Raw genomic sequence first — 60,948 nt, 5'->3', positions numbered from 1 at the left:
TAATAGATGGAATATATCTGTTTGAGCAATGAGTGAGGTAAAGTAAAGGTAACTTAAAAAAACACATTAACAAACACTACTTCAAGTAACTACTCACATCATGTGTATAAATTTATTTTAGATCATTAAATATACACTCGCTTTTACATACTTGTTTGTATATGATAGTTCTTTGTTTATTTTTACCTATCTTTGTTCAGCTTTGTTGTCCTTGTTTTCAGTATGTGTAAAAACAATAAAACTGATTGATTTCTCAGGAGCTTGAGGTAGTTTCACTTCAGTTGTTTAAGCCAGTCTTCCTTAAGATGTTGCTGCTTCATTCTCAGTGGTTTAATTTCATGTATTGTTTTTTTCATGTACATTTTCATGAGATTTTGAATCTTTCTCTACATACTAATAATTTACTGAAAACATGACGTTCTGTACAAGCCTAGCTTTCAATGTCCAATGTGTGGTTTACGGTTGATTGCGCCTTTCCCCTTCAGACCCACATGAACCCATGAATCTGTAGTGGGAAACTGAGTCCACCAAGCCGCCAGGAGGAGCGCCTCAGTATGCTGTCCAGACGGGGGCGGGGCTTCGGGTCTGTAGAAGAAGAAGCTAGCCGCTAGCCTCCCGGTGCTGCAGGGTCTGGTTCTGTATCTAACTGATCAAAATGGTCCAACTGGTGGGTGCCCTCCGAAAAGAGCTCGCTGACTCCCTTTCCACCTGCAAGGTCCTAGTGGTCGGAGCGGGAGGGATCGGCTGCGAGCTGCTGAAGAACCTCGTCCTCACCGGCTTCCAAAACATCGAAGTGGTCCGTTACACTCTTGTTTGTTTGTGTGTGTGTATGTGTGTTAGCTAGCTAGCTGGCTGGCTATCAGCATGCTAGGTCTTTGTGCTGCACAGACTGCGACTAGAGGTGTAACGTTATGGGCTCGGGTTCATTCCTGAGACGTGGCATTCAAAGAAGTAAAACATACGACTGTTCGTGTTGTTTTCTTGATACCCGCTCTGCACCCGAGTGTATAGTTAAGTGGACTGGCCCGGCATGAAGTAGTGAAAAGATCAACACTGCCGTAGCAATGTAGCTGGAGCATTTGGCGCCATTAACGTTGACACTGCTAAGTTAGCTGGACAACTTCTTTGTAATGTGACTGCTAACTGCCAGCACAGACACTAGAGACACCCCTTTGTTTAGCTGTGACAGGTTACATTATGCTGCAAATACTATCACGAGGTATAATAACGATAGACGGGTCTGAAATTCGCGCAGCGCTTGTTATTAGTTGTGGATCTTTGATTTCGAGGGTCAACTGTCAGATGTTTTGCGCTAAGCATTAACGTTAGTGGCTGTCCCTGGATCTCAGAAACCTCTAATTAGGGGCCCTTGAAGGGTGCCGGAAAATTGAATAATAGATTAAAATTCACCATTATTCCTTTCCTTTTGAAAAAGAGCAGAGCATGTATGGATAACTCCAAGTAACTTAGTTAATCAGATAAGTGTCATTGAGAGAGATTTCCCAAGAGAGCTAACGTTAGGGACAAGACGCATAGTAAAACAAACCAGCACACAACAACAGCATGTCTAACGTTAAAGCCAGCTAAGTTAATCAAAAATCAAGCGTCACGTGGATTTTATAAAACCAAACGCAAGAGTCTTGAACATCAGATAGTAAGATTTAAAACTCTCAAAAGGGGAATGAAAGACTGTACTGTAGCAGGAGGGCAGTTTGTAACATTTTAAATGTGCATAGTACCTGAAACCTTTTCTTCCAAATTAGCATGTACTTTTGGAAAATCTAAGGTAAAGTAGTAATTTGATTGTGTACTGTAGTTAAATGAGAGAAGATATGTGCTTTAACAGTAGTGCTCTATAAATGAAACTCTTGAGACTATTGTTCATTGTTGTGAATACAGTTGTTGACTGTTTTGATGGCGGTTTCACACCTTTATTTATTTATTTATTTATTTATTTTTTGTACAACCCTTGGTCACAACAAAAGCCATGAGGCTCATTGAGACAGCATTTTGGACACACAACACACATCACAATTAGCCTTTTAAAGAATCATTGTAGGTCACAGTAAAGGATGGCATACACACAGGTGTTTTATTCAAAAATGCAACTACTAGATGACCAGAGAGCTTTTAAAATGACCTATTTGAATTTGAACCTATTTGAATATATTTGGAGAAAACCCTGAGGATTGGATATGTCCCTATCAGTCATCATATATAGAGGGAGATATTTTTTATCAAAACTGTTATGTAAGCAAAATTGCTATGTCAGAAGCTGTGACAGTGCGTGTGTAACATGTTGATTGGATTTGGCTGTCTGATTTTGGCAGATTGACTTGGACACAATTGATGTAAGCAACCTGAACCGTCAGTTCCTCTTCCAGAAGAAGCATGTTGGCAAGTCTAAAGCAGAGGTATGTAAACGTCAGGGAATTGTCCTCTGTTACTGGTGGCTGTAGGGTTGAGCTGACACCGTTGAACACCCTGAAGTATGTGTGCTGTCTGTATCGCCACAGTGTAGACTGAATACTTTTCTGTTTGCTGTTTGTACATTTCTGGCTCAGTCGGTTACTTATATTCCTGTTGTTGTGCAGGTGGCCAGGGAGAGCGCCTTACAGTTTTGTCCCACTGCAAATATCATTGCCTACCACGACAGCATCATGAAGTGAGATTCTTTGTTTCTTGCTCCTTTTTGTTTCCTTTAATAAATTAAATAGTTTTATCAGACGGACACACTGATGGTTGTGCTTTTACTTTCAAGCTGATTGTCTTTCCCCCCCCCAACAGCCCTGACTACAACGTGGAGTTCTTTAGAAAGTTTGTGCTGGTGATGAATGCTCTGGATAACAGAGGTATTCTCATGTGACCTCACTAAGCAGACATTTTCTTTGTTACTCCTAAATGTGAACACATTCAAGTGAAGAGGACTTTTTGTCTCTGCAGCGGCCCGTAACCATGTGAACAGGATGTGTTTGGCGGCAGACATCCCTCTGATAGAGAGTGGCACGGCTGGGTACCTGGGACAAGTCACTGTCATCAAGAAGGTAGAACATGCACATATTTGTTGTTACTTGTTACAACGTCCATTATATAGATTTCCTGTCCAATAAAAGCGTGAAGGGCAGCGACTACCCCACTGTTTCTCTGTTGCCCTTTTTTCCTTCTTTTATTCCCTTCTGTCCTCTCTCTCTCTCTCCTCGTTCCCCAGGGAATGACAGAGTGCTACGAGTGTCAACCGAAGCCCACCCAGAAGACCTTCCCAGGATGCACCATCAGAAACACACCATCTGAGCCCATTCACTGCATCGTCTGGGCCAAGTATCTCTTTAAGTAGGCCTCAATCTCATCATATCTAAGGACTTGCACCGTTCAAGCGGACTGCAATTCAAACATCGGCACATTTCACAATAAACTCTCATTAGTCTTGCTCTGCACATGCTTGAAAAGAGTCAGTACTAGAATAAATACGATTATGCTGCAAAGGCACTATCATGAGAAAACACCCTTGTAATATACACCATAGGCCTGTATGCTATGTTCTAATGGTCATCTTGCATTGTTTGCCACTATAGTCAGCTTTTTGGAGAAGAGGATGCTGATCAAGAGGTGTCACCCGACACAGCGGACCCAGAGGCTGCATGTGAGTGAGAATGTGGCATTGCATTTGTTTCACAATATTTAATGAGTTATATTCACTCCCTGTTTATGCTGGGTAGTGATACAGGTAGAAATACACAAGCACTCTACACTGTGACGTGTGTGTGTTCTGTAAACAGGGAATCCTGAAGAGACGGCAGCTCGCGCCACAGCCTCAGAAAAAGACGGGGACATCAAGCGAGTCTCTACCAAGGATTGGGCCCGCTCCACAGGATACGACCCCGTCAAACTCTTCAACAAGGTAGCCTTCAAATGTAACTTGTAGGGCTGTTTCAGAAATTCAGATGCAGACTTTGTAACTTAATGCAAGTGTGTGGGATTCTCAGAGTTTATGTTTATGTAACACATTATTATTTGGGCCCCACCAGTGTTTATAACTGTTTTAACCAGAGTAGTAAAGCCAACTTGATGCTAGAGTTGTAGATTTAAGAAAGGCTCGCTGCGGATGCATGTTTATTTACTACATTTGTCATTGCTGCAAATCAGAATGTTAAAGCTTATAGTTTTTTCTTAATATAGGTCAAGAATATTAGACGTAAAATTAGTTTACACAGAAATGATGAATTATAAATACAGCTAAAGAGAAACTATTCATCTCTTCTACCTCAAACAGATGACATGGCAGACTTAGTATTTGAATGTTTGGACTGCGTATTATGCTTTGCAGTGCTAGAACATGAGTTTCCAGTCTTTCCCATTGTTGCATTCTTTTCTCATGTCAAGCAACAAGAGGGGAAACGACAGCTTTACATCCAAACAGCCCTTCATTTTGTGTTGAATGCTGTGCTGTTTATAGGCAGACCAGCTGTTTTGAATTCATAGATTTTTACTAGTTTTAATTTAAACAGTGTTTACATGTCATGCAGTGGATGTAAGGTGCTTACTCAGCCCTTGCAGCTGGCAGATGTAAGAGGGTTTCATTTTGCATACCCTCTACCGTCTGTTAAATACTTGAAGCAGCTTCTGTTCTATTTTCGATTAGAATAGTCTTTTCTCATTTGACCTGTCGGACTTTAGTTTAAAATAGCTTTCAGTGGTGTTTGCTGGTTTGCTTGGTTTTAGTCTCATCCATGGTTTGTAACATACAGCAGTCTGAATAATTAAATCAGCACTGTGTTAGTATATCATCACCACAGATCTACAGTAACAAGCTTGATTCTGATTGGCTCTCCTCCCCAGCTTTTCAAAGATGACATCATGTACCTGCTGACCATGGACAAGCTGTGGAAGAAGAGGAAAGCTCCTACACCGCTGGACTGGCAGCAGCTAGAGAACAGTGGTATGTCTGTTTTCAATATTTATGTCAGAGACAATTTTAGCTTTTGGCTGGATGAAGTTTGGGGGCTTGTTTGCTGCTTGCTCGTTCCATCTCTTCTCCTCCCTGCTGTGCCAAAATTGGCTCCTGCAACTGCCGTAATGAGCAATCACATGCACGGTATTTACAGCAGGTGTTTTTAGGTGGTTACTGCAGAACACTGCATGCCTAACCTGGAGGGATTTACTCATGTTTTCAGTCTGCTGCCATATGAAACATGACTCAGTGTCACTACGTCCCCGTCTACGGAAAAACCCGTAATCTTTCAAGGATGTCATATTATTATGTACATAGAGGTGCATAGTGCATGTGGGCCTGTCTTAGACTTTTTTTTATTTGTTGGTCTTTATGTTCATTGATATTTGTTTGTGTGTCCCAGCATGTCCTCAGGAGGAGTCTCTGGGATCAGGTTTGAAGGACCAACAGGTTCTGGGTGTTTGGGGTCACTGCCAGCTGTTCCAGCACAGCGTGGAGACTCTCCGCTCACAGCTGCAGGAGAAGGGAGAAGGAGCCGAGCTGGTGTGGGACAAGGTAACGCACAAAGTGATCTGCATCAATGTTCGCACCCTTGATGTTAAAATGTAAGGATGAAAAGAGAAAATATACATGTTTAAAGGAAAGTCTGAGATCGTTGACCATTTCAGGATTCTTGCTAGAGAATGCTCAGCTATAGTGAAATGTTAGTGATTCACAGATATATGAAATGTTTGTGTGAATTTAGTACCTTCACTGCCTCCTCTTCCTCATCCTCTGTCAGGATGACCCTCCAGCCATGGACTTTGTTACCGCAGCAGCCAACCTACGTATGCACATCTTTAGCATGAACATGAAGAGTCGCTTTGATGTCAAATGTAAGTTGGTTGTCTCGAGTCTGTTCAACAGGAACTTGGTTACACTGGAAACAAACTATCATGGAGCATTTGCTGTGTTGTATTTAATAAATATATTGTACATGTCTAAATAGGTTTGGGATATCTTAACTCTGTTATATAGTTATAGTGCACATCCGCATTCAGATAATGGTTTGTTTGTTTTAGCCATGGCGGGTAACATCATCCCAGCTATTGCAACAACCAACGCTGTCATCGCTGGACTCATCGTGCTGGAGGCGCTGAAGATCCTGTCTGGGGAGCTAGAATCCTGTCGCACGGTTAGTTGAGCTACCAAGTGTGCATGACTGGTTAGGTTAGTCCAGGCAACTGTCAGGACCTGGATATTTGCCCATGCAAAAACATTTTGACAAACTACTGGATTGAAAGTCCAGGTTAAATTTTGATTTTAAAGTTTTTAAAATATTGCAATTGCGATTTGATTATAATGGAACAAATGGTACCATCAGTCTACTTGCTTTATTATCAAGGAATGCGTGGAATACTGACATTTTGAAATGTGTATTTCTCAACTTGAACAAAGTTAAACAATATTTATAACAATAACTAGTAAAACAGAACAAGAGGAGCAAGTTACTCTATGGAGGGGCAGCTAGAAGCAGCAAATATGAGCACACTGGCTCAATGTACATCTGTCTAATGCAGAGTTTCTATCCACAGCCTAGAGGAGGAACTGTACATGAGTGTATTAAATAAAGAGTATAATGTTTGTTAATAGTTTGCCATTAGTATAACAATAATGTATCAAATACTACAGGCATTAGAATTTCAAAGAATAGTATACTTTTTTACCACTAGTTGAATATTAAATCCAGTTACAGCTGTTGTTTATTCATTAAATCCTTGTGCAAGCAAAAGGCTCTATATTGGTTAATAATTTGTTAATACTAAGTGCTAACTTGTCAATAATCATATTGATTTAATAATTTGCTGTAGCACGTCAAACTTTTTTAAATGTCCCGCTCCATCCAGCCTGTGATGGTCAGTTGACGAAAAGTGACACACAAGCACATTTTGTTGAACAACAAAAGGCACCAATACAGCTAACGTTAAATGGTCAGCTGTTGTGGAAATTATATTCCTGGTGAGGGGTTGAGCAAAGAATTGAGTTACAACCAACCGTTGTCTTTGAAGAATTCATTTAACAAAAGAGAATAAACAGAAAAGTAGTAAAACACATATACAGCTGATCCAGAGACCTGCTGCCTAGGGCAGCTTCGGGCATCTGGACCCGAGCAAAGGGATGCATCATCATTTACACAGTCTAGATTTCTGTTCTGTTTTGGGGAACAGAGATCCTCTCTCGGCATTGAATGAATTTCTGTCTTACTGCTTTACCTGCTGCCGACATCTCTGTCACAGAGCAACTGGAGCACCGGCATTTCTCTCGGTGCTCCGGTGGCGAGTCACACTATGTTTTTACCTTAGGGGGTTTTAAGGTAGGTTGTTGTCTTAAAAGTTACTCACACACTGCTCATAAATCATTTTTCTGATTGCACGTAGGCTTATCAGTTTTTTAGGGGCACATGTGAGAGCCGTGTGTGGGCGGAGATAATGAGCAGACTGCAGTGTGCACACAGAAGTCTCAAACACTTTTTCTGCTTTATTAAATGGCACACTCTTTGCGGTTATGTAATCGCGCATGATGACATTGCGATTAGATTAAACGTGCAGCCCTAAGTAAAAATGAGATGTAATACAGATGGAAATGTCCACCAAAAAAAACCTACAAAAAACTGTAATAGTGCAGCCCCTTGACAGAGTGGTAGTAGTAATAATAAATGAATACATAAATAACACATTTTAATATTAAGCACTGGTAGCTGCCCCGCTGTTTGCTGATATAGTATGTATATTGAAAGTTTTTGATATATTTTGCTAGTCTGTTTTAATATGGGAATAAACCAAGTATCTGGAAGTTTTTTTTTGTTTGTTTGTTTTTTTTTAACATTGCGGTTAACATGCTTTGACCCGAAACTGTGTCACGTGAGTATCAGAGCAGAATCCTTTGTGCCGTCTGTCATGCCAGTCTTTGTTTGCCTCTTATGTAGATCTTCCTGAACAAGTGTCCCAACCTCAGGAAGAAGCTTCTGGTCCCCTGTCTCCTGGACCCGCCCAGCGCCAACTGCTACGTCTGCGCCAGCAAACCTGAAGTCACAGTCAAACTCAATGTCCACAAAACCACGGTTCTCTCTCTGCAGGACAGGGTAATAAGATCAATCACAAAAATCCTGAGTGTCACTGATGTGATTTTGGACTCGATTGTGATGATTACTGTTACGGCCTTTTTTACTTGTTGTTGGCTTGAAGTTTTTGTATGTTTTCATCCTCAGATCTTGAAGGAGAGGTTTGGCATGGTGGCTCCAGATGTACAGATAGAGGATGGAAAAGGGACCATCCTCATCTCCTCTGAGGAAGGAGAGACAGAAGGTAAGGAATAAGTAAAGGTACCGAGACAGTAATGCATCAAAATTAAAGCATTTAATTAGGCAAGCAAGAGGCGAAGGAGGCTGAGACAATGACAAAAGAAATGTAAGGGATGGGAGTAATGCAGAAAAGAAGAGACTGATTATTTGGGTTGGTTTGAGAATGAAAAGTGTGCATATTAACTGGCTGGTTTTAAAATTCATTTTAGGATTAAAACGTGATATTTTAAATACAACTGTTGTTTCTAGAGCAGCAACATTAATGTTTACAACTGCAAATAAACTCTGACATCACAATACTGAGTGACGTTTAGAAAGAATAAAAAAACTCAGTCTGCATCAGTCCTTCCTCCTCCTCACTGCTGTTATTCACTGCCTGCAGGTAACATTACCTGGTAGAAGGAGGAGCGGCCAGTTTGTCTACAATGTGTCAAATTGTAACCCTACAGATCAGTCTATGCTAGACGGCACAGAGAGCTTTCTATTTAGCTTGTTAGTAACATTTGGCTGATTGCCAAGCTAACGTAAGCTGTGCTTGTATAAAACCTGTTTACCTTACACCAGGTGTATTGATACCAGAAGTATTCTTTTCACTCGTGAAGGTTTTATTGCACATACTTACAGTAACAAGTGTAACTTCACTTTACCGCCGACAGCGCCACGTCTCTCTCTGCTGGCCACTGTGTGTTTGTCTATAGCCACGTTTCGACCAAAACTACTCGGGACTTTTAAGCGCTCGGATCTCTTATCAAGGAACTAAAAGGTTCCGTCAGCCCATTGCTGTGTGCATTTCCACCGTGGTCTAAAGACCTGCGGAGATTAGGCAAATTAACCAGCTGACAGAGCCTATACGCCATACAAAGCGATGCACAGGCATCATTATTTGGTAATCACTTTCATGAATTTATAAATGAACCTCAGATTTGACTGGAATATAATGACAAACTATAGTCTCAGCTTTTTTGGGTTGGAGTATAATGGGGAGACATGCGATAAAGATCGTAACAAATTTAATAACACTGGAGAGAGCCATAAAATTGTGACAGTTTGGAAGGTTATTAAAACATTTCTAGCCAACAAGAGCCTGCGTAGGAGGAACAGGATTTAAAGAAGCTTTATTTCCTGCTGTAATCGGCTGTTCTACTTGTTTTGGAGAGGAGGAGACCAACTTCCAGTATTTAGAGTGGATCCATCAGCTGTTCGCTGTAAACACACCGCTGCACGCTGGCTGCTGTTTCCGAGCAATAGCCTACATTTAATGCCGACGTACAATCTCAGGCGGACATTGGTGAGACTTGTGTGGCTATTTGATTGTTGATTGTGATTTATTGGTTTGCAAACAACAGTGGAAAAGAGAGGAGCAGTCATAGAAAAGCTTATGTAGGAGCTGACAGAGAGCAGCAGAGGCTGCAGCCTGATGATAAACAGTCCTGGGCCCGTTTGATACCACATTTTGGTGCCATCATTAAAACACATTAGTTTCCTTATCCATTGCATTTCAAGTTAAATCAGATTTGATGCTCGAGACATAACGTCACATTATAGTACCCATGAGTCTCAACAGCAGTATCGATAAGCTCGGACCTTATTGATTTTCGCGTTTTGAGAAATTATAGAACCGGATATCGATCCCCATCCCTCGCAGTGACTGACATCAGTCAGTTAGTCCTTAGCTAAAACACCCACTGGCCACACAGGAGGGGGTTAAAAGAGCGTTTAGTGAATAGCATCTCTGGCACAGTTAGTGAGCTGTGCCTCCATTCTCTGTTTTACAAGGGTTTGTAATTATAGAACTGGAAATGAGCAGTTTGAGGTTGGAAGATTTTATCATAGCACTCAGAATGGATGAGATCAGAGAAGATAATGTGTTTAGAAGGTATTTTGAGTGATGAGAACATTTGATGTATTTTAGAGTTGGGGTTAGAGTTAAGTCAGGGCATGACATCTGGAAAATATAAGATGGTGTTGGGGAAATAGTTAATTGTTATTAAGTGTGTGTGCGTAACTTGTTAGGGAAATAGTTAATTGTTATTAAGTGTGTGTGCGTAACTTGTTAGGGAAATAGTTAATTGTTATTAAGTGTGTGTGCGTAACTTCTATCCTGTCTGTTCATCCACAGCTAATAACGGCAAATTTCTTGCTGATTTTGGCATCCGTAACGGCAGCCGTCTCCAAGTTGACGACTTCCTCCAAGACTACACACTCCTTGTTAATGTCCTGCACACGTATGTACTTTTGTGCATGTGAATGACATATGTTGTGCACAGTTGAATTTGCCTATGTGTAATTCCCTGTGTTTTGTTTTTATGGTGGCTATTGTGTGTGTGTGTTCGTTCATCGGCAGTGAGGAACTAGAGCGCGATGTGGAGTTTGAGGTAGTAGGTGAGGCGCCAGACAAAGCTCCACCTCCTAAGACTAACCAGGAAGAGGTCAGCAGCATCACCAATGGCAACAAAGACTCCGCCCAGCCGTCCACCTCTTCTAAAGGTCAGCAGAAGTGCTTCTTTTTGTTAAGTTCATGTCACAGTGGGGCTGATTGGAGTTTCTCTGTGTTGAATATACTGAGCAGGAATGTCTGAGATATTTTGTAATTCTTTGAGATCTAGCTCTTTAAATGTGTATTCGCAGGTTTTCTGCTCATGTTCAAAAGTTTCTGCACATTCAGAATCTCTCCCACATATCTGTGTTCTTCCAGGAAAAAAAGTCAGAATATTGCAGCCCGTTTGACAGACGCAGTTTGGGAGCGCATGTTGAATGTGATACTGAAAGTAACTGAAACACTTGTGATCAGGCAGAAATCTCACCAAAAATCCACACACGTTAACTTCAGTAGCTCATAAAGTGCTCACAGCCTCAGACTGAGTAATGTGGCGCCTCAGTTTTTAGAATTTTATGTTGCAAAACTCTACCAGTTACGTTACCGCTCGTCACAGCTGTCTGGACTCACAGCACGAGCGGTGCGGTTCAGTTGATTACTATCAGGATGTACACCGGCTTTGCATCATGTAGGCGGGTTGTTATAATTATTATTTTTTATTTCACTGCGTGAGAAATTTAATGTATGCTTTTTAGGAGATTTGGAGAGACTATGGTGTGTGGGTCTGAGGCCCAAGAAGGTCCGGTAATGTAAATGACATGTGTCCATTTACTTTTAATGGACACATTATCTGTGAATATAATCCAATTAATCTTATTTCCATACTGTGTAGACAATAAGTATGTATAGTTATAGATATATTTTGAAAACCGGACCTTGTCACATGTGTATCATCGTGCTAAATTCATTAAGTCCGACCCACTTTGATAAATAGCGGGTCAGACCGTTTTTTTGCCGTCTCTAAGAAGTCACCCACAGATGGAGTGGATGTCCTAGGAGACAATTCAGCAGAACAGTGTCTTTAAAGTGTCTTGGACACTTTAAAATGCTTCCACACAGCCGACATGTAAACGTAATTGTTCAGTAGAATTTATTCGGTCTTTTGACTTATTAGGCCGAACACCGAACGTGCTATGTTTGCTATTTTCGGGCAATTAATTTCGGTGGCCGAACATTCTGTTTATCCCTATTTCCTTTGGGGTGCTGCTGGTACTGCAGTTACCTTTTAAGATAGTAGATACAACATACTACAATGAGGTTTCCACCTGTATTAACCCACCCTGATGTGCTTCTGTTCCTTTGAATGTTTTTGAACTTTATAAAGGCTCAAATTGAAGTCGGTTGTTTGCTTTGAGGCTTAGTGCTCTTGTCTTATGGGGAAGCAAATTGGTATCTTCTTTCTCATCTGTGAACGCTGTTGTCCGTCACCTTTCAGCTCCAGCAGAAGACGATGACCTCATGATCATTGACTCTGAGGAGGAAGGGGCGTCGTCTAGCGCTGCAGCAGTGACCAGCGGCTCCAAGAGGAAGCACTCCGACGCAGAAACGGGCGAGACCTCCACCAAGCGCCCACGGACGGACCATTCAAGTGCAGCAGCTACCCCCGACGATGACGATGACATCATCGCTCTGGACTAACCCGTCCCCCCTGGTCTCCTGAAGGACTGAACTCTTTGAGTGCTTGTCAGTTTGACTCAAGACCGACAGTAGGCTTAAATAAAACACCTCTCTTATGAAGAACAATTTACTGCCCCGGTTCGTCTTTCATCACTTCCTCCCTGAACTGTGTTTGTGCTTTCATACTCCCTCTGCTCTGTCACATGATGCTGTAAATAGATTCTACATTTTAAAAAGTTTTGAAAAACGCATAACTTCCCCTCCCGTCCCCATGAAATGCTTCTCTTGTTGGTTAAAAAAACAAAAACAAGTGCTTTTTTTGTATTTTTTTATAAATGTACTGTATTTCTCATGCTACACAAGTCAGGGTGTTTATGTGCTTTGTGGTCAGGTTAAAAATATTTAAAAACCAAACATTTTCTTGGGTTGTAATATTGATCTCAGTCGTTGTGAAGGGACGGAAACAGACAGACCCAAGAGTCTGCAGCTTGTGGTACTCTAACCCAGGATGCCTGTCTGTGGGTGCTGTTGATGTCTGATCATCTGTGGGTTGGTAAAGCACAGAGGCACTGACTGAGAGTTTGGCCACGTTGTGCCATGGGGCGTTAGTTTGCTACCTCTTTTCTAGAACTAACATGTTTTGGCTGCAAATCCGTAAACATGCCCTCCGTAACACCGCCACAGTGATTTACTCGGAAAAAGCCACGGAGCAGCACAGTGGCGCTAACATGGCTCCCTGTGAAACTGCTCTGTATTCTAAAGGCTCTGGCTGAACACAAGTGGCTTAGATCCAGGCTAGTAGTAATTTAATGTAAACATGTTCCAGTTGCTTTTTATTAGTATGAATTGGTTCTGTTTGAGCAAAGAGGTCAGTTTGTTTAGACAGACGTAGTTGTTTGACCAGAAGCAGTTATTTTTTTATTCATACTGCAGAGGTTAATCTGATAGCAGTGGAGTCCGGTACTGAAATGACTTAAGAACCACTGGCACAAAGTGATACAGTTGAGCTCCTGCTGTCTTCTTCAGTCCTACCCCTGTTTCAGTCCATAATTTCATATGTCATTGTGATCTGACTTCTTGTTGAAAGGCTATGAAAGCCCTTTGGACCAATGTGGTGAAGACAATAAACTGAACAACAGAGGATTCTTGTGTTGTCTTGCTTCTTTGTCTTTCTGAAATACAATTTTTGTACATTTAAAAATGTATTCTATATCCATCCCACTATTATAAAAACTGCAGAGGGGATGTTTTCTGTATATGACTAGTTAATATAGTTTAGATAGCATTTAGTAAGATAAGAGACGTTAACACATGATAACATTTCTTCAGCTTCAGAAATTGATCCAAAGCAAACACTACATGCAGAAACACGTCAGCTTTGCCAGAGTGGCGTCATCAGCACGGTATTCTTTTTTTCTGATGAAAATTAGTTTGTTCCGTTCAGGGATTAAAGTCTGACAGCCATGTGGTCAACTCTGTACAGAGTGTGACATTCTTGAGGAGAGTAACCATGATGCAACAGTGCTACACACCACAAACATACACATGACAGCTCTTTACTATAAACAAGCTTAAGAAAATGTATTTTGATTACATGAAATGTTCACCATGGGATGATAGATTCAGGACATAAGATAAAGATGGGGGGGAAATAAATATAAAACAGACCTCTTTACGAACAGATTTATAGACCAAAGCAGAACCTTTTTCAGGACACATTTAATTAGCATACTGCAGCCAGGACAAGTTTATTTGGATATCACATGTCACACAAAGTCCATTTGAATTTCTTGACATACAGTAATGCATTAAAACACATACAAGAAAGTGCAAAAAATAGAAACCTTTTTAAAAGTTAAGAACAGAGATCCAAGTAAATACACAATGAGAGCAGATGTAAGGGCAAGAGCGTTAATGAGGAGGAAAAGCATAGCTATTACTAATAACGTTAATGAGGACGCCATCAGTGGTGGAAGCTACTAAGTGCATTTAATCAAGTACTGTACTTAAGTGCAATTTTGAGGGACTTGTACTTTATATATTAAGTATTTTCCTTTTATCCTACTTTACACTTCTGGTCCTCTACATTTCAAAGAAAATTATAGTTTTTACCACACAATACGTTATGACAGCTATAATTAGTTATAGCCATGCCATCAGCTTATACAATATGATGCAGTGTTATAGATCAAACAGTCTTTGCAACCTTTAAATGCTGGTTTGGGGTTAAAGCATCAGGAATAGTTTAACTACATTACAATGTACAACACAATAACAATAACACAACAGTCTGAAATAATGAGTACTTTTACGTTTGATGCTTTAATTCAAGATTGCTGATAATATTTATGTAATTTTACTTCAGTAAAATGTTGAATGTAGGACAATTACTTATAATATATTTTTTCACAGATCCTTTTCTTAAGTAAAAGTAGAAATACTACAGTACTGGTACAGGTCAGGTCAGGTGAATGATCTGAGTACTTACTCCACTACTATTGAAAAGCAGAGTTGATAAAATACTTTAAGGAACATAACATGGGAAATACTGACAGATAAACTCATTTGCATTACTGTAGATAGGGCTATCAGTATACAGTTGGAAAGTGTCATAATGGCAGATTGAATTAGTTACCCTGGTTATAGGTCCTGGGCATTATTATTGCATTATTATTATTATTTAGTGATAGACTAAATGCCAGATAAGATTGGCCTGATTAAGATTAATGGGCCCGATAGCTGGCATTTTGAGATAATTAGTTGATACCTGGCTCACAAGGCCCATAAATAAAGAGTGTGAGGGGACACACCTGCAGGCAGCCTTGTCAGTGTGACAGCGTGACAGTGTGAAACGATATTAGCGCTCCCCCTTGTGAGTTTCGTGAAAGTTATGAGCTCTAGATCCCCAAGTCACCATCTACATGTTAACACTGCCATCCTGACAACTGACGGCAAATCTAATTTAGAATCATTGCTGACTAGTGTTTAATATATAATGCAGAGAATATCCAACGTTTAACCTTCGTTGAATAACTATGACCTGGATGACTGAGAATCTTCATAGACAATGCAGAGAATAATGCAGTTGAACCTGTCTGTCTCTGTCCATGGCCTGATGTATTAAGTCTATGCTATTACATCATTACTGTAACGCCCCTCGGAGGGGGCCGCTGATTGGTCAGCAGCACAGGAGCCCCCCCCCCCCGCCCAGAAAACAGTTTTCCTACAGCGGCTAACCTTATCATTTATTGAGGGTGTGCGCCGGCAAAGGCATTATTTGACCCGGTGAAAGTGACGCCATAGATTCAGGAGAAGCGGGTACTGGCTTTTGCGGTCACATTTTGAATGTCTGTAAAGCAGAGGTGTAACTTTAAGCCAAAGCCTGCCCCTTCCTTCGCTCCCAGGCAAACGGCAGGAAAGCAGAGAAAGACAACAGCAGCCAGGAGGGTTTGTTTTAAACAAGGCTCGTAAGTTACTGAACTTTCGTGGAGTTAAAAAGACGAAGCTAAGAGGTAGCTTCAAATAAAACAGCGCGACGACAGACGCTAAAGGACGGCGAGGCGCTTCTTGTAGCCGCTTGTGGTGACGCTGCTAGCGTTAGCTTGATCAATATGGTGACTTTCTCGTCCGTAATGAGACCCCTGGCTTCTCGGCTTCACCGACAGCTCGTCGGACACGCCAAGAGTCACCGGATAACGCCTGTCAGGAGATGCAACCTCACGGCGTGCTCAAGCAAATATGTGCTGTCGCAGAGTAAGTACTGGTGGTGCACGTGTGTTGCAGCTGTGCCGTGCACGCTGTTTACAGTTTCCCCTGCGTGTAACGTTAGACATAGCTGCTCATAATCATACAGCTTCAAAATGGATGTTTTCTAATCCCAAACATTACCGCAAACAATGGCTGTTTGTGTGTATGTGTGTGTCAGCATGGCAGCGGGTTGGTTTGTGGTCTCATTGTGGCTCAAATCCTTTGACCGTGGGTCACAGGTACCAGTTAATGGTCACTTTTGTTGTCAACTGAAAAACGTGCATTAAGCGCAGAGGAAAGCTCGGACTGGAGTTCTCCTCATCACTGGATTTGGATCAAGCACTGCTCTGTTGACTCAGCTGTGTTGAGACTGGCCTCTGGCTCCAGGTTTTCCAAACAAGCATTGAAACCCCGATCGCAGCGCCTCATGTAGGGGCCATTTGAAACCCTTTGACCTACATTTGGGCCTGTATGTTAAGTCACTACGTATGTACAGTGTCAGGGATGTTGTGGTCAAATGCACACAGAAAACTAGTGTGCCATTTAAAAATAACACCACACACATTATTTTGTGACTTTGTGTCCATCACATCTGCAGTGTGCACATCCTTTATAGAGGTTTGTTATTCACATGTCTCTGGCTGTAGCACCAAGGTAGATGATCGTTGAATTAAAATGGTTAACAGTGTACTGATAGGATGCACCTGTGGCCATGATAAAAGCGTAGCATGCTACATGAAGAGGTTGTATTTCCTTAGCATGTTAGACCTCCACCTTGTACCCACAGAATATTCAGAACACCCAAGGTTGTCTGACGAGTTCCAGAAACATCCTCACTATGCCCAGAAACACAAGCCTTGTCTTGTTTGCCATCTCATGTCAACTACAACCACAGAGTCACCATGCAAGAGAGAAAAAAGAAGAAGCTTGGAAGTGGAAATAAGGGCCAGTGCAGCAGAGGTTTTATGTTCAACCATGATAATAAGCAAGAGTTGATCTTTAACTTTAACAAGCTTGTTGAACTGGGCACTGTCTGTCCAAAGCTTTATGAAAGGGCTTTTGGTTTGGCTTTGAAGTGGTCCGCTAGAAATTGTTTCTTGTCAGTCCATTGGCCGGCACTTTGAGTGGTCCCGATGCTATTTTTCTTCAGAAAGACATTTCTGCTTTTCCCAATCCTCTGGTAAAGACACCTTACAGGAATGCAATGCAGTCATCATTTCAGCATGCATGGGTTAGGCATTGAGAACTCCGTTCCTGGAGTTGAGCCTCTCAGGCACAACTTAAGAGAGGGGACAAATAAAAACTCCTTAAGTGGGTATCTTGCCTGAGAACTGGTACTGCTTAGAAGAGAATTCCCTTAAAGTGGTTTCCAAAGTCGGTACATTGAAGCCAAAAGATTTATTTCTGTTGTTCACAAAGAAATGCTGACTCATCTCAACACGGTGTGAGATGGTCAAAGGCAGTAAATTCAGACTGTAGTGAGAAAACAACTTTTGGATGCTAATTGTGCTACACCTGCTATCGTGCCAAAACACACAATGTTCATTATTTCAGCCATTGATGTAGGTTCATATATGCTGTGAGGGTAAGTGGGTGCCATGGGGGGAAAAATCACTATAAAGGGTTGTTATGGTTTAAATATGTTTGGAAAGCACATTGTGATTTATTTTCTCCAATCTCATCTGTAGGATTGACATACTTTCTGTTGGTCATAAAAACATTGTGCTCACCAAGTTAATGGCTGAGATCCCAAAACTCTAAATATAGTCAATTTGGGGCAAGACAGTTAAGCGGTCAGATCAGAAAGGTACACTGTGAAATTATTACCCTAACTATTCGCTGTAAACATCCATCACAGTTTACAGACCAACTGCCTTGTTCAACTTTGACCTACTTGCCGTAGTTGTGCGCGCACACTTTTCTTGCACAATGAGGGATTATTACCAACATTTCAGGAAAACGGATAAACTGATTTAGATTATCTGGCTAACTGTTGGCTTATTCTGACTGCTCGTGTTTCTTGCCCTGTCGGACTCAGCAATCAAATGGTAAGTCCAGTGTAATCATGACCGAGGGAAATAAGTTTTCAACACAGAGAAATGAAGTCCAAGTTCTTATAAACTAGGTTTTAGCCTTTGAAGGGGTGTTTAAGCCAAAATACATATTTTACCTCCTACTCCTTGTGTTATCTAGTCCTGCACATAGTTTTGATCTTATCTTTCAAGGTTTTGAGATATCCACGTCTTTAGATAATCAACAGTGACACATCACTGTCAACAGTTTTATTAGGGTGTTTTTCTCCAGTTGTGGAGGATGTTGAGTAATCTTTTGAAGACCCATACTACTGCCTTTTGAATGTAGCGGTTTACAACAAATCATTTTCAACAATCAATTTCTATTGACTGATTTATCAAGGCGTACAGAAATGTTGTAGATTTTAGAAAGCATTCTTTCTGCCGTGATTTTCATTGGGCAGTATGACCAGTGCCATACTGTTTACACCAATATATTTATTATCTCCTTTCTCTATATCTCACGGTGTATTACCTCATTGGGAGCAGTGTTGCAAATCAATGTACAGGACTACTACATCAAAATACCTGATATTTGTAGGGTATTTAAATTGCGAGACTTACCAAAAAGAGACATTTACTTCTGTTTATTTTATCTATAAACCGCTTCTCAGTAAATTTACCTAAAATGTATTATGATTACATGATATATATCAAATGGTTAATGGATTACATATACTATATAGTATGAAAATCAGCTTGCACAGTGAACATCTTGTGGTTTTATTGTTATGTTAATGTTGCATGGTAACTTTCTGAAGACTTTTCAAATAGGTCGTCCCTTCCACCTGCTCCCTGCAAATTTTAATATCGTATATAAATGAATGGAAACCGTTAGCTTCCTGAAAAATAGAAAAAGCACATTCATAAATTCAAAACACTGCAGCCTACTGGCATTTTAGCCTGAGAAATGAGTGAACAGTTAGGAGTTCAGTGTTTGCTCCAGGGCACCTCTGCAGGACAAATGTTTGTTGCTGGATTTAAATCTTTGTTGCGTTTAAGGAGGTCACTATATCCACAGTAGGCAGTTCACTAATGTCTGTTCATTTTCACTATTTGTGGCTTTTATGAAGAAGACTCAGCTCGCAGACTCTTTTCTGCACACGCGCCATTTTCTGATTCAAAAAATCTGGCCATCATATGAGTGTTTCAGGAGCTCTACATTGTGGCAGTGACACACAACCTCACAGCTGACAGTTACACAGTGAATGAGTACGAATGGCTTTGCAAGCAGTTATTGTGTGTCCGTGCAATAACACAGTCAGGCGGCCAACTCCCCCAGGAGGAGCTGCTGAAATCCGATGAAGATGAAGGTCATCTCCCAGTCAGACCTGTTCAGCTTGGCTCTCAGTGGAAACCTTAAGCCCTGTGCTGGATAAATGGAGAGGAAAACATTTGACTGAATTGTTCTGTAGATCTTGGTCAGAAGAGGGAGGGATTTTATTGGGCGAATGTTGTTGGTTTTCTGGGTGGATTTCAAGAGTAAAGGAAAATTAGAAGGAGGGAGGTAGGGAAAGTGAGCGGCGTTTCGGTTAATTAGAAGTCAGGTCGGTAGTCTGACGTTGGCTGGAGCTGGCGGTTTGACCGGCCAGAGGTCCTGGCCTGATTTCCCTACTGTGGGGGGGGGAGCTGGGGGCGTGCCAGGACATTCCGCGTGTCACTTTCTGCACAGCCAGCCCACTTCTCTTATTTTGTAATTTCCTTTTAGGAAAAAAAGTAAGAGGTCTAGAAGGGAAGCACTATTGCTCTTGCTCCTTTTTCATTCAGTCCCTTCAAGGAAGAAGAAGGACAGTGTGTGTGTGTGTGTGTGTTTTTGACTTGTTTTTTTATGAGGCAACGTTGATGAAGTGAAGAGAAATTCATTCATTTTCATTCTTTGTTTTAAAATGGACTGTCTGTCCACAAAAATGCAGGAAGCAGCAGAGTACAACATGAAAAGTAGGTGTCGGCATTTTTGTTTTTAAATTTTTTATTTTTGCTTTGCATTGGCAGAAGACGCTGTAAGTTCTATCTGTTTTTACATTTCAAACATCTCTGGCTCTTCACTCTTTTTCCTTCCTCCCCTCCTCCTCCTCCTCCTGCTCTTCCTCCCTCCCGCCCTCCTCTCCTCCAGTGCATCCCATGTGGCAGGAACCCCTCGCGGTACCAGGAGGCAATCGTCAGTCTCCCATCGACATCGTTGTGCGAAAGAGCGTCTTCGATTCAGAGCTGAAGCCTCTGGTCACCAATTACGACCCAAGGACCTGCCAACAAATCTGGAACAACGGTTACTCCTTTCTGGTCGAGTATGATGACACTACAGACAAGTCCAGTAAGTTCTCTTTTGTATCTTCCTCATTATGAACTGCTGGTTTGGGAGCAAGTCAGTACTTTCCCTTTAAATCTGAAAGGAATTAAAGGAAATCTCAGCAAGGGGAATGTATGTTTTGATCTACACAAGAGGATTATCTCCTTCTTCACCCCCACCCTCGTTAAAGAAACATCCAGCAATCAATGCTACACTAAGTGTCACGTAGATCTGGTGACTGTCATGTGACTTCCATGTCTGTCCTGACCTCAACAACTACTATAAAGTCTATTGAAGGAGTTGGTAATTTTGGTATAATTACTGGGCTACACCAAAACACTGTACATAACTAAACAAAACCATCAATTAAACCTTATTTTGGTAAAATTACAAATAGTTTAAAGCTGTAAAAGTAACCACTTCATAGGTGTGTCACATCCACTCAGTCTTTGTATTATGAGCTCAGTCTGGTACAGAGAGAACAAAAAGAGGTTTATGACAGTGAAATGTTGAGAGCAGTATTTTATTACAAGGAAACAATGGACTGATCTACACATGACTGCACGTAATATAACGGATACAGTCTTAAAACGGATGTTTTTGACTACAACAACATGCAGTATCTCTGCCTTATCTGTTGGTATCTTACTGGTGTTGATAAACAGTTTACAGGTGTAATAAAACGTCCTTTTCTCTCACTATAATGTGTCTCTGATGTGTCTAGGTCAGTGTTACTGCCTGACCAACCTGTTACCCAGTAGAGGTCCTGTGTGGGATCATCTTCCACTTTTACATATATATTTTTTTTAAAATGATTTTTAAATCTGCACGAGTCAAAGTATGATGCATGGATCTACATGTGCTTTTACTTTATGCTGCAGCGCTGAAAGGGGGCCCCCTGCAAGACAAATACAGGCTGTGCCAATTCCATTTCCACTGGGGTGAGAACAATGCCTGGGGGTCAGAGCACACTGTGGACAAGAGGCTGTTCCCTGCAGAGGTACTGTGTCTGTGCTATAACATTCAGTCAGATCATCAGAACATGAAACTTAAATCATTCCTGCTGGGACATCGGGGATGCTGCATATTTTTTTATTTTTTATAAAAAACTAGGAAACAAATCTAAAATGTCAGTGTCCTCCTCCAAATGTCCTCCTCCCTCTGCTCAGCCACAAATAGTTGTGTGGGTGTGCAAAGATCTATCAGCCAATTGCACATAAATTAGTGTAAATGTTCGCCGACAAGTAATAAGAAATTGTAGTACAGAAATCCCAAGTTAGGTTTGGAGTTATTTAAAAACCAGAGAGCATTGAAAAGTTGATTTATATTTTTAAAATATGTAATGTCTTGCACAGAATGTATCTGGGTCACACTTTAAACTAAAAACAAACAAATCTAAAGGATCTGTATCAAGATTGCTTTAATGTTATGTGTTTGTTTAAAAAAATTACTATTCGATATATCGTTATCAAAACTCTCAAATATTGATACTAGAATCGGCCTAAAAAAATCCATTATCTATCGGGCTGCTGGCTGTTGCTATTATGTCACAGTTTACGGGACTGTCGTGACTCAAGACTGCAAATGCAGCCAGCTCTTATCTATTTTACTTTTATCACTGAAACTAACCTTTTTGTGCATGTTGTAAAATAGGACCAAACAATTAATTGCAATTGCGATATTATCGCAATGTGATAAAAATAGATTTTTTCATTCGCAAAGGCTGCGATTACGCTCTAGTCACATGACACCCAAGAGTAAAGCAATCTGCAGACAAAGCATCAACTTTGCACGTTATGCTTGACAGAAGCTGACACTATAGAAACTTCAGTGTCACACAGGGAGTGAAAGTAGCACCCGCGGGTAACTTGGTGGTGGGTGAAATTGTCGGGCCATCTGCCGCTTTGACGGACAGGAAAAATGCACAACAGAAACACACGTGCAGTAAGGTAAGCGTATTGTGGCAAACGGCGTCTGTGTCACACACACACACAGCCACCAGTCAGCTCTGTGAAACGGTGTTTCAAACCAAACTCACAAGTCCGAAATAGGCCCAGTCTGTCCCGAGTTACAGCCTGGTTGCTGCCAGTGTTCTGTCGATTTATGCCACCTATCGAGATGCTACTTGGCGGTTCTGAGCATGTGTATGACCCACGCCCATAAATCTGTGCAACCTTGCTGTTGGCCATGCCGTCGAGACAACTGATCGTCAGCAATATCAAAAAATAAAATCATTATTAGTCTATCAGAATACACTACCCCTGATATTTAAAATAAAAATGGAATAATATAGTATTTCAACACGCTCCCTATCTTTATGGGATTGTGTCATGCTCTGTGCTACATAGGAACAACATTGTGCTAAGCAGTGTCTTTGAAGCCACAGTAGGTACAGGACTAGACCAACGCATTACCTGTAACAGCAGAATCCTGTCATCTTTAGCTTTGTTGTACACACCCTCTGTTTCCACTGCTGGTTTAATGGAGCATGTTAAGAACAGGGGCACTGCAGTCACGTGTGTGTGTGTGTGTGTGTGTGTGTGTGTGTGTGTGTGTGTGTGCGTCATGTGACCATGACACTGAATGGAAAAAGTCAGCTATGTGTACTGCTCAAGAAAACAGGTAATGAAAAGTTAGAGAGACTAAATATATAGTTTGTCCTGTGGTTACTTTTCACATGGCCAAATAGTCTTTAAAGGGTTAAAAGAAGAAAAGAGAATGGAAGAAAACAAATCTAACACTGCACTGTTTCAACTGTGTAAATGTTGCATTACTTTGCAAACCCATTTCTTTTCTATTTATGTGTCGTGCCTGGAAAAATACTAGATTTGTATCTAGTACAAATCTTTGTATTTGTAAGCTTTATCAAGCTATGTCTATATGAGAACTTTTCCCTCCTCTGGTATAGCTGGTACCAGGCACGATTCTTTAATCCAGCTGTTTCTCCATTTCTCTTTACATCAATAAAACCAAATTTAAACATAGGCAGTGTATTTGTCCCTGAGCGGTTAGGATTTAAAACTGGTACTTTTTGGTACACGTTTGACCACAGTACAATTTCATGTTGTCCCATTAACTTTAGCACACTTATGTAACAACAGGTTCCACTGTGTGTGTGTGTGTCCGTGTGTCCTTGTTGGTGTTTGGCAAAATGTCCATGGCATTGTTATCATCACTCAGTTGGCTGTATTTGTGTCGAGTTACAGTCCTGACTTTGCAACAAATGATTATAGCTGTTGTTAAATCCACTAACCTAAATGAATTGTCCATACCCAATTGTAGAAAATTACTTGAATGTATTTATTCAGTTGTTTTTTTTTCCAGCCACAGTTTATTTTCACTGGTAGTTTGAATATGCACAAAAACATCTGCTTCTCATTTACACATGCACCCATGGGCTATAAAAAAACATCAGAATAAAAGTCAGATTTCTCCATGCAAAGCTCTACAACTAATATTGTTTTTTTGTTTTTTTTTTATCCACATCAATAACAGAGTTTGTACTGCCATTGCCTGTTTTCTGTGTCTGTTATATCTGCTGTATCTCTTTCTTAGTTTAAAAAAGGCTCAAGTGAAAAATACTTAAATAAATGTTTAAGTAAATGAACATAGTGACATTAGCGCGTTAAAGGATACATTTATTGTTTACAGTCATACACACAGACAGACTCATGGGGTGTGTGTGTGTGTGTGTGTGTGTGTGTGTGTGTGTCTCAGCTCCACTTGGTCCACTGGAACTCTGACAAGTACAGTTTGTTCGAGGAGGCAGTGATGGAGGACAATGGACTTGCTGTTATTGGAGTCTTTCTTAAGGTACATCACATATGTGAACCGAAAAATCGCTGACTGATGTGCACACATGTTTCAGTCCAGTTGATGCACAGTGTCACTGCACACACGCACATTCTGCAGTTCGTTGATGACCTGTTTGTGTGAGGGAACGTACACCACCTGGTATGTGTGTTGCATATTCTGCTTTATGTCTAATCCTCTTGCAGGTGGGAAAGAGACACGAGGGGCTGCAGAAACTGGTTGATGCTCTGCCTGCTATCAGACACAAGGTTAGTACACACACACACACACACACACACACACACACACACACACACGACATTTCACTGCTGATCTCTAAATTGTAATTCAGTGTAGTGACCAAAAGTTTTTTTTTTAAGTCAATTTAAAATCTGGGTATGAATTGTAGCAGCTCTGGAGTAGATGGTAGATAGTGACGCTCTCTAGTGGTTCAGTAGAGACCCTACAGGACAGGTCAGACAGGCCTCTCTCAGAGAACTCTTAATCTAAATGTACTGAGTACCTTTTTCACCAAGTAGCTCCAGGAACTAAACTCAGGACCAGATCTGGGACTAAAACTCATCAGCCACAATAAAATAAATTAGATCAACCACAGATTAAAACACATCTACATTTAAAATGTCCTTTTTGCATAAAGTGAGTTAAGCACACAGTCCCCTGAAGTACTGAGAAGTAAAGTGCTAAAGATCTATTACATACATTATTGTATGTAATTACTTTGCTACTGTTTTTACACATCTTAATGCTAAAACAATGTGCTTCCTAGTAGTTACTAGTCGACTTTATTTACAGGTAGTCTTTAATGGGGGGAAAAAAGCTTTTCTGAACATATGTTTATATTGGTGGTGATAGCTGACGGGAGGTCACCGTTGTGAAAAACTCACTGTGTAATACTTATTTGACATCTTTGATATTAGAAAACGATGGTTGCAGTACTTGGAAAATAGTTTCAGTCTTCTGTCATTATATCAGTCTGTGGTGTCATGCTATGGAAGTATTTATTAAATTTCTGTGTGTGTCTGTAGGGCAGTGTAGTGGAGTTTAACAGGTTTGACCCTGCCTGTCTGTTACCCACCAACACTGATGAGTACTGGACGTACCACGGCTCTCTGACTACACCTCCTCTGACAGAGGCCGTCTCCTGGATAATTATGAAGCAGCACATAGAAGTCAGCCATGACCAGGTATGTGTGTGTGCTTACCGACAATAAATGTGTAAGTACATTGGACTTGCGTGCAGATGGCCAGTAGGGCTGGCCCAAATGTCTTTTTTTTTTTTTTTTAGCTTTGAAGCTTTAATAGTAATTAAAAGCGAATAATCGAAGCTTCCCGGTCAGCTGTCCCATTATTCCGATTGTTTAAACGTGTGTTGATAAGCAGGCTGTTATTTCACGTGCTACAGCTATGTAGTTATTTCATAGATAGATGCAGAACAGCAGAAGAAGGATAAATGCCCAAGAAGTTCTGCCAATTGAGGGAGGATCGCATGGGGGGAGATGGGCTAAAGGTGGGCATGGGTGCGTAAGTCTATCTGTGTGAGAGAGAGAAATATAGAGAGAGCGCTCCGTTTATTTATTCTCATAGCGTAGGCTAACTAAGTGATTATTACCAAAATGTAGTTTTTAACATTGTTATGGCAAGGCTAGCACACTCAAGAACAAGACTAAGAAAGGGGGGGGGGGGTTAAAGGGATCGGATATTGAGCAGCACTCAGCGAGGCAGAGTGAAAATAGATGCGTGCCAAACCGGGTTGGTTGCTGCTGTACACAGCAGGGGGGACCGTAGCTGAGAGTCCAGAGTGAGAGTCTGATCCGAGCAGGTCCAGAGCAGAATCCGGGAATAGTTTAGCAGGGCGGGGGTCCAGAGAACGGGATGAGCGCCATTTCCGGTAGCGGGACAAAACAACACGTTATTATGCATAACTCACTTTTAACTTTTATTGTAGTGACTAAATGCCCTTCTTCTACAATCGGCCTAATATAATTATTTAAATGTGTTCATTATGTTGGTGTGTGTTTGTTTCCAGCCAACAGCTGATTAATTTTAAAACTTAGGAAATTTGACTGTTTTGATCTGTAATGAAATTATGCAATTGTAAAATTCCATAACTACCACACTACTGCTGTCAGTAGTTACGTTCACTGCTGTGGCTGAGGTCATGCATGTGAAAAAAATACTCAATATTTAAATCTCAAAATTGAAAATCAAATGTGTACCGGAATATTCGGGTCCAGCCCTAGTGGCCAGAAACATGACTCTAAATTAACGTTCCCTAATATTTCCCGCTGCTGAATGTGTAAATAGGCAACATTCACCATAACAAATTTTGATGGTTATATCAGATGTTGTTCTGTTGCCCCTAAGTAACCACAAAAGAAAAAAATCAGGGAATGCTGCTTTCCGCTGAGCTGAACTCCAGACCAACCATTAGAGGGCTCCTGTTGTCCTTTATTGTAAAACTCAGATCTTTCTGTAGCCTTTCTTTTAGTAGCTATTGTGCTTTTAAAGTGACATTAAAAACTGGTTCTAGAAGCTAAAGTGAGATCCACTTCAGTAGCACGACCACATTGCAACAGTCCTAATCATGTTGAGGCAGGAACAAGTTTTTCAGCATTAAGCTGAGCATAACAGCAGGTTTTGCCTCAAGACACGCAACCTATTAGTATTACACAGAGGGTAGAAGTGAATCCGCTTGTGAACATATTGTCTTAGCCTGTTTAAGATTCTTCATCCCCTTTCCTGACAGTTTCTTTTGCCCCCTTTAGCTGGCGGTCTTCCGGAGCCTTCTTTTCACCTCAGCTGAGGAGGACGTACAGAAGAGTATGGTGAACAACTTCCGTGTGCAGCAGCCTCACTGTGGTCGCACCGTCCGCTCTTCCTTCTCTCCTTTCCTACAGGAGGCGCCGTCAGCAGAAGGCGATAAGCACACCTACTGATGCTGCTGGACCCAGTACACACATCCTCTCACACAGTAACGCACACAGTGACCGTACCAATCTACATTTACTCTGTGATCAACTGTCTGAAATTTTTTTATTTTTTTTTTACTCAATTTGACTCAGAACGTTAAAATTTTCCTTAGAAGAACTTATACTTATACAGTAAACCGTTTTACGTGGAGGATGTAGGTATACTTCTGTGTCTGGGTAGAGATTTTTATTTTCTTTCTTAGATATTTCAGATTTTGGTTTGACTGTTGCAGACCAATAACCAATAAGGGATGGTTGCTGTGGGCAAAATCTGTAGTTTTACTGCTTTTAATAACATGAGTCATATTTATTATACGTTTAACATTCATTCAATTAAGGTACATGAGTGCTACACTGAGCTTCATGTAAAAACTCAACAGCACTGTGTGCTGACCACAGTCTGTTTGACAGTCTGACTTTTATCCATATAAGGCAATCACCTTGGGAGTGTGTCTCTTGAGTAGAATACATTATATATCCAATTTAATCAAATGTTTTGTACCACAGTCTCACTTTAAATTAGCTTGTTGGTTTTATCATTAATAATAATGAATAGAATAAATGTTTTCTTAATCTGTTACAAAGAAATTATACTGTATACAGTACATCTGACATTCAGAAAGATTTGTTTTATAGTATGTGACACCCAACACATACATGAGAGTTTTAAATGAACTTTAATGAGCCTTAGTTCTTCTAAGCAGAACTATTAAATGTTACTAATAGGTACAAAAATGCCAGGTTACTGTAGCACATGCCTTTTAAGAGTATTCTGATTGAAATAAGCAGTTGTCTTCCATCACTTCTTTTTAGTTGTTTTCAAGTACCATAACCGCAGTGCCTTAAATGTTCTCTGTGTGAATCACTGTTCTGTTGGCAGAGGTTCCCCAACACATCTTTGAGCATAAACAGTATTTCACTTCCACAGCTGTTCCATTATGCTATGGTTCCGGTACAGGGCTTAGTGTTTGCTCACAGTAACAGTCAAGGCTCAGGTGAATTTTGCTATATAATCCTCATTTATGTTTTTAGAATTAAAGTAAATGGATCAACTCCCACAGTGTATCGCTATGCTTCAGGAATAAGTACAGGAACATAGCAGAGGAGTTGATGTTTAAACCTGGAAATGACTCTCAGATTGACAGATTTATTTATATCTGTTGTCTTTGTTGATTTGTCTGGTTTAGTTAGTTTTGTGTTGTCTCACATTTGTCTTGACATTTGTGTGACTGAAGGCTTAGATTAAACAAATTGGTTGATCAGTTTTGAGAAAGGGTTTGAAGAGTTACAAATATTGTTGAATGAATGCTAAATATCTGTGCTGGTCTAAACTACTTCTTTATTTTACATTTTTAAAATAAAGTCAAAAGGCACAAAGGATACTACCATGAATAGCTGTGATAAATGCATAAATTATTGTAGAGGAGACTTTCTGAGGGAGTTGGATAGACGGGTGACACAGTAGGACCAACAGCCTCGTGTATCACCCCACCTGTTTAGTAGTGTCTTAACAGATATGTTAATACGGTATTGGCTTTTATTTAAAAAAAAGCCAGATACAGGGCTTTGGACTAGCTTTTGTAACTCAGTGCAGTTTGTCATTCAGGATTTCCTTCAGTGGTCTTTCTGGGGGGGAAAAAACAAGGAATGCAAAGACAGAAAATGCAGCAAAGCAAAACCAGAAACTTTGCTATCGTCAAAGCCACCAGACTCCATTGATTAAAAACAGTAATTTTACCTCGCAAAACACACAGGAGTTGCTGGTCTACCGCTGCCTCGGTCGGTTTGTTTGTTTGCATTATTGTGTGACTTTGGTGTTTTTGAAGGGTTAAAAAGTCACACAATAACACAAACTAACCAATCAAGGCAGACCAAAGAGGCTATTTTTGTCAATGCAGTCTGGTGGCTTTTACAAGAGCGATATAGCAACAAAAAGTGTCCCGCTCTTTAAACAAAGGTCTGTCTCTGTAGGGATCTTTTCTATAATGTTGTCAGACACTTATAATAACAATCTGAGCCTGTCAGTGGCAAAAACAAGCACTTTAGTGGACGTTCTGTAACGGGGCACAGTTGCCCACAAGGATTATGTTGCAGCCCTTCCTCGCTGCTGCCGACTGCAGAACACTCACTCAATACTGGAACAGTTTCAAATAATGCTGTCCCAGTTAGTCTCACAGACACAAACATGAGGGGAAAAGAGGATCCAGGTTGAAAAATACCGAAGTTACCCTTTAAAGTACACTTGATGTTCATAATCCAGAACTTATCCAAGCTCTACACTAAGGTATATGAAGCACTCCTACGTGTTGTTTGCAGATGAGGATTTTGCATCACCTAAAGAAGTCTGGCTTTTGCTTAGGCTCATGTCCAGCAGTTGTGATGGGGTGGGTGGATGTAACTATGCAGTACTGTCAGAAAGAGAGAGGTTTGAGGAAAACACAGGGAAAAGAGAGAAGAGATGGGAATGAAAGTTCAGACAACATGAAATGATCTGCCAAGTTTCTCAGGCATGTCTGATTTCACATACTTTAGGACAAGAATCTATAATTACACTGCAAACCAGAAGCGCATCAGAGGAAGCGTGTCTGGCCACGTCTAACATTATCCGTACATGAATGTGTCCATTGACATACAGTTGAGTTGAGGCAGGGGTGAGAGGTCACGGTTGTCTATATAATCCCTGAGTAACAATGCGACTGTCCAAACTGGCCTTTCCTACCCTCCTGCACCGCCACTCCCATCAGGCATACACGCCCTGCTCCATCTCCCCAGTAGGTCCTCCACTGGCTCACCATTTGAGGCCCAGCATGATATCACATATTGAATACACTAATTCATTATGATGCTATGTGATGTGCACTGAGTGACGTTAATTCATTGTGATGGCTGCTGATTCGCTAAATAAATTCCGAAGAGGCCGCAGGGGTTAGATGGCAGTAGTTGTTTTTCAAAGCAGAAATGAGATCAGAGTGTACTCGGTGTGGAGTTTGATGATGTGCAGCAGAAACACATTTGGGAATGTTATTTTTCTTTACAAATAATGCAATAAGAAATCTATTTTCAATGCATTATACTAACATGGAGACAAGGGACCCAGTACTGCCTTCATCTTATACAGCTATGTTTTATTACCATGTTTAAATCATGCACCAAGATCTGCCTTCATGTTTCATGGCATTTTACTCATGTCAAGTTACTTTTTTTTTTAATGCTCTTTTATGCCTTATTTTTTAAACAAAGTCTGTGGAAAATGTTGTCTAAATGGCCTTTTCTGTCAAAGCTAGAGTTGGTGATCTGGCATCAGAAGCCAATTTAAGATGACTTTGTTCAGAGATGGTTAAAATGTAAGATGTGGTGTCTTTCGAAGCTTAAAATCTCCCTTTTCTGGCATCTTGTCCTCACTTTTCTCCCTGTCTGCCTTTGTAAACATAGAAGTATTACAGAATGCTGTCATCATGCTGTGTTTGAGTCTCTTGGTATATCTTTCCTTGCCTCCTGTAGCTCAGTGTGATGTTTTAGCAGGTGTATGTGATGTATGCAGTACATATTTTAGCTGTTTTATTTTTCCAGTGGGCAACCGACATTCCTGCCCTGCGGGGCTGCTCTAGGCCCCTCTCCCCTCCCAGTATGCTGTGCTCCACCTGGATGACTCCTTATAGGCCCCCATCCAGCTGTGAGACCCCTGTAGAAAACCACGTTGTCACATGATTCAGATGTAAAGATGATTTAAAGAAACTGACACATTAATAGATGTATAACAATAAAATCATGTGTGATGTAAAAAATGATGTCTATCACTGTGCATTTTTTGTATTTGTGTCCCCATGACAGAAGTAGAGAAGAGGTGGTGAGTGTTTCGCTTTTTGTGTGACTGATTTTCATGACATCTGTTTAAACTTGCAGCCAAATCTGAAACGGGAGAAAACACCAAGCTGATGTCTGAAACCTTTAAAGGTGCTGCTATGTCAACTGCCTTTTTAAGAAACGTATACATCCACATTGTTCCTCCCGCAGGCCCACCTGGTCCAACGCCTCTCTAAGCACAAAGCAGAGCAGGAACAAGTTGGAAAATAAAAACTGTTGGCCACTGCCTCGCTTTCTCAACCCCCACCCCATCTCCAACGATACCTTTGAAGCCTCCCTGACAGAGAGAGGGGATGTTTGGTGGCCCCCAACCAGACGCCTGGAGGTCCTGAGGGTGGGTTGTTTACACTCTTTTATACGTTGTTACCACTGCCGGGTGTAATTTGGGTCGCCGCCTGATTCAAACTAAAGAAATGGTGATTGAAGCTTACCTCTGGGGTGTTTATTGTGCTTGGCTGCAGGGGAGAGGGGCCTGTGTCTACAGGGACACACCGGCCAGTCTCTGCTGGGCTTCCCCTGATTGTATGACTGGACAGACTGACTGGAGACCCCAAAGCTTTGAACTGTACAGCGTGTGTGATTCTAAGCATGCACTTGTGTCTTTGTAGTAGGTAAATGAGAAAACATTTTCTAACCGCTGAACGCCCTGAGAGAGAACTGAATATGTTGCTGAACTGGTAATATCAGAAAAGTCCTCTTTTCATAAAATGCTTAAACGTTCTGAAATTGGTTTCTTATTATTGGAACAAAATCACTTCTTTGGCAACACAATTTCCGTTTCTATGTATTTCTTGTTGTCAACACATCCCACAGTCTGTTTCAGAACACTTTCTGACAGCCCCAAGCCTGTTGGTTCTTACTCAAGACATAAATCTTTAAAAGGCCACAAACATAGTTTATTTAAAAAAGGCTTAATAATGTCCTTAATCAGCTGGGTAGTGACGTTTACAGAAAATGTTACTTTTATGTATTTTTTGTTGGGGACTATTTTTAGCTGCGGATTAATACACATTTGGTGCTCTAGGGAGTGTTTACAGTAGCAGGACATGATTGAGACAAAATAAATACAGTAAGTGGGTGTTCATGGTAATGAAGGAACAGGGTTACATTTTTAGCCACGTTAGTGTCGGTCATGGATCGCTGTGAAATTAAGTACTCGCTATGTGTGGTCTTACTTGCCTTAGCTTTTCATCCAGTGGCATCATCAGGTCAGAATCCTAAGTTGTCCAATATTTTGGTTTACGAACAAATACCTGCACAACTATTGGCATTCCCGTCAGCCTGAGCTGTACTTTGTATTTTTGTGCTAATTAGCTAATGTTAGGATGCTAACATGCTAAACTGAAACGACTAACGATGGAAAAAATGCAGTAACGCCACTAACAGCGCCCCAGTTACTGAACGAGTAAAAGACTGCACACAGGCTCCATAATTTAAAATAAACCATGATGGCTGACTATCAAAACAGTTAACAGGTCTAACTGTATTTCAAGTGTACGTGTCTTCTAAGAAATGTACGTCCATTGTATTTTAGTCTGCACCATAGTGACCTTGTTCCCTGGCCATCAATGCAGCCAAGATGAAGAAGGCGAGTTCAAATTAGAGGACTCGTCTTCCTGCTGTCCTTCTGTTCTCTGTTTGAGGGGAATCGTTTTAGATCAACAACCCACCACCCATTCAGTTCTCCATACAGGCAGAGACATAAACAGGAACATACAATGAGAGGCCCTTTTCCCCTCTGAACTCCAAGCACGCTGCTCTCCCTCCTGCTTTACCCATCTCTGTGCACTTCAGCCTCTCTGATTTATTTGTTTTGTGCGTCAGATATTTCAAAGGATTTCCATCCATGACTTTAATGCTGCGTCTAAACTGGTTGGTTTCTTTTTACAATATCATATTCATACAGGCTGCACTGTTAGAAGAAACTGACAAAGTAGTTCAAATTTCCACAGTTAAAACTGTAATTTGCTGATATAGTGACTGGTATAATTTATGCCAACAATGTATGTTACAGGGCCAAACTATTACTATACTTACTATATATTTATTACAAGACATTTTTATGCCTTCACAGCTGCAGCAGAGAGTAAGAGATACTCCAAAAGCTGATAAACCCTATCGATATCAAGGGGGGTAAAAAACTAACACATAGGCAGAAAAGTCACTCTTCTAGCTTTAAAAGAGTCATGTTTTGACAGCAGCAGTCAGTGATTTAGATTTTTTGGCCACTTGGCTTATTATTACCTTGTAAATGGTGAACCAGCTAAAAACTGCCTATTTACACATCCAACAGACCAAGAGCAACAGTAGAATTCATTTTCTATTTCTGTTCACCTGATGAATGTAAATCCAACATTCACTCTCCTTTTGGCTCTTTTCTGGTTCATTAGCTGCTAATTGCTCCACAATGTTCACCAGCTTGTCACAGACTTTGTCGTGTCGTAATACACAGTGGGTTCATAAGAGTTTATTTGCTGACAGCTGCCTGCTATTTGTATAGGTTGAACCAAAATCAGTAAAGCTGCAGATTGCCAAATCAAAACAGTGAGGTAAAAGGCACTAAAGCACTCCATAGAGTTGGTCCATAGAGTACTATGAGCGACTACTTTCACATTACATATTGACACAGTCATTTCATCCATTGTTAGTATGAAAATATTGATTAGTGCAGCTTTTTGCTATAAAGCATGTAAAACTAGTTTAATTTATTCTCAGCAGCACCACAAGCATCTACAATATTAACAAGAGGACTCTGTCATGAAAACAACGCAGACACTGACAGGTGTATTACAGTTCTTTACAACTGGCAACACAAATTTCTTTTGCAATACAAAACTATACATATTCACTATGCATACATGGATATGATAGCTACAGAGTCAGTGTCAGAGTTTCTGCATTGTTAATATTTTACATATCCTTTTAGATGTAGCACCATGTTTCTACCTATGCATCGCTTAGACTTTCCAAAAGCATCAGCAAGAGTTTTAAGCAGTACTAAAAGTCCAGGATATTCCCTGGGAGAGAAGCTGGAAACAGAGTGGATGTTACTACAGCTGCCAGGACAGGACCTCTCCCACACCCACACCAGAGTCACGTCTTTGTTTTTGAACATTTTCCCATCGGCGAAAGCAGCGCTCCCTCCCATTTCTGCAACTCTACGCCCTTCTGCAAAAAATTCTATCAATCCGTCAGAATGGGTGTTCACATTAGCAGCTGGAACAAGAATCTGTTTTCATGTATGTAATGTGTGGTCTCACTCTAAACCAAGTCAATATGACAAGAAGCATTACTGTTAAAGGTGCCACGTGAAGAATTTAAACAGATAATTCAGAATTATGAGACATTTTTCAGCCTCTACCGTGTACACTACATCTCCTACTGGATTCATGACACAAAACAAACACTATCCGCAGTCCTGCTGGAAATAGAGTGACAACTTTCTGAGCTTTACATCTGTAGATAGGAGTGAAAAATCCGCAGACAAAACAAAAACTAAAGCCCGAACAAGAAGTAGCCGTCTTCCCTCATAAATTAAGAACATGTGTCTTTAGCACTTTCAATAGTGGCGGTGTTGCAACATCATGGCTACTAATCAACTCACCAGTACAATTGCACAGTTGGTTTGGTAACAATAGACATTACGGTCATTTCACAATGATGCTGGTACACAGAGCCTCTTCAAGCACATGCTTGCCTTGCACACATAAAATATGGTCTACACACAATGGGCGGGTTCCCTATAGATTGCAGATGTTGACTGATGTTGCTGTCGAAATATACAGTGGTGCAAGCCCCTGTAGTGGTTAAGTGATCAGTTCTGCATTCAGGGTAACCACTGCAGAAAGTCCAACACTGGTGTAATGTGTCACCAGCACCATGTGTTAGTTAAAAGTCTTGCAACCACATTTTGGACCACCTGAAGCGGAGACACAGAAGAGTGTCTCAGAGCGATCAGTGGAATTATCAAGATGGAGGAAACAAAGAAGTGAATGATTTTTTTTTTCTAGATCTTGGAAGAGAAATATTTCTAGTGGAAAGAAAGAGGATTGTACTACCTTATTTATGTGCCCCTCAAAGTGCATCTAAATTAAATTTGAATACCAACAACAACCTTGTCCTTTTAAGATGAAATACTGTTGTGACTGCTGTGAGTGGATATGAGCCATTCTGGATCAAACAATGAGCCACAACAATGCTGATCTTTTCTCATGCTGAAAAAGAATGTAGACAGCAGTAAACTCAGGTTATGAATCGTTTGAAGCAATTGAAATATCATCATTCATTCATTTTACGGAGGAGATCCACAGAAAAGAATCAAGTTAAGTGTAGCATTACATTACCAGAACTTTGATCCATGCAGTTTAATTGGTGTGTGGGAGTTGATCTAACACTGTGCAATGAACATCTGACTTTTTAACCAGCAAACAACTGGTCATGTGAGCTGCAGACGGGAGATAAGGAGAGCCACAAACTTTTAGCCTCTCACAGTGACCAACAACAAGTGTTGCTCGGGGGGCCCGTGGGAGCTGTTGTACAGGTTTACAAAGACAGACAGACGTGGATTAAGGCATATTTGTGTCTCTTGATCTGGGGCTCGACCTGACTGAGATGAAGGCCCTGCATTCCGCAGACTTTGTGCAGAGGCACATAGACAATATTAGAAAGCACCTTTAGGCTGGATTGGGCCAATAAATGTGGACCGTGTGCACCTAGTCTGAACAAAGGAAATTGTCTGTCTGGTAGGTGGGGGAGGCGGGGGGGCTTTCTTTCATAGTTCATGCACACAAAGTTTTGTGGCCCATAATGGTCAGCTGATGTTTAGTGTGGGCCTGTATCTGTTGGTGAGCCTGCAAAGACTTTGTCCTATCTGCCACTCCTTTCCCAGGAGCCTCCTCAGCTGTTCTCTCATCAAAAATATCCCATTGTAAGGGTGCAGGCGTTGTTGTGGGTTTGACCAGTGTCAACTATTAATGCCTTTTCTGCTTGGACCAGCCTTTTCCTTATCAGACACAATCACCTGAGTTGAGCCGAGACATAAATGCCAGTCCTGTGGTTTCAATGTGCGCTCCTTTGAGTTTGATAAAAGGTCTGTTTTATTCACTGTTAGATATAGGAAATCCTTCTGGGGATGTGAAATCCAACCATTTTTTTCAATCACAGAGGCATGCAAAGTGGATACTTTACATTCCTTCATTGAATGACACTTTCTGAGCGCTAAGCAAATTGGGCTATGCATCTTTTGAAGAGGGTGAGCTGTAATCTGTAAATGAAGATGGATCCTGATTTCTGGGGGGTGTCAACTCTGCTCAGTTTCTCTCTGAGAATATAAAACCAGTCCAGCTGGTTTCCTTGTAATGTCGACCTGACTGCGGTCAATCATGTGGGGCCATCTGGTCCCTCAAACCCAGAGGTACAGGTGCATCTCATAAAATTAGAATATTGTGGAAAAGTTCATTTATTACTGTAATTTTATTCAAAAAGTCAAACTTTTACATATTTGAGATTCATTACACATAAAGTGAAATTTTTCAGTCCTGTTTTTGTTTTAATGTTGATGACAATAATAACACAAGTTGCTTTGATAGCGGCCTTCAGCTCGTCTGTATTGTTGGATCTGGTGTCTCTCATTGTCCTCTTGACAACAGCCCCTAGATTCTCTATGAGGTTCTGGTCAGGCGAGGGTTTCACCATGGTCAAACCAGTTACTAGTGGTTTTGGCTCTGTGGGCAGGTGCCGAGTCCTGCTGGAACAGCACATCAGCATCTCCAGAAAGCTCGTCAGCAGATGTAAACATGAAGTGCTCTAAAATCTCCTGGTTGACGGCTGCATTGATTCTGGACTTGATAAAACACAGTGGACCGACAACAACAGATGACACCCCAAATCATCGCTGAGGAAACTTCAAAGTGGACTTCAAGCGACTTGGATTCTTTGCCTCTCCACTCGTCCCCAAAGACTCTGGGACCTTGATTTCCAAATGAAAAGCAAAATTCATCCGGAAAGAGGACTTTGTGCAACGGTCCAGTTCTTTTTCTCCTTAGCCCAGGAAAGACGCTTCTGACGCGGTCTCTAGTTCAGGAGTGGCTTGACACTTGCAATGTCACACTTGTAGCTGATTTCCTGGACCCATCTGTGCCTGGCGGCTCTTGATGTCCTCTCAAGGCTGCGGTCATTCCTGTTGCTTGGACACCTTTTCCTACCACACTTTAACCTTCCAGTCAACTTTCCATGAATGTGCTTTGATCCAGCACTCTGTGAAGAGCCAGCCCTTTCACAGCAATGAATTGTGTGTGTACTGAAACTGAGAGATTAAAGGCTCTTCCCAGGTCGACATTTCTGTATTACACATTCTTTATCCTAATATTTTGAGATATGGAGTTTTGATTTCCACGACATGTAAGCTGTAATCATCAAGATTAACACAATGTGTAATGAATCTAAAATATATTAAAGTTTCACTTTGTTAATAAAATTATAGAAATAATTTTCCACGATATTCTAGTTTGATGAGACGTACCTGTAGTTGTGATGGTGAGATGTTCTACTGGAGAGAGGGGGGCTAGTTCCGCCTTCCGCCGCTAGATGGCGGAAAAAGACAAACCTGACGGAGGCATTACCGAGGAGGACACGCCGAACTAAAAGCAGGGGCTGGCCTTGACGGAGGAGGGCCATCCAGCCGATTTCTATAGTTTTTTGTACACACACAGAGTAGAGATGCGTGAAAGCACGCTGCTCTGACTCAGACCAACAGACGTACGGAGGACTCCTCGTGGCTGAGCCCGGCCGGCATCACAGCGCACACCCGGACCGTCAGAGAGGAAGCCACAGAGGGAGAAGTCGGCGAAGCGGGAAGCTTTGTGACCCCGAGTGAGGAAGAAGAAGGAGGAAACTGAGCCCGAACGATGTCGGCGTTGAAGAAGAGAAACTCAAATTCCTCTGCAGAGAGGGAAGAAGAGGACAAGCTGGCCACCGAAATGATGCTCCAGGGTGGAGCATCGGACAGCGACGCCAAGAGCCCCAACAACGCCGCCGGAGGAGAGGGAGGGGGGGAAGGGGTCGCCCTGAAGAGGACCATCACTCTGGTGAACGGCGTGGCCATCATCGTGGGCACCATCATAGGCTCGGGCATCTTTGTCACCCCAACCGGCGTGGTGAAGGAGGCCGGCTCGGTGGGTCTGTCCCTGATAGTGTGGTCGGTGTGCGGGGTGTTCTCCACAGTGGGAGCCCTCTGCTACGCGGAGCTGGGGACCACCATCTCCAAGTCCGGCGGGGACTATGCCTACATCCTGGAGGTGTACGGCTCTCTGCCGGCTTTCCTCAAACTCTGGATCGAGCTGCTCATCATCCGGCCGTCCTCCCAGTACATCGTCGCCTACGTTTTCGCCACGTACCTCCTCAAGCCGCTGTTCCCCGTGTGCCCGGTGCCGGAGAACGGAGCCAAGGTCGTGGCCTGCCTCTGCATCCGTGAGTACCGGGTCCGCGCTGCGCATTCCGGGATGATGCAACCTTAGATGGCGGTGGTGTTGTTGTTGTGTGCTGAGATGAGCGGATGAGTGAGGTTACGCTTCCTGTGTGTTTCTGTTTGTCTGTCAGAATGATCATACACCTGTTATCCCACTTACCCAACTCCCACACGTACAGTTTACACGAGCTTACTCAGCGCTGGTGCTAATTTACGGACCACGTGTGATGCCAATGAGAGACACACCCGCGCACACAGACATTTTTTTTTTACGTACTTACACTTCGTGCACGTGCCCAGCATCAAGGGCTGTGGTGAAAAGTGCCGCGTTATTTCATCAGCAAAGGTGATGAGAGAAGATGCTCGCGCGCATCATAAGGCAAATGGAAATGATGCTCACTTATAATCTCATTTACTTATTTATATCTAATATTTAGTGAATGTGTTTAAATTAAATAGTCTCTGTTTTCAACTTTATAATAATTAATTAATTGAATAATAATAATAATGACAATAACGTATTGTGTGTGTGTGTAAGATATTAACCTCCTTTCCTTCCCTTTAATTTAGCTCAAACAGTCAATTAAAGCTCGACTATGATGCTGTATTTAGGGTCAATAAATGTTTTTTAGCCTGTTGATTAGCTTCACAGTTGAGTGGGGGCTAAAAGAATACTTGTAAATGTGCCTGGTTTTTGTCTGCAGCCTCAGCCTGATTAACTCTGGATTAGCTGCTTTAGCCTGTTAGCACCGGTTTCTGGTTGTACTTGTTTTCTTTGAGTGGCACACACAACAAGAATCCCCCCCATTTCACCTCACACACCCCGTCTGTCTGAATACATGATTACACATGACATTGTGCACAGGGGTGTAGCACAAAATTCTGGACCCTGTACAGAGGCATTCTCTGTGGGCCCCTCCATGTATATTAGTGTGTGTGTGTGTGTGTGTGTGTGTGTGCGCGCGCGCGGTGCCAGCTAGTAACCCTACTACATAATCTTCAGATTGACTGAAGGCTAAATCCTGACTGAGACCACATGATAAAGCCCGGACTGTGTGTGTGTGTTTGTGTTTCACTAGGATTGCTCACTTTAGTGTGTGTGTGCATGCCTGTGGTGTAGGCAGTGGGGTGCTCACGGCCACTGCGGGGCTGGGAGCCAGATCGCCACACACACACACATATTCATAGCTCCATAGGTCTATTTTGGTGTGGGTGGGTTATTGTTCCATTTGACCTGTTTCTGTGGGAATTTGTGTTAATTGAGATTGTCCATACACACACATTAGGCAGTTGTGTGTGTGTGCTTGTGTGTGTGTGTGTGTAAATTCAGTGTGTCCAGCCCTGTACTGTACTCAGGCTCCCTCTCTCTTTGTCTTGGTCCTTGTAACACAGAGCCTCATTGTGCTCTGTCTCGTCTTTTTGTTGTGGCCCCGACCTGATTTAGGAGCTTTGAAGGGACCTGCTGCTTTAGTTAATCACTTTTAATAGCGTCCAGGGTTAGGAGCCACTTCAACAATCCTATGAGAGTTTGTGTGCACATGCAGTAGGGGGTTTAAAGGGAGTTTTTCCTTACCATTGTCATCAAGTATTTGCTCATGGTGGGAATTGTTGGTTCTCTGTAAATAATATTTCAAAGAGCCCGGTCTAGACCGGCTCTATATCAAAACTGCTCTGAGATAATGTCTGTTATGACTTGGTGCTATATAAATACATTTTAAATGAACTGACACACACACACACACCACCTCAAATGTGAGTATAAAAAGCCGCTTCATAAGGATACTGCCATTTACAGTCTCTCTCTCTCTCTCTTTCTCTCTCTAGTCTTGTTGACGTTTGTGAACTGCTACAGTGTGAAGGCGGCCACCAGAGTACAGGACTTCTTTGCCGCTGCCAAGCTCCTGGCACTTGGACTCATCATCATCATCGGCTTCGTCCAGATTGGCCGAGGTACTTTGCACAAACGCCTGCATACACACGAGTGCACATCCACACATCCAAAGGTTCCTGTTAGGGCAGGTGTTTTAGTGGCATCATGAACGCCCTTAACTCCCTCACCACAAGTAGAACACTGTGTTCTACACCACACAGTTACAAAATATATGACTTACATGATTTACACGAACAAACGCAATTATTATTTTACAATTTTTTTATAAACATGAGTATAATTTATATGATTCATAACATTAGAACACAGTTCATTGTTTTGGACATCAGAATGATTATTTTATACGTAATGTTGCATACCTTTGCATTTGCATGGTGATGGATATCAATGTAGAAAAATATAAATATCTCACCTAAATCTAATTTATCTTCTTTTGTGCAGTTTGATTTCTGTACACCAGCAACATAATTAATCACTCAATTATCTGCATTTTATCATAGAATATGCATATACCCAGTCTCCTATTGTATTTGTTGAATTCACAATACTTACATACACACGTGTAAGAGAAAGCTAACTAAAACCACTAAAACAGGGCACGCTCAACAAAAAAATCTTAGTTTACTAGTTTACTATTTTAATCCTGAAAACCATTTGAGTTTCAGATCACACAAGCCATTCCAGTTTGAATCATAATCGCTTTAGTGTTTCAATGAGTAACGTTCAAGGAATCAAAGAATCGCCCTGGACAGCAGTTCAGTCTTTGTTAAATGGTAAAAATAAGCACAAAGCATATATATTCAGTTTGGACTGTAATAATCTTCTGGTGGGGAAAAAAGGTGAGTTCTGATAAGATTGTATGCAGACACAAGTACACATCCTTAGGGTTGCTGCTGTGAAGCTAACATGCAAAGAGGCAAATAAGAAGGTAAGCTGAGTGTCTGTGGGCAAGTCATTTCACGTTACCTGACACAAATCATGGCTGGAACGGAATAGTGTTTTGTTGTGAGGTCTGATCCACTTTGTACAGAGCCAGGGCTGTGTGCAAACACCAGATTTTATTTCAGCACACACACACACACACAGAACAGACAGCTAGTGGGCTGTGAGGAGATATTCACTGAACTTGACAAAAAGACATGTATTAGAATTTTTTAGAAAATTGTGAAGTGCGTGTGAGAAATGGCATAGAGACAATTGCTCTCAAGTAGAACACAGCACTCCTTTCTTTTGGAAATCATTAGCTGCAAGACGTCTGATTCACACAAACGATCTGTTTGAACAAGCCAGAACTCTTGTCCCATTCACTGTAAGTTACCAGACCGGTGAAGGTTTACTGAAAAGGTTTATTAACACGACTAATACAGACAGGAAGTGTGCTCAGGTAATCAAACTCTGCCCCCTAGAGGAAATCAGTGCAACTCTCAGCCAAGACTTTTGGGGTTCATTGGGTTCATGTCCTAGAAAGCAGATTACTAAGGCTTCTAAATATTGAAGTGGCCTCAAACCTTTCTGCTTCCTTCCCAGTGACAAAAAACAACTTCTACCAGATAACTACAGTATACTCCCCCCGCTGCCTGTGCGTTTTGCTAAGCCCTGCCGTGCTCCTATTGCTTGCTCTCTTCCTGCCTGCAGTGAAGGCGTCAGCGGCTGTACTCCTCCGAGAGACACAGAAGCAAATAGAAAACAGCGGTACATTAGATCAGAGTGACTCTGTGCTCTGGTGGTTTGAAGAAAATTAGAGGGGAAACCAACTAAAAGGGGAATCAACAAGTATGTGTGTTGAATGTGAATGAGTCAGTGTGAGACACGGACCAAGTCTTGCAGATTGAATATAATCACAAAGCAAGTAGTGTTATAGATTAGGAGCTGGAATCTGACCAACGGGTCTGTTTGTTTTTGCTTTTTTCACAAAGTCTCAGACGTAAAATAATTTGTTGTTTTAAGGAGAAATGCTATTTGGGGGTAAAAAAGTGAAATGTGGAGCTCTCACAAACTGCAGCTGACCACACCTTTTAACCTGTCTGCTTTCTACAGCTATGTGTTTCCTCTGTCTGGAGCACTGAGCCCACCTCTGACCTCTCCCCTTTGACCTCACACCTGACTTTAACCCCAGCCAAGCCGTAAGGGTCAGCTTTGAAAATCAGCTGTTTTCTTGTCAGTCTCAGTTTAACTCCAAATGCAACACCAAACCTACAGTTTAACGCTTAACGCAACTAAAAACAATCTACAAAATTGTTTTGAATTGAAAATAATTAAAGAAACCGAACGTGTTACATTTCAGAAGTCTTATTTTTCAGCATGTAATGATTCTGTGATTAATTTATGTAATTTTTACACAACAAAGTCAATACAAGCAAGTCTTTTTTCAGCTTTACTGAAAGCAACTAGACAACATGTCCTATAACATGTGAGTCTGTCTGAGTCAGAAAGTCCGGGGCCATTTTTTATTTCCAGTCCATTCCTGGATTAGATCACATTATTTTCATCAGCGTATGTAGGATGTCTATAGTTGCCATCACTGTGCCAAGGGGGTAAGCCAGAGATCGGACAGTGAAGCCGACCAAAGCCTGCACGGAGGGATCCATGTAGACCCAAAAATGACGTCAGAACCCTGTGACACCCCGTCGGTGTTTGGCAGGTGAGCGTGTAGAATTACAGTGTTTCTGCCGTTGCTCGACGTCATTAAACCACAGTTATGCTGCGCGATCACGCGCAGTAGATGCCAGTAGTAGTAGGTGCCAACAGGAAGTTGTAGTAGTATTTTATTGGTCCAAAACTGGCTTCACTGCTCTCATTCAAATCAGCGGGGTGGCTTCATCCAGTAATATACTGTCTGTGCACTGTGCCCATGTCTTTCTTCAGAACTTTAATTAAGTACTGCATGATTGTTCAGAAGTGGGCCAGCTTTCTGTATTCCGTCATCAAAGTCTGAAAACAGCTGAACGCAGCAGACAGGAGAGGGCTGAAAGATGAAAAATGTAGATTCTTCATCAAAAGGCCGAATCCAAGTTCAGTCCTTAATCACACACAAACACACACACACACACACACACACACACACACACACACACACACATAGTGGGTGAAAGGACAGACTTTTGCCTGTTTGTGCAGAGGTCAGAGGCCACAGGTCTGAGATCAGCTGACTGGCGGGCAAACAGGACCTCAACACTGACTGGAATTGTTCAGAAGTGGACCGGAAATAGATGGAGCTGAGGGAGGAGGCTGGGGTGGGGTGGAGGAGTTGCATTATACAGATAGAGGAAAGGAGAAAGAGTGGAAGACATACAGCATGTGGTTTCTAGAAGCTGGGTAGCTTTTAGCCCCCTCCTGCTGCAACATACTGTATGTGTGGATAAGATAAAACACACACACATTTTCTGTAATTCAGCAGATTAAAACAATGAATCAGATAGAGAGCTGGACCTGCCCTGAGCATTATCCACGTTAGACCAGACAAAAAGTGAGATTTGGTTATTGAACATGTTTATATGTACCTCATAGCTAATACCAGGGGCCTTAACACACCAGGACAGTGGACTGGTGGAGTTCTGTAAAGCAAAACAATGTAACTGAGTAGTAAGATAAGACTATTGTTGATTCGGCTTCTTAAGATCTCATTTGATTCATTTACACTCAGCCTCACAGGCCAGCGTACATCATATCAGTGACTGTAGACATGATCAAGGGACCTCTTGTGGCCCTATTGTTAGGCAGGTTTTGGGCTGTCCCCAACTAAGGATTTACATAGTCAAACCAGAATTGTCAAGTCCTGCCTGTAGTCGACTGATAGTTGAATCATGTGTGTTTTTGTGCGCGGCGATTGCGAGACGAAGCAAAACTGAGGCTTATTGTTGACCATTTTCTCTCTCTCTCTCTCTCTCTCTCTCTCTCTCTCTCCGCCATTCACCGGTCTTGTGCAGAGTTTTTGACTGACGACCCAGGGTTAGGGTTACAATTTTGGATTTATTTACACTTATACTTTAAAAACATTTATTGGATTTTTTTTTTTCTTTTTACGTGTTTATTTACAGCATTAAACGTTGAAATGTATATTGTAATAGGCTGTATATTAACGTATTAATATATATATATATAAAACTGGCAGTTCTGTGTAAAATCAGACATTGAGCTTCCCCATATCGCCAAAATGGCGTGATCCTTGTGTCGTTGCGAAGCTTCGACTGTGAGATTGACAGTCGAAGGTTTAAAGAAAAGTTAAGCTTTGGCCACTCGCACAAGAAAGAAAATGGACTAGGGGGGATCATTTGTTGATTTTCATTCAATTGAATCCTTAATTTTTCTAAATAGGTGCCTGAAATTTGCCCCATTGTTTGTCCCAAATCCGTGCAGGGATCACACATGTTGCGTTACGGCTTCTTGCATGTCCATGGCCCAAAGCTACTGATAACTCTCCCACGCTGAATTCATAGTAAAACATTCTCAATTCCAGTGGTTCAAGTTCTCGACTAAATAACAAAGCCTGAGCTCTAGTTGATCCCCCCCTCCAGTACTTTTTGGTAGAAGCGGGAACTGTATCCGCCTTTCATTCTTTTGAGTAATCTTAATCCACATACTTTGAATGCTAACCCTGCCTATCTAATGCCTGTTTAGGTGTATAGCTGGAGGATGAGGAGTAATTCTACTCATTTGTACTTCTAGTCCTTTACTAAGTGCTGTTTCAAAAGTGAGCTTTTCTAACATCATGTAGTCTTGTGGCATCCTTAAATCTTTAACACCAATCTTTTTCATCATAGTGCTTCTAATGACTGTTTTCCCGGGACACCTCAGATTATCTGGATTGAGACAAAGACTGGGCGTGTGGCTGTGATTACATCAACAAAGTCTCTTCTGTGCAACCTCGCTCGCGGCTGTTTGGCAGTTGGGGTGGAGGTTATTGAGTGATTTTATACGTCTCTTTTAGAGTATACACTCACTGTTTAACCAGCCATCTGATCCAGAAAGAAAATGAGAAACAGCGGCGGAGAGGTGTTTTCCATACTGAAAGAGTTGGGGAATTTGATGAGTGGGTCGCATTATAGAAATAATCCAGGAACTTTTTTACAGGTCGCGAAGTTACAGACTTTTAGAGAAAAGAGCTGAGACTTTACTGAGCCAGTTCTTGTGTGAGTTGTGAAGTGTAGCTGCTTTGTCTCTCATTGTGTGTGATCATGTAGAGCCACAGTAGTTTCCACCTGGTCGCCATAGTGATGTGAGTTTGGCAAAGATAAACCAAAGTGTCACAGCACACGCTCTGATCAGCTCATCCTGATCCATCTTAAACCAGTGTTTTACCTACAGTATTCACTCTGCGTGCCTGCTTGTGTGTGTGTGGTTTATAAGTGTAGAGCCTGCTGGTGTCTCAGATTAGAGACCAGTGTAATCCGATTAGCTGCCCTGCTTTCTCAATCTGACAGCTGCCCACGCTGTTTGGAAGTGAAACACCCACAGAGACTGACCCCTTGTTGACCGGCCGTGTCAACCTACCTCTGATTTGCTCCAGTTTCATCCTGTCACAGTCTGTCTGTGATGCAGACCTCTTCACCTTCTTATTCTGATACCAACATCGTTTATTAAATAAAACACACTCATACACAGTTCCAGACTGATATCTTCTGATGTAAAAGTCCTGGTTGACATCTTGAAGTGGTTTTCCACCAGCGCAGGTCCCTCTGAGGTGAATAAAAAGGTGCGTGTTTGTTTGAGGGGGGCGGGTTCAGAAACCGACTTCTTAGCAAATACTCCTCATTCATCTCAGTCTTGAGAGTAGAGCCTATCCATGTAATGCCTTTGACTTTACCTGATGTCTCTTTAAACTGACTGTAAACATTTCTGTTAGACTAAGCTAATCCACATCAAAGTGAGGCAGTAGGTAATCCTTTAAACAGTTTTGTTAGCTCGGCGCAAATAGTCACTGTCTGTGCACTGCTACAAATAACCTAACCTTTTTAATCCTTGAAACTGTAGCTGTGATTTTTATTTACTTTCTACTTTTTACAATCCAGGTAGTTTCATTGTAATTCACAGATGAATGTGACTTTTTAAAAATTTGTCTTACTTTGGACACAGCCTCCCACTGTAGGAACTCATGTTCTTTGCCTGTAGGTGTGCACCTTTGAGTGTGTGTTCTGCATGGTGCATATTTCATTGTGTGTGTGTGTGTGTGTGTCTCTCACTTTCACTGCCTGGCACTGGTATCATGTGACAAGCCACTGGCTGTATGTTTCCTGACCAGTGTGGTGGAACGTGCTGGGGGTAGCAACAGAAGAAGGAATAAAGCTGTAAAAAAAAGAGTGAAGTTGAACCAAAGAGGATTGAAGGAGGACATTTTCTAATACATAGTCCTCATGTCACAAACTAAAGGCTGAGCACAACAGAAGGAGAAGGAGGAATAAGAGCAGGGCTGATTCAGACCACAAGAAGCTGGAAAGGTTAGGAACACATCACTGAGTTCAAGCCACACAGACGTGAGGTGAGCTGTAGGTTTGGAGGCCGATGGTCCTGAGCAGTGGTTGTGTGTATCTGTGTGTAAAGAAATGGTCAGCCAAGGCCTGGGGTGGAGGAGAGATCTCAGTGTGTGCATCAGTTCACAGAACGTATTGGTTTGCAAGTACTTCTGTGGAATAGATGTTGTTTCTGATATGTAATATCTCTACTTCCTATCATCCATATCAAACATGCTGGAGCAGTACTTCTTAGAATGAGACATCAGCACTTTAAACATATCACATTTCTGTATGCCACGATTTCATATGAATTTAGGGTTGCGTTTAGGTCAACTGTAGATTTACTTGCTTCAGCATTAGCATTAGTGGGGCAGTGTTTAGGCATGGAGATTTGAGTAGAGTTGGAACTTTGAGTCGATTTGTCAGAAAATAAATCTGCAACTAATTTGATTGAGTATGCTGTGTAAAGCACGATTGATACTGAATTCTTTTTAGGCCAACGCTGATACAGATATTTAAGAATTAAAAGATTTGATAACAATATATTAGCCAATATTAGCACCCAACAGCTCACACTAATCTGACCTTTGAAGAATCTTTTTCTTATAGAGAAGACTCATGTACCCAGTCACTTCTACCCAACCGAAGCTTTTTGGGGCTGTTATGAACAAGTTGAAACGACCCAGAGACCCCCAGCCCAGCTCCCCGTTCAGGCTGGTATGTAGAGCAGCGGTGACCGAGTGGGGCAGCGAGGTCTTGGGATGCTGTCTATTTTGTTAGGAGGGCAGAGCGTAGGGCAGTTAGTCACACGGACAGCACAGTAATCTGGCGTTTCCCATGCTGCGCGGTGGCTTAGGGCTAACCCTCCCAGTACCAACACTGCTACGTTATGTTGGTTTAGCAACCGCCGCTGTGTCTGAGAATGTGTGTAGTGGGGAGCAGCTCTGTCAGGAATGTGGCACAGATCCCCTCAAACCAGCAGCAGGCTGGAGGTCAGAGGAGGAGGGCTCTGACCAAAATGTTATAATTCCTCACAATAATAATACGCTCCCATCCCTCAGCTACTGTTGGCCTGCCCTTGAGCACGGCAATAAAGCACCATCTTTTCCCCGTCTGCCTCTCTCTTCTTGGGGCCCCTTCTGTTTGTCTGTTGCATGATCCGTCCATGCCTCAGGTCGATTCCACAGTCTGGGTCTCTAATTCACCGTCTCAGCCTGCCTTAACTCCATTACATTCTGCAGTCTTTCACTGATCCGCACACTGAGACAGATTTAAGGTCCCCCCCCCACTCCAAAGGCTATGTGTGTTTGGCAAATACAAATCATTGTTTCATTTATTGTTCCACATTTCAGGTTGTACAGAGCGGCTGGTACTTGCCTGCACAGCAACAATACAGACAAACGGATTTGTTTAGTTTTTTTTTGTCTTAACCCCAATTCTTTCTCCCACTTCTTCTCCAGGCAGCACAGACGGCCTCCTTCCAGAAAATTCCTTCAAGGGGTCCAAATATGAGTTTGGTAGCATTGGCCTGGCGCTCTACAGCGGCCTGTTTGCCTACGGCGGCTGGTGAGTTCACATCGACCTACCTGTGTGTGTGTGTGTGTGTGTGTGTGTGTGTGTGTGTGTGTGTGTGTGTGTGTGTGTGTGTGTGTGTGTTCAGGTTGCAAGCCACTGCAATGCCTGGTCATTATCCAGTTTCCACTATAGGATCAGACAGATTAAAGTGTTTATCTTGCTGGAGGTGCCACATCCTGTAAGTCGTTAGTGACCCCTCATGGTGAAGGATGGACCACAATATTTGTTAACCAATGACACAATATCATTTTATCATCAGGATAAGATGTCACTGCATGTCCTTTAACCATAATACTAAGATATCACCCAGCCTACTTCCTAGGATTGTTTCCCTCTTTAATGTTGAATGAAACTAGATTTGAAACTGAGTATTACCCCCCCCCCCCCTCCCGTGATGAATGAAGCTTTTCACTGTAAAAAAGAAAAACCCAACACCTTCTTTTTGTAAACAAATTAGAATTTCTTTGTGTCAAAGATGCCATTGGGGTTGCTGTCATCCTTTTCCATTAATAGATGAATACAGAACAATTTTATTTGTACAGAATGTATTATTTGTTTTCCGCTACATAATTGCATAACATCCTTGTTGCCTCTGCTGCTCACAGGAACTACTTGAATTTTGTTACTGAGGAAATGATTGAACCTTACAAGTGAGTATTAACGAGCGACTTCTTTGCTTCTATGATAAAATACAGACTTGGTTTCTGAGGAGTGATTGATAATCTGCGGTATTCTGAGTGGTCACTAAGATTGTTTGCACCTTCCTCCAGAAACCTGCCTCGCGCCATCATCATCTCTCTGCCAATAGTGACTATAGTGTACGTTCTGACCAACCTGGCATATTTCACCACCCTCTCCCCGGAGCAGATGCTGGGCTCAGAGGCCGTGGCTGTGGTGAGTGCAAACACTTTGAGCTACTTTCTTTTGCATGAACGATGCCAACTACAGGAAATACACTTTATGATTTACACACACCCAAAAGTCACAGATGTGTTCCTGGTACATCAGTGATCAGTTACCTAAACCCTAGCTCTTTGGCTCCCCTTTGGATGTGCTTTTCCTATAGAATATGTAGAATAATCAGCATTTAAAATGACAACTTTTCACAGCGGTCAGTCTATTTTTGTGGGATTTCTGCAATCAGTAGATTCGCTCGTGGAGGTGAAGTAAAGCAATTTTTTGTTTCAAATTCAACTTTGGAGAACTGTGATAAACAAATTTATGCCACTGACTAATGGAAAGCTGTCTTAACAGTGCTGCTGTTGGAGGGGAGGGCGATAAGGAGACACAGGAAGCTGTCGTATCTTATTCCACCATCCATCAACTTTTATTTAACCCTCCTCTGCAGTCTACTACTTTAACTCTTTATTGAATAAAATGATATACAATCCTGAGAACAAAATGCCAGAAATGCACAGTACAGAGAAAATAGAAAGAAGCTCAGGGAGCATTTGTGACTGACTAGCGCTAGCATGCTCCTGGCTTCCTAGCGTTAGCTTGCCAGCTACAGTAGTTCACCAACAGGCCTGCGAGTAGTCCCTACGTCACCAAGCCTCTGCCAACGCCTATTTGGCAAATGGGTGCCGATGAACTTCGCTGTGCCGCTTGTGACTGGAACTACTTTGCTACTGTACTTATTATCACATCTGTACTGCATGTGTGTGTGTGCTTGTTCTGCAGGACTTTGGCAACAGACACCTGGGTCCGATGGCATGGATCATCCCGGTGTTTGTAGGTCTGTCGTGCTTTGGATCAGTCAACGGCTCTCTGTTCACGTCATCCAGGTAACACACACGCACACACACCGGATGGAAAACGCATCCAGAAACATGAAAGTACGTGTAGACTATCTAACTAGGTTTGGGGAATCAGTGAGAGCTCCTGTATAAACACCCAGAATCTTGTCATGGGTACAAAATGCATTAAATGGAATCATTTATCTGTTCATACCATAGACTGTCTTCAAAAGGTTCATACTCAGTATCCATGTCTTTCCCTCCCTGACAGGTTGTTCTTCGTGGGTTCCCGGGAGGGCCACCTGCCCAGCCTGCTGTCAATGATCCACCCCACCCTGCTGACCCCACTGCCCTCACTTATATTCACTGTACACACTCTCATTTCCTAATTCTACACACAATTTAAATAAGCAAATCAAATATATTTTGTGTCTTTAAATCAGAAGGATACAGCTGCACTGATGTACAGTGATTTACCGTATTGAGCTGCTGTGGGAGTTGTGTAGCAGCAATTATCAATATTTTACTAGAAACAAATGACTGTTGCTGCCGTCTCTCTACTTTAAATACTTGGAGGTCTTGCGTTGTACCCCTAATTGCTTCTCTCTCTCCCCCTCACCAGTGTCTGATGACGCTGCTCTACGCCTTCTCCAACGACATCTTCTCCGTCATAAACTTCTTCAGCTTCTTCAACTGGCTCTGCATCGCCATGGCGATCGTCGGGATGATGTGGCTCCGTTATAAGAAGCCGGAGCTGGAGCGGCCAATCAAGGTCAGCCAAACTCCATGCAATCAGCCGGTCAGAACATGTGAAAAAAAGCAGTACTGGTACTTTGGTAAAGCCCCTTTGCTTTGTTTTGGACATGGACAGACACACACACGGACGAGTGGACATGAAAGTCTCACTTGGTCTTTGTCACCATCGACTCCCACTGAAGTTAGCTTTGGCAGCAGGAAATGTTTCTTCTTTGTCTCACGCGACCAACAAAGATCCATTCAGCAGAACTCAGATGAATAGAGGCTGATCGCAGATTAAAGGACAGAAGAGATGCTGGATGCTTGTCAGCTGGTGTTGAGGGCCGCAGGGTGTGTGTGTGTGTGTGTGTGTGTGTGTGTGTGTGTGTGTGTGTGTGTGTGTGTGTGTGTGTGTGTGTGTGTGTGTGTGTACGTGTACAAGAGGAAGAGCCCTAGGCCTCCTGACTAGACCAGTAGCTGCAAGACTCCCCAACACACAGAAGACCATTGTACCACTGTTGCACTTTGTTTGCATGTGTGATGCTGTGTGTGTGTTGTACCTTATTAGAGTTTGATGGCCCGCCTGACTTCGCTGGCACACCGTTGCCTGCAAATAGATGTATTGGTCCCACAGTGTGTGTGTGTGTGTGTGTTTGTGTGTGAGTGGTGGGACAGTGGTGGCACTGTCTCTTTGCGGACCTCAGTCTCTCTTTCACTCTTTCACTCTCCAGCTCTATTTCTTTCTCCTTTCTTTGTCTGTCACATTCCTGCTGTTCAACAGATTCAGAGCAGCGCTGCAGAGAATCACACAATCAGATTTACTAATTCATCTCTTTGGTTAAGGGACACTGTACATCAGTAAGCTGGTAGATTCATGACACCTTCGGTTCACATTCAACCTACAGGGCCAAAAGTATGAACATACCACTCATTAGAGGTTGCTGGGGGAATCCTTCTTCGAATATAACAAGGCTTTCTACCAGCTTTTGGAACCTGGCTGCAGGGTTTCTCTCATTCAGCTACAAGAGCAGGTCGCCTGTTAATACTGGGTGATGAGGCCTGTCTCACAGCCGGCATTGTAGTGCATCCAAAAGAATGGATTGAATGAGGTCAAGTTCTTTCATGCAAAAACTTGTCATGGTGACACAGTAAACGGTCTTTTCCAAACTGCTGCCACTAAGTTGGGAGCACAGTATTATCTAAAATATCATTGTATACTGTAGCATTCTGATTTACCTTCACAGGAGCAAATTATTACTATTACTGTTTTTAGTCACTAACTATGCATTTAGGCTTTTATTAGAAAACTGGGTAACACTTTCTATGAAGGTCATCGCTATAATGACATATATTATTGCATATATTTATAACACGATGCGTCCATAAGACATTATAACAGTTGTTATAATCACTTACAAACATGCATAAGGCGCTATAGCAAAGTTCATAATGTATTTTGACCTTTTGATTTAATGTTTTATAACTAATAGTAATACCAGTTTATATCGCTTTTATTTATGTTTCTTCACTTTATGAACAATCTGTATGAATTTTGAACATTTTGCAGTTTAGCACAAAAACACAAACATAATTACATCAAGGACACTCATTCTCAGGGTGGTGAGAGATCGCTCAAGAGAAGCCCTGTTGCCGACCTTGTTATATCTTGTAGTGCTCTGCAGAGTTAGAATCTTTAATATCATGACTGAGGTCCTGCATTTTAGTTGCTCCAGGCTTAAAACCAAACATTTTTTATAAAGCCCCTCTTTCACTGGACTTAAGATCTGTATTCGCATTTAAAACAAAAATAGTATCTATCTTCTGATATAACTCACAGCAAAAAAAAGCAATTAAGCTAATCTCCCAAAATGTAAAACTATTCCTTTAAGGAAGTGGGAGCAGTGGAACCTCCTCACTTTGTCTGATCTCCTGTCTTTTCCTATCCTGCAGGTGAACATTCTGCTGCCGGTGAGTTTCGTGCTAGCCTGCCTCTTCCTCATCATCGTTTCCTTCTGGAAGACTCCAATAGAGTGTGCGATCGGCTTCGGCATCATTGGTACTGGAATTCCTGTCTACTTGATCGGCGTGTGGTGGAAGAGCAAACCCAAGTGGATGCTGCATGGAATCTGTGAGTACAACACCTGTGTCTTCTCGTGCCTGAAACCATCACTTGACATTGACATGGTGTGTAACCGTCACTTGTGTGTGTGTGTGTTTTGCAGTCTCGACCACAGCCTTGTGTCAGAAGGTGATGGAGGTGGTGCCTCAGGCGTCCTAAAAGGCTTCGCCCTTTACACCAGCCAGTGGCCAACCGGCTTGCACCAACACTGTCCTCTTGGCTCTGACATCACAGCTGATAAAGCTTGACCTATGTTGACTCCTTTCACTCCCCTCTCTCTCTCTCCCTCTATTTCTCTCCCTCTCATACACACACACACACACACACACACACACACACACCCTGTCTGCAGGGCACTGATAAAGACCTGATGAAGACAGAAACAAGTGTTTGATACTACTGTATCTTGGCGGTCATCAACAATCTTTCAGTTGTTTCTTTTGTTGCCAACGTTTTTTGGCTAGTTGAGTATGGACTTTTTTTAGTCACTAACTATCCATTGTAGGCTGTTCAGTGTTGGTGTTGTTTTTTACAATGCATTTCAATGAATTGTTTCTATTTTACGGTTGTTTTTTTTGTGAATAAGTGTAAATGTTAAATATCTCTCCTCATTAGAAAACTGTTGTATTTAGCAAGTTGTGCCTTACGTGGTGAATGAAGGTGTAACTGTCAGCCGTGGCAGTAGTTGTCGATGGTGTCTGAGGCTGCCGTCAGAGACCATTAAATCCTGCAAGCATCCACATTTAATCTCCTGGAACCAACTTTTGCTTACAGGTAGAAGTTGGAGTTGTTGCTAAACAAGTTTAGTTTAGTCAAATATTCATGAAGCTTTGCATTGAAAACATTTGTTCCTGCAGTCATTACAACTTTTTAGCACTTTTAGTTAAATCTTGTGTTGTCTGTTGTTGCTCTTCGGTCCATGTTGTGGCCTGTTGGTCGCTGTAATGCCCTGTCTGTTGAGTTTTAGTCCTGCTCTCTGTCGTTTTTTTGGGACTGAATTTTATTTTATTTTTTTTTAAAGTTGTCTATGCTGCTGTAGGAGTAAAGTCGAATGAAGATCTCGCCGTGTTAGAGATGTTTCCGTTTTCTCATTTTTACAGTAACAAGACTGTCGACAAATGTATCCCATTCAGTGGTGGTGTACTTTCATTAGTCAGCTGAATTAAACACATGCAGTAAATTAAGCTTACTTAAAATTTGCTCGTTTGTCTGGCTAACTAAATCCCTCAGTGAAAGGAGAAAAAAGGTAGAAGTTAAAGTTTTCCGTTACTTATTTATGTCTAAAACATTACAGACCGGCCGTGGTGGTGAACATGAGTGTGCTGTGTGCAGTCTTCTGATGTCACCTCACAGGATTCCTGGGGATTGCAGTTGAATTGCTAATGAAGTTGCATTGCTCTTTAAATGAGCATGTGGTCAGATTGACAGAGGTGCATCTAAAAGTGTGGGAAACTATGTTATGATGTTATGACCATCACTGAAAAACTTCAATGTGGTTATTTTCCTGCTGTTGAGTATCTCAGCATGCCCAGCCATAAAAACGTCATCACAATGACAGTGTTTAAGAGACAGTGTTTCAGACTATATGTTGTAATAAAGCCATGTAGCTGTACACACAATATCAGGTTAGAGCAGAGTGACAGAAGAAACGTAATGCCCTTTTGAGTGTAGTGGATGTCTGTGTCGTTTGTGTGGGTATACAATTGGGTTAGTTTGTGTGTGTGTGTACTTCCTACGAAGTGAGGACGGGAAAAAGGTTTGAACCACAGAGTGAGGACATTTTTGGGAAGTGATGACATTTTGGCCGGTCCTCACAACTTCAAAGGGCTGTTTGAATGTTAAGACGTGGTTTTAAGGGTTAGGTTAGAATTATGTAAGGGTTAGGGTCAACATTTTAGTTGTTTGGGTAAAGGTCCAGTGAATGCATTTGTGTGTGTGTGTGTGTGTGTGTGTGTGTGTGTGTGTGTGTGTGTGTGTGTGTGTGTTTGTATTTGGGGGGTTCTTAATGTAGGTGAAGTGACAGGTCAAAGAGCATTAAGCAGACACAATCGTGTGTTTCAGGCTACATCCACACTGCTACGTTTTTGTTTTAAAACGCAAGCCTTTTGCTACGTTTGCACCTCCCGTCCAGACTAAAATGGGGAAAATTGGAAACGCTGCCGAACCCATTTTTGTTTTAAAACTCCAGGCTAGCGTTTTAGTGCTGACAGGCGACAACGGAGGACTTTAAAAATGATGACAAAGACGCTCACGCTCAAGAGTTTATGTTTTGATATTCTTATTCAAATGTTTTGTACTGTGCAAATAACACTTTCACTTGTACTGTACATGTCGCCGTATTTGCTTTGTGATGACTCCCAGTCTGTTTTCCGCCATCAAAGTCACTTTGGACTCCCATATTACTTCCAGTAACAGTTCCACCTTGTTGTCGGTCCATGCAAAAACATCTGTGAAGTGGTTCTTCATGTGTAGTAGTACTTTCTTCTTTTTGCTAAATCTTCTGCAACTGCGGAGTAGACACTCTGCTTCCTGTTTACACTGGCCAACGCATGCCCAGTGTACATGAACGGCCACTAGATGTGCGTTTTCATTTGTTTTAATATAGACGATGATCAATTCTGATATGCAGCTAAACACTGGTGTGGACGGAGATCGTTTTCGTTTTTAAACAGAAACGGAGTAGTGTACATGTATCCTCAGTCTATGCAGAGAGATGCTAGAGTGGAAATGGGAAAGAGATTTTCTATGGGTGGGGGGTGAACTACAGAAAGAGCACACAGTATGAACTGCTAGTTTGTATTTTCCATCCTCATGTTTTGTATTTACTGGTCCACACACAGCAGCAGTTAATGCTCTATTGATAACGTTGACACTCCTCCTGGAAAAGGACCAAAAGTACATGTTATCATGGCGCCGTTGTTGTTATGGAGACAGCGCCAGTGGATGCAGGTGGGGTTAATGTGTATGTTTTAGAGGTAGAAACCTTTCTAACAATCCAGCCATCGCATAAAGCTGATGGGAAACTAACCTGAATAGAACTATAGAACGTTTATTTATTTATTTTTTAGAAAACGTAGTTGTGTATTGTTATTAGTCCCTCTAATTTGTTTACAGGGCATTTTATGAAAAGTGCTTTACAAATAAATCTTGAGTTTTTTTCCACTCTGTGTTCTGTTGTGTTTGGTTTTGGTCTATGTTTTGTCCCATCTGTTCTCCATTATTTCTTATTTTATTTTTTAAATGTGGCTAAATATCATTATAAAAAAGATCTGTATTATGGCTTTTGGTTAAGAAGGCAGTGGTGGGTGCTGTAGGGATCACTATAAGCTTTAGGGCCGAGTGGTGAACAGCATCTCCTGACTTTAATATAGAAGCGACGGCTTTTCCATATGTAACATCCCCATAATCCAAAACAGATAAAATATTGATTGACCAATTGTTTTTCTCTGGTGAAAAGGGAAGCAATTCATGTACACAAAACTACATATAGTTCTCAATTTAATAATCCATGTGTTAATGTTATGCTTGAAGTTAAGATTATTGGCCAGCCAGATTCTCAGGTATTTATCCTGAGGCACTCTCTCCATATATATATATATACCATTTGCCCAGTGAATGTTTCAGGATTCAGTATGAGTAGCTTTGGTGAACAGCATCCATTTGGTTTAGTCTGAATTTAGCACTAACTTTAATTTAATCAATTGAAGATTGCATTATGTAGAAGTTGTACGACGATAAACTCTGCTGCCAACAATGAATTTTACTGCAATAAGAATAATGACTGCACCAAATATTACAGACATCTTAATATTGAGTTTCTTACATTGTTCTCAGAGCTGAAACATTCTCTTTATCCCCACCTCCTTAATGAATTTAACTGATTCAAATCAAGACAGACCCTGTACAATATAGCCATGTGTACAAAAAATGCTATCTAATAAACCACAATTTAAACCCAGTGTACTCTAAATAACTAGACTTTTACATGGCTATGTAACCCTGTATTCTGGGTTGGTAGTGTCCTCCTGTCCTTCTGGCCTGTGGGTAATATATAATTTCTTCTTAAATAATATTCTTTAATTTAAAACCACATGGCAAGGCAGTACACACCCAACTTCACTCTGCTGGTGTTCACAGCAAACTCCCCACTCTGTTACACTAACAGCTGTCACCTGCAAAACAACGGCAGGCAGGAACCAAAATTAGCTTTCTCTAGCCAAAGATAGTAACTTGAATGTTACACATATAAATATATAAATAATATGATAGTTAAAGTGCTCCAAATGATGATGAAATAATTACTGTATGTAATAATAAACTAAATTCTGCTAGTAAAATTGTGGAATAACTTCTACTGAAATCCCACAGTATACTGTACAGTTTAATAAACATAACATAAATTAGTATGATAAACATTAAATAATCCAAACATAGTATGAGTACAGTAACATTCTGGGACCTCTTCCGTTTAACATCTACATGCTTCCACTGGCTCAGGTCATAAAAACAACTAGAGATGTTGCTATCATTATGCAGACGACACACATATTTACATAATCATATCACCAGGGGAGTAGAATCCCATACAAGCGCTGAGTAAGTGCAATAGAACGAGTCTCTCATTGGGTGTGCCAGAATGTTATTCAAGTAAAGATAAAACTGAAGTAAAATTTTTTTTAACCGAGGAAAAGCAATAAAAAGACTCATTGACAATGGTAAAAACTACAAAGCCAGAAATCTTGGTGCATGAACTTAAGCCTGACTTTCAAAAGCCACATTAAGACATAATAAAGTCATCTGAGTATTACCTGAAGAATATATCAAAGGTTAAACGACTTGAAAAAACGTGTCCATGCATCTATCATCAGGTGACTCAACTACTGTAACGGTGTTTTTACAGGGCTCCCTAAAAAATCAATCAGACAGCTGCAGCTGATTCAGAACGCTGCTGCCCGAGTCCTCACTAAGACTAAAAAAGTGGATCACGTCTTTCCAGTTCTGGCTTTCTGTGTGTAAAGTAATTGATTTTAAAAAACTGCTGTTGGTTTATAAAGCGCTGAATGGTTTAGGACCTGAATACATTTCTGATCTTCTGCTATGTTATGAACTGTCCAAACCTCTCAGGTCATTAGGGACAGGTCTGCTTTCTGTCCCCAGAGTCAAAACCTAAACCCGGAGAAGAAGCGTTCAGTTTTTATGCTCCTAATATCTGGAACAAACTCGAAGAAAACTGCAGGTCTGCTGAAACTCTAACTTGTTTTAAATCAAACCTGAAGACTTAACTGTCTTTTATTAAATCAAATTTAAGGCTGTAGACTATTAACATACACTGCACTGTAACTTTTACTGTCCTGCTTCATCTTGCTTTTATTTTGTATTTTAACTCTTGTTAAATTGTATTTAAATGTCTTCTTTTATAAGAAGCTGAAACAATAGTACTAGCCTGTACTCAGCAGTTCCACCTAAGTGGTGCCTAAACAATATATGCTGTACTTAAACATTAACTAAACCAGCAATATCACTTGTAAGTCACCTTGCCATAATCTTCCTTCTACAATGGACTTCTGCCAAACAGCCGTCAGCTGTTTCACGTTCACTTATCTGCCGTTCATATTTTGTCTTTTTTGCAAGTTTTTGCATTGGCAGGTGTAGCATTACCACACCTGTAAAGAGTGATTGCTGCATTAAATGTGTACAGATGAGTATATGAGAACAAGAAGAAGGATGCCCATGTCCATAAACAGGCGGATGTTTTAGGCCTCTTTTGTCTTTGTGCTTTCTGACCCTCAGGAAGCTGTTTGTTGAAAGACTGAACATCGCCCAGATTGCACGTTTTGGTCTAGATGTTTGTAAAACCCAGTTTTCACTACCCCACTACACTGAACACACTGCTCAGTCAAACATAGTTGCACTCCCATTTTCACATCCCTCTCTCTCCACCTGTTTCCCACCGTCTGCCTCTGCACTGTCAAATAAAATAAAAAAAGTTTAAGAAAAGTAACATCTTTTGTAATTACTGTACCTTACTTCTCTTGTTTACAGAACCTAGTATCTTGTGGATCTTTTGTGAGATTTTATATTTATAGTGCCTCAAGCTTGAGTAATGGAAGTAAGGTTGTATTGTTTATTTCTAGTTAAGTGATTTTATCATTTAGATTTTTCAATTATTTGTACAATATTGAATTCTGAATTCTTGAAACAATGCCTGCAAATATAAAGCTTAACTTTGCAGTGTCCAGTTACACTTGATACAAGACAGTGACCATCAGTGTGCATGGTGCCTACGTATACAGCTGTAACATTAACTTCGTTGCCTTTGTATCTGTGATGAACTGCCTCTCATCTCTATAATCAGAATGTCTGAATCATATATATATATATATATATATATATATATATATATATATATATATATATAGAGAGAGAGAGAGAGAGAGAGAGAGAGAGAGAGAGAGAGAGAGAGAGAGAGAGAGTGTCTGCTAAGAGCTTTTGTGTTTTACTTTGAGCCTTACTCTGCCTTCACATGCTCTTCTCACACTCCTCCTCAGTGCTCTGGTACTCCAGTATCCATTAAAGACGACATACAGGCGGTTGGAAATTCCTGCATCCCACTTTTGTTCCCACTTGTAGGCCACAACTGAATGGATGTGGAATGCCAAAGCCTCTGAAAACCCGTACTGTGCGGATGTAGCCATTGTAACTGTGATGATTCTCTATAGCCCTATGGCGCAATAGTCTATGCTGAGGAGAGATTATTGCAAGAACTGCCTGTTCTGGAGCCATTTTTGATCTGAGAGGGTAAAATGTGCAGGATAAGTTTAAAGAGGTAGGTCCAAGTACACCCTCAGTTTAGTTTCAGTTAAAATCAAAGTTGCCTTAGAATTGCTGTAATGTCAGTTGTTCTCTGAGCAAGCTACACTGAGCCTGACTGAAAATGTGACGAGAGCATGAAAACAGAGCAACATCCAACCACTGTGCTGCTGTTTCTGTCTTTCTCTACTCTTGATATTTGTATAACTTTGTATTTTTTGTTTATTCCTGAGAATCAAAATAAAGTAAGACCAAAATAAAACCAAACCGTTTTTTTTCTCTTTATATCCACATTTCTAACCCAAAACCCAGTGTTTGATTTTGGTAATTTTTAATATTGCTGTTTGTTGTTGAGGATGGGAATAATCATGTGAATCTGTATTGGCAGTAAACTGTAAGGTCGGTTGCTGAGGTAAACATGACACACAGCTGATGAATGTTCATAGAACCAAACAAGTTTATCCTCTCAAATATTCAGAGCATTCAGTGTAGCCTGTGGTGAAAGTGATGACTGATCTAAGGTCAGTTTACAGCTTCATGGTAAAGGTAAGGTATGAGGACAAGGAAAGCTGAACCCTGAACAACGCATAAAGCAACTTCAACACGGACTAGCAAGGCCTGACACAGGTTTTGGTTAGTTTGACACAAGTGGCATCTCTTTGGCATCTATGTTTTCAATTCAAGATAGCTGGACACATTCTTTCTATTTAGTCATCTCCATCTAGTAGCCATTCTGGAGCTTTCTCCTTCGTCATCAAATTGATATGGCCAGTGGGAGTTGAGGTTTGTTCAGAACCCAAGTGGACAGAAACACAAGTTGGTCTGTGTTAAAAAATTGTTTCCTCTTACATTTAATCTTTTATGCATGTTCTTTTACTATTATTGTTATTATTATTATTATTATTATTATAATGACTTTTATTGTTATGTCTTATAGATATATGTATTGTGTTTTTTATCATTAACCTTTCTTTCTTCTATACTCCTTATGTTAGTCGGTCCGCATTTACTAGGGTTTAGCTGTGAGATTGTTTTGGTGTTTTCCTTTCGTGCTGTTCCTCTCCCATCCTTGAATGCACATTCTCTGTTCCCCAAAACATAGAAACCTAGACTGTGTAAATAATTATGCATCCC

The 60,948-nt window shown here is 41.4% G+C and overlaps 3 protein-coding genes across 5 annotated transcripts; all 3 read left to right on the top strand.

The window, feature by feature from the left end:
• Window positions 1-584: 584 nt before the first annotated feature.
• On the top strand, window positions 585-13,425 carry uba2 (ubiquitin-like modifier activating enzyme 2). Its single transcript, XM_038706122.1, has 17 exons — window positions 585-796; window positions 2,331-2,414; window positions 2,595-2,665; window positions 2,788-2,852; window positions 2,944-3,044; window positions 3,209-3,330; window positions 3,573-3,640; window positions 3,777-3,898; window positions 4,837-4,936; window positions 5,352-5,503; window positions 5,730-5,823; window positions 6,010-6,122; window positions 7,914-8,069; window positions 8,196-8,292; window positions 10,408-10,513; window positions 10,633-10,775; window positions 12,101-13,425. Exons 1-17 carry the CDS (start codon window positions 656-658, stop codon window positions 12,301-12,303), a joined length of 1,938 nt encoding a protein of 645 aa, XP_038562050.1. The 5' UTR covers window positions 585-655; the 3' UTR covers window positions 12,304-13,425.
• A 2,090-nt stretch (window positions 13,426-15,515) lies between these two features.
• On the top strand, window positions 15,516-30,948 carry ca5a (carbonic anhydrase Va). Of its 3 annotated transcripts, XM_038705029.1 has the most exons (8): window positions 18,060-18,077; window positions 20,015-20,039; window positions 20,215-20,412; window positions 21,270-21,388; window positions 24,106-24,201; window positions 24,387-24,449; window positions 25,227-25,385; window positions 26,967-30,948. In XM_038705029.1, exons 1-8 carry the CDS (start codon window positions 18,075-18,077, stop codon window positions 27,135-27,137), a joined length of 834 nt encoding a protein of 277 aa, XP_038560957.1. In that variant the 5' UTR covers window positions 18,060-18,074; the 3' UTR covers window positions 27,138-30,948. The 3 variants fall into 3 exon arrangements, with proteins under 3 accessions (XP_038560955.1, XP_038560956.1, XP_038560957.1); XM_038705027.1 differs by lacking the exons at window positions 18,060-18,077; window positions 20,015-20,039 and adding an exon at window positions 15,516-16,035; XM_038705028.1 differs by having other exon boundaries at window positions 16,063-20,039.
• A 6,742-nt stretch (window positions 30,949-37,690) lies between these two features.
• Window positions 37,691-56,166, top strand: slc7a5 (solute carrier family 7 member 5). The gene is made up of 10 exons (XM_038706332.1): window positions 37,691-38,501; window positions 40,324-40,449; window positions 48,300-48,405; window positions 49,020-49,064; window positions 49,185-49,308; window positions 50,095-50,198; window positions 50,422-50,518; window positions 50,773-50,922; window positions 52,836-53,013; window positions 53,108-56,166. Exons 1-10 carry the CDS (start codon window positions 37,940-37,942, stop codon window positions 53,161-53,163), a joined length of 1,548 nt encoding a protein of 515 aa, XP_038562260.1. The 5' UTR covers window positions 37,691-37,939; the 3' UTR covers window positions 53,164-56,166.
• Window positions 56,167-60,948: the final 4,782 nt, after the last annotated feature.

This window comes from Micropterus salmoides, unplaced genomic scaffold, assembly GCF_014851395.1.
Source record: "Micropterus salmoides isolate LMB-PRFRI ecotype aquatic unplaced genomic scaffold, ASM1485139v1 Ms_hic_scaffold_8, whole genome shotgun sequence".
Classification (NCBI taxonomy): domain Eukaryota; kingdom Metazoa; phylum Chordata; class Actinopteri; order Centrarchiformes; family Centrarchidae; genus Micropterus; species Micropterus salmoides.
Note: the sequence above shows the minus strand (reverse complement) of the source record. Positions and strands in the feature narration are given on the sequence as shown.

What these genes read in the sequence shown, in the direction of transcription:
- ca5a (XM_038705027.1), top strand. Translation starts at nt 15,894, where the DNA reads ATGGTGACTTTCTCGTCCGTAATGAGACCCCTGGCTTCTCGGCTTCAC. An exon ending in CAAATATGTGCTGTCGCAGA is followed by an intron (nt 16,036 to 20,214) that starts GTAAGTACTGGT and finishes CCTCTCCTCCAG; the next exon opens with TGCATCCCATGTGGCAGGAA. An exon ending in TAGAAGTCAGCCATGACCAG is followed by an intron (nt 25,386 to 26,966) that starts GTATGTGTGTGT and finishes TGCCCCCTTTAG; the next exon opens with CTGGCGGTCTTCCGGAGCCT.
- uba2 (XM_038706122.1), top strand. Translation starts at nt 656, where the DNA reads ATGGTCCAACTGGTGGGTGCCCTCCGAAAAGAGCTCGCTGACTCCCTT. An exon ending in GCAGCAGCTAGAGAACAGTG is followed by an intron (nt 4,937 to 5,351) that starts GTATGTCTGTTT and finishes TGTGTGTCCCAG; the next exon opens with CATGTCCTCAGGAGGAGTCT. An exon ending in GCCGTCCACCTCTTCTAAAG is followed by an intron (nt 10,776 to 12,100) that starts GTCAGCAGAAGT and finishes GTCACCTTTCAG; the next exon opens with CTCCAGCAGAAGACGATGAC.
- slc7a5 (XM_038706332.1), top strand. Translation starts at nt 37,940, where the DNA reads ATGTCGGCGTTGAAGAAGAGAAACTCAAATTCCTCTGCAGAGAGGGAA. An exon ending in GAAATGATTGAACCTTACAA is followed by an intron (nt 49,065 to 49,184) that starts GTGAGTATTAAC and finishes ACCTTCCTCCAG; the next exon opens with AAACCTGCCTCGCGCCATCA. An exon ending in TCTCTGTTCACGTCATCCAG is followed by an intron (nt 50,199 to 50,421) that starts GTAACACACACG and finishes CCTCCCTGACAG; the next exon opens with GTTGTTCTTCGTGGGTTCCC.